At 45.3% G+C, this 70,092-nt stretch overlaps 2 protein-coding genes across 6 annotated transcripts; both read right to left on the minus strand.

Annotated features, from left to right (window-relative positions):
- Positions 1 to 329: 329 nt before the first annotated feature.
- On the minus strand, positions 330 to 29,532 carry Gripap1 (GRIP1 associated protein 1). 3 transcript variants are annotated; one of them, XM_090326613.1, is made up of 26 exons: positions 29,445 to 29,532; positions 26,156 to 26,222; positions 25,957 to 26,018; positions 22,941 to 22,967; positions 22,196 to 22,303; positions 19,984 to 20,128; positions 18,211 to 18,395; positions 17,976 to 18,023; positions 17,317 to 17,348; positions 17,178 to 17,225; positions 16,944 to 17,043; positions 14,673 to 14,750; positions 14,375 to 14,467; positions 13,514 to 13,648; positions 12,191 to 12,286; positions 11,736 to 11,948; positions 11,144 to 11,257; positions 8,370 to 8,447; positions 8,171 to 8,266; positions 7,999 to 8,055; positions 7,785 to 7,884; positions 5,990 to 6,120; positions 3,093 to 3,215; positions 2,861 to 2,954; positions 1,730 to 1,884; positions 330 to 962 (listed from the first exon to the last, which is right to left on the minus strand). In XM_090326613.1, exons 1-26 carry the CDS (start codon positions 29,484 to 29,486, stop codon positions 870 to 872), a joined length of 2,520 nt encoding a protein of 839 aa, XP_090182739.1. In that variant the 5' UTR covers positions 29,487 to 29,532; the 3' UTR covers positions 330 to 869. The 3 variants fall into 3 exon arrangements, with proteins under 3 accessions (XP_090182739.1, XP_090182738.1, XP_090182736.1); XM_090326612.1 differs by having other exon boundaries at positions 18,352 to 18,395; positions 29,445 to 29,508; XM_090326610.1 differs by lacking the exon at positions 14,375 to 14,467 and having other exon boundaries at positions 29,445 to 29,508.
- Positions 29,533 to 42,785: 13,253 nt separating this feature from the next.
- On the minus strand, positions 42,786 to 62,205 carry Tfe3 (transcription factor binding to IGHM enhancer 3). 3 transcript variants are annotated; one of them, XM_090326656.1, is made up of 10 exons: positions 62,131 to 62,205; positions 57,979 to 58,092; positions 56,169 to 56,407; positions 52,836 to 53,081; positions 52,299 to 52,403; positions 48,929 to 49,046; positions 47,546 to 47,602; positions 47,299 to 47,374; positions 45,854 to 46,001; positions 42,786 to 44,410 (listed from the first exon to the last, which is right to left on the minus strand). In XM_090326656.1, exons 3-10 carry the CDS (start codon positions 56,385 to 56,387, stop codon positions 43,967 to 43,969), a joined length of 1,413 nt encoding a protein of 470 aa, XP_090182782.1. In that variant the 5' UTR covers positions 56,388 to 56,407; positions 57,979 to 58,092; positions 62,131 to 62,205; the 3' UTR covers positions 42,786 to 43,966. The 3 variants fall into 3 exon arrangements, with proteins under 3 accessions (XP_090182782.1, XP_090182783.1, XP_090182781.1); XM_090326657.1 differs by having other exon boundaries at positions 56,169 to 56,453; XM_090326655.1 differs by lacking the exon at positions 62,131 to 62,205 and adding an exon at positions 61,568 to 61,854 and having other exon boundaries at positions 56,169 to 56,472.
- Between the last annotated feature and the right edge of the window lie 7,887 nt (positions 62,206 to 70,092).

The following is a 70,092-nucleotide window of genomic DNA, read 5'->3' on the forward strand; positions in this document are numbered from 1 at the left end:
ATATATATATAAACCACCTACCCATCCATTTATTTCTCAATGTATTTATCATCCATCCTTGCATCTTCCCACTTACATTTAGCCATTAGTCCACCCAACCACTTATCCATCCTGCCATATGTCCACTCCTCTACAACTGCCACCACACCCACCCACCCACCCATTTATCCTAAGATCATTTTATTTCAGAGTTTGAGAGGTTGGTCAGGCAGCAGGCTAGGTAAGGTGAGGTAGAGCAAGGTGCAGACTTCCCTTCCCCATTCCACTGGAGTGACCTCCCCATTCCCAGCACATCCCTCTTGATTGAAAAGAATGAGACCAGACAGTCAGTGGGTGGGCCCGTCTGGCCAGATGGTATTTTGGCAGCACAGCCTTTACACACACACACACACACACACACACACACACACACACACACACACACACACACACACACAAAGACAGACAGACAGACAGACACACACACAATTGCTAGAATGCTGAACATGGACTGCATCCCCACCCAACATCCCCAGTCCCCAAAGTAGAGTAGCGAGGCTTTCAAACATAAATTAAAAAATAAAATAATTAAAAAAAGGAGTTGTTCTTGGGGAGGGAGAGCTCATGCAGAGATGGAGGCAGAAGCCCCTGGACTAGGGCTAAGAAGGAGAAATCCCTGCCCTTCCCTTGGGACCCTCCCCTCCCCCTGACTCTCTATGGGCCTTTGCCCTAAGACAGGTATTAACACCAGCCATAGGCCTTTGCCCCTTTAATGTTCAGTCTCCCAAACTACTAGATTTTGATGCCAGCCTTCATTTTCCCACCACAGCCCAAGGGAAAGGCATCCTGGGGGCTGGAAAGGGGAGGGAGTAGTTGCAGTCTGCAGATCTTTAGCTGGCTTCTCCAGGCTGTAGGTCTGGATCAGGAGAGCCCACACACTCCTTGCTCAGCCGTACAATTTCCTGGGACAGAACTTCCATGTCCTAAGAAACAAATGAGCCATCAAGAACCAAAGAAAGTAGGCAGGGATTACTCTACCCACCAAACCTGGGGTGTTATCTATGACTTCCTCCTCTTCTCATTAATCAGTGCCTAGCAGGGTCTTGGCCTGAGGTGGGAATGTGCCTGGAGAAGCTCACAGTGTCCTAGAGGGCTAGACTAAGAGGTTTTGAAGATGGCAGGGGGAATCTGTAGAACTAAGGGGATGAGGTAGATCACCTTCTGTAGCCTGGTATTCCTACAGGATACAACTGTTACCCTCATCACCTCTTTTAACAAATATGAGCTGCTTCTCCAAGTAGGATCCGAGTCTGACCACCCCAGAGATGTGGAAATATTTGGTGAGGACAAATGGGCATATGAATGGCCACATTGGGAATCCACAGCAGGCAGTGTGCTGAGCATAACAGGGTATTAGGTCACTGGGTAGGTATTGAAAGGTAGGACAAAGGGTGATGTATAAGTAGATAAGGAAGAATAGTGGGTCTTGAAACAGGTGGAAGTACAGCAGGGTAGGTAGTCAAAGGGATAAATGGTTGGGTGAATGCGTGTATGAATGAACAAGTGGGTGCATGGATGAATAGAGAGAAGAATAAATGACTAACTGCTACGTTGACTGGAGGATGGAAGAAAGGAGCATGTAAGGGAGGTGGATGAATAGGTAGGATGGTGGCTGGGTTGACCAGGGACAGAGTAGCTGAGGAGGTAGGAGGCTGTATGGATGTATGGTGAGCGGGTAGGCCACACTTACCTTGTGCAAATGCATATTTTTGGTAAGCTGCTCCTCTAGCATGTTCTGGAGCTTCTTGTTCATCTCCCGAAGGTTCTCATCACCTGGCTTTACTAGGTCTCTTAGGACGCTGCCCAGCCCACTTCGGTCTGTGTGGCCTGCTGCCACAGAAACATCTGCAAGGTTCCCAGGCTGAGTACCACGCTCTCGGCAGTGTCCAAGGAAAGCCAAGAGAGTGGGCAGAGCCAGAGGAGAAAAGAGGGAAACAAAGTATAGACAAGGGAGAAGCCATGTTATATAGAGGGCGCGCAAGCTTCAATGTGAGCAATACAGCTATCACTTACTAGCCATGTGACCCTGAGAAATATAGACCGTGGCCAAGTGCTAGTGGCTCATGCCTGCAGTCCTAGCAACCTACTCAGGAGGCTAAGATCTGAGGATCACAGTCCAAAGCCAACCCAGGCAGGAAAGTCCATGAGACATTTTTTGCCAGTCCTGGGGCTTAAACTCAGGGCCTGGGCACTGGCCTTGAGACAGCTCAAGGCTAGCTCTCTACTGCTTGAGCCACAGCACCACTTCTGGCTTTTTCTGAGTGTGTTGTAACAACGAATTGGACCCAGGGCTTCCTACATGCTAGGCAAGCACTCTACCACTAGGCCACATTTCCAGCCACTACCTAGTCCATGAGGCTTATATCCTATAAACTACCAAAAAGCTGGAAGTGGAGCTGGGGCTCAAGTAGTAGAGCACTAGCCTTGATGAAAGGAAACTCAATGTCCTGAGTTTAACTATGGCACACAAAAAAGGGATAAGATACAAAAAAGGAAAATTTATAAAGATAATAGAGCTAGCGAGACAAGATGGAAGGGGATAGAAAAAGTGACGCTGAGGAAAGAAAGAAAAAACAGGAACAAGTAGGGGGAAATCAGAGGGAAGGAGAAAGACAATACAGACATAGGGAGAAGAAAATGGAGAGATGATAGGGACCTGGAGATGAGAGAGGAACCAGGATAAACGCACAAAAACTTCCCTACTCCTCCCCCCCCACATACACCACGTAATGGGTCTTGTCAGTTCCAAGAAAAGAAAAGTCACAGCATAGATCAACGGAGGAAGGTGAGGTAAAGGCTGGACTGAGAAGGGGACACTGACCAATCCGACTGTCCATGACATAGGTCTCAATGATGGCACTCTTCCGGCAAAGGTCCTCTGCCATTGAGGCACTGCTCACTTCTAGATGTTTGACCTGCAAGTACAGCCCAACCCATTTCAAGTCTCTCAACTGAGTTCACTCATAAGATGAGGAGATCCAACCACAACCCCTTCTTCACTGCTCATCCCCAGAGTACTTAAAGTGGAAATGAGCAGGCAGATATGATAGTACCTTCTCCTCCAGCATCCATTTCTCCTGCTGTGTTTCAGCCAACCGCTGAAAGAGTTCAGCCACTTCTTCATCTGACAGCTCTGCTGGCCGAGGGGGTTGGGCCTGAGGGCTGCTGGATAAGGACTGCAGAAAAGAGGAAAAACCAGCTCAGGTCTGGCAAGGCCTATGCTAGACTTGAGTCAGAGGTTAGAGGTGATAGGAGACCATGGGCCTTGTGGATAGGGCTGGACAACAATATTGGAACGCTCCAAAACTCATTCCCCTTGGCCAAAAGGCTGGGGGGGGGGAAGAGACAGTGTAATCACTGTATCAGAGATGCAGAGAGGCACTGGATGAGAGATGAAGATCCAGTTGACAGGAAATGAAGGTAAGAGCAGAATAAGCTACATGATACCATTAGGAAGTTAGAAGAGAGGCCGGGAGTGAAGCTTAGAGGTAGAGTGCTTGCTTAGCATGCACAAAACCTGGGTTTCAACTCCTCAGAACCACACAGAAAAAAGCCAGAAGTGGTGGTATGGCTAAAATGGTAGAGCACTAGCCATGAGCAAAAGTGTCCAAGGATAGTGCCCAGGCCCTAAGTTCAAGCCCCAGGACTGGCAAAAAAAAAGAAGCTTGAAGAAAAAAGTAGGTATCAGTGGCTCATGCCTGTAATCCTAGCTACTTAGGAGGCTGAGCCTGCGGATTATGATTTGAAGCCAGCCCAAGCAGTAAACTCTGCAAGACTTACCTCTACTAAAACTATTAAAAAAGATGGAAGTAGAGCTACAGCTCAAGTGGTCGAGTGCTAGCCTTGAGCACAAAAGCTCAAGAATAGCATCCAGACCCCGAGTTCAAGCCCCAAGATCATAAAAGGGAACCATTTCCTGCAGACCAACAGGGCAGGTCTTTTCCAAACACTAGTATGTAGGGAAAAAGTGACTGCACTAAAGCTACTGAAGACACAGAAAACTACCACAAGCAAGATATGCTCTAAATATTGATTGTACAATAAGGGCTGTTTTGGGGACAACCATAGAAGTCTGATTACAGTCAAAGTAATAGAGGAAATGAAAATTTAAATTAGGAAGATACCAAGGTAGAGAGAGCACTTGAACATATATAGGTTATTCTTTACCCCATTTGGGTTTAAAATAGAGAAAAAGTTAGAAGGATGTAAGTTGGGATTGTGGGTATGTGTGTATGTGTGCACACTCATGCGTGCTTGCCAGTCCTTGGGTGGCTACAGCTTTAACACTTAAACCACAGCTCCATTTCTGGGTTTGTGGTAGCTAATTAGAGAGTCTTACGGACTTTTCTGCCTGGGCTGGCATCAAACCATGATCCTTAGATCTTAGCCTTCTGAGTAGTTATGATTATAGTCTTGAGTCACCAGCACTTGTCTTTTTTGTCAGTTCTAGAGCTTGAACTCAAGATCTGGGCACTGCCTTTGAGCTTTCTCAAGGCTAACGCTCTACCAATTGAGTCACAGCACCACCTCTGGCTTTTTCTGTATATGTGGTACAGAGGAATCAAACCCAGGGTTCCATGCATGGTATGCAAGAACTCTACCACTAGGGCACACTGCTGGTCCTGTATTATTCTTTTTTAGATAAGATCTCACTATGTTGCTTAGGCTTGCCCCAACCTCCTAAGCTTAAGTAGTCCTCCTGTCTCCTGAGTAGCTTAGATTACAGGCTTGTGCCACTGTTCCCAATGAGCCTAAGAATAATAGTGTAGTCAGGAGTTGGTTGCTCATACCTGCAATCCTAGCTATTCAGGAGAGTGGGATCTGAGGACTGCTGTTTGAAACCAGCCAGGAGAAAAAATTCAATGAGACATTATCTCTAAATAATCAGGTAAAAGTCAGGTTGGAAGTGTGGCTCAAGTGGTAGAGCACTACTTATGAGCAAGTAAGCAAGGCTAGTGAGTATAAGACCTCAAGTCCAACGCTGGTATCAGGAAAAAAAAATCTCTAGATGAAGATAGGATTCTTTCATCTAAATTTCTAAAAAAAACAAAAAAAAGCTCTGGCTTTCTTCAATCACTATAATATATAGACACAGAATAAAAAATATTAACAAAAGTGATTGCTGAGGAAATAATGAAATAGTAATAATAATAAATTGGAAAAAGGGATTTGTTTTACAATGAAAATGAAAAATGAGTGCCCTATCCCCATGTAGCAATAAGAACCCAAGGTGATGAGCTTGAGTAAGGTGACAAAATATTTGTGCTAGCCTGGGCATCAGTGGCTCATGTCTATATTCCTAGCTACACAGGAGGCTAAGATCTGAGGATTGTGGTTCAAACCCAGTATGGGCAGGAAAGTCCATGTGACCTTATCTCTAATAACCTTCTCAGTAAAAGCTGGAAGTGGCACTGTAGCTCGAGTGGTAGAGTGTTAGTCTTGGGCAAAAGAAGCTCTACGACAGCAACCTAGCCCCCGAGTTCAAACCCCAGGACAAGCAAAACAAAAATACAAACAGACAAAAGGAAAAAAAAAAACCCTTGTGCTAAGGACTGGTGGTGTAGCTCCTTCAGTGATAAAGCATGTGTCCTGGGTTGGATCCTTAACATCCAAATACAAGAAAGAGAAAAGGAAGGGATCAGAGTGTGGCCTAGTGGTAGAGTGCTTGCCTAGCATGCACAAAGCCCAGGGTTCAATTTCTCAGTAGCACACACACAGAAAAAAGCCAGAAGTGGTACTGTGGCTCACGTGTTAGAGCTCTAGCCTTGAGAAAAGCCCAGGGACAATACTCAAGGCCTGAGTTCAAACACCAGTACTGGCAAAAAAAAAACAGAGGAAAGTAAATACTATGGGAAAGTTCATATAGATATCTTCAGTTAAGGGAAAAGTAGGACTAGCCAGGATTTGGGGTGGGAGAATTTGAGACTACAGACTCTTCCTTGGTCCTTACCCTCGCTGGAGCAGCAGAGCTCTCTTTCTCTCGCAAGATCTCCCTGTAGCTAAAGGAGGAGATGCTACTGCTATCCCCTGTCTGAGTCCGGCTTGGTGAGTTCATCTCAGAGAGAACTAGTTCCTCGAGACCTGAATAATAAAAAGAAAAGAAATCTGAGCCATGGGTTCCAGAGCAGTGACAGACAAAAAGGGGCAGAAATAGATTTTGCCAGTCCCAGAGCTTGTACTCAGGGCCTGAGCACTGTCCTTGGACTTTCTCAAGGCTAGAGCTCTACCACTTGAGCCTCAGAACCACTTCCAGCTTTTTTCTATCTATGTGGAACCAAAGACTCGAACCTGGGTCTTCATGCATGCTAGGCAAGCACTCTACCACTAGGCCAAACTCCCAGCCCCCAGGGTCCTGACTCTTACACTCTAAAAACAACAGGGTTTCCTGGGGCCCCTTTGCTGAACAATTTCGTCCATGCTATTTCATGACCTCTATCTAGCTACAGTCAGCAACGTCCAGGCCCACCTCTGGAAAGGTACCCTGAGATCCATGGGTCCTTTTTGTTTTTGATAGTCCTGGGGCTTGAACTCAGGGCCTGAGCACTGTCCTTGGGCTTTCTCAAGGCTAGAGCTCTACCACTTGAGCCACAGAAGCACTTCTGGCTTTTTTCAATGTATGTGGTACCAAGGAATTGAACCTGGGTCTTTGTGCATGCTAAGCAAGCACTCTACCACTAGGCCCCCAGAAATAGATTTGACAGCAAAGAAAAAAGGCAAAGAGACACCAGCATGGGGAAAGGCAAGTAGGCAGAAATAGAACAAAGTCAGCTGCTGGTGGTTCCCACCTGTAATCCTAACTACTCAGGAGGCTGAGGTATGAGGATCAAAGTTCATAGACAGCCCAGGCAGTAAAGTCCATGAAACTCATCTCCAAACCAACCACCAAAAAGGAAGAAGTAGGGTTCTGACTCAAGTAATGAGCATCAACTTTGAGTGACAAAGCTAAAGGACAGCATCAAGGTCCTGAGTTCAAGTCCTAGTACTGGCACACACATAATAAAAGAAGGCAATGATAGGATAAATAAAAAGCTGCATACTAGTGGCTCATGCCTGTAGTCCTAGGGATGAGATCTGAGGATAACGGTTCAAAGCCAGCCAGAACAGGAAAGTCCATGAGACATTTACCTCCACAGAACCATCAAAAAACCAGAATCGGTGCTTTGGCTAAAAGTAGTAAAGGACTAGCCTTGAGATAAAAATTTCAAGGAAAGCACTTATGTCCTGAGTTCAAGCCCCATGACCTACAAAACAAAAACAAACACCCCCCCCACAAAAAAAACAGAAGCCAAGTGCCAGTGCCTCATGCCTATAATGCTAGCTGCTCAGAAGGCTGAGAGTCTGAAGATCATGGATAAAAGCCAGACTGGGAACTAAAAGTCCATGAGATTCTTATCTCCAATTAACCACCAAAAAGCCAGAAGTAACCTGGTGCCAATGGCTACTCAGGAGGCTGAGATCTGAGGATTGTAGTTCAAAGCCAGCCTGTGCAGGAAAGTTCATGAGACTCTTATCTCCAATTAACCACCAGAAAACTGGAAGTGGCACTGTGGCTCAAAGTGGTAGAGCTCTAGCCTTGAGAAAGTCCAAGGACAGTGCCCAGGTCCTGAGCTCAAGCTCAGGATGGCAAAAAAGAAAAGTCCAAGGACAGTGCTTAGGCCCCACAACAGGCAAAAAAAAAAAAAAAGGACAGAACGCAGGACCAAAGGCCCCACAGCAGGCCTAACCTGCCTGTCGTCCTGCCTCACCTGAGCGGCTCTTGCTGTTGGTGAGGATGTCCTGCAGCCTCTCCTGCAGCTTATCAGCCCGTTTCCGCTCCAGGTGTAACTGACGCTTGAGATCCTTGAGCTTGGGGAAATGCGGAAAAGACAAAAGATGAGGGCTTAGTCCCAAGCCACAAGGATGCAGGGGCACAAGCTAGGAAGGGGCTATATTTGGCACTCCCCAGCCCTCCCATCTTACTGCAGCGCTGCCCTTCTTCTCCAGGATCCGCTGACCGTCCACTGTGTCTTTCACCTCCTATGATTAAAGAAGGTACAGCTGGCAGGTGACCACAAGACTACCTATAATGCACCCTCTTTCTGTCCCAGGTTGTAGACTGAGACCCAGGCCTCTCTCTGGAACCATGTGAGACCTGCTTCAGGTTGTTGATGGTCTTCACGTGATCATCTCTCTCCTCCTGGGCCTGCTGGAGCTGGTCCCGCACGGTTTTTAGCTCCTCCTCCTTGTCCTGTAAAGTAAACAGCAACTCAGGCCATAGTTGGAGAAACTTCTGGCTGCCCACAGTACTGCCTGTCAGTACCCAAACAAGAACATCACCAAATGAGAGGCACCTTCAACTCAGCAGCATGCTGCTCCTGGCACTGCTTCAGAGCTTCCTCTTGTTCCTGCTGCTGCTCCTGCAAGGATTCCTAAACGACAAGTTCCAAGTCTAGCCATGCCCTACCCAGAACATGTCATGGCCAGTTATGGATGGGCAGACTTCTATAAGACTCATGGGGATATAAAAAAAATAAATAAATAAAAACCTTTTAGGCCAGGAGTGTTGCCTAGTGGGTAGAGTGCTTGCCTAGCATGCACAAAGCCCTGGGTTCAATTCCTCGGTACTACATACACAGAAAAAGCCGGAAGTGGTGCTGTGGCTCAAGTAGTAGAGCGATAGTCTTGAGAAACTCAAGGACAGTGCCCATGACCTAAGTTCAGGACTGGCAAAAAAAAACCCCAAAGACTTTTAGCTTGGCGCTAATGGATTTCACTGTAATCAAAGCCAGCCTGGACAAGACAAAGGTGGCACTCTTTTGTTATTATTATTATTTTTTATCAGTTGTGGGGCTTGAACGCTGGGCCTGGGGAACTGCCTCTGGGCCTGGGGAACTGCCCCTGAGCCCTTCAGCTCAAGGCTACGACTCTACCACTTCTCAGATCTCGGCCTTTTGAGTAGCTAGAATTATAAGTGTGAGCCACCAGTGCTCCGCTCCTAAAATCTTAAATTCATGCTCTTAGCAGAATTCCATAGAATTGTAAGACTATACCATTTACATAATAAATCTAGCTATACATTTATATTTTTTCTCCCTCTCTCTTTTCCTCCCTCCCCCCTCCAGTTCTGAAGCTTGAATTCTGGGCTTAGATACTGTCCTTAAGTTTCTTTTTGCTCAAGGCTAGCACTCTGTCACTTGAGTCACAGTACCACTTCCAGATTTTTTAGTAATTTATTAGAGATAAGAGTCTCAAGAACTTTCCTGCCTGGGCTGGCTTTGAACCACAATCCTCAGATATTAGCCTCCTCAGTAGCTAGGGTTACAGGCATGAGGAACCAGCACTTGGTTTATGTTTATATTTTCTTTCTTTCTTTTCTTTCTTTCTTCCTTCCTTTCTTTTTCTTTCTTTCTTTCTTTCTTTCTTTCTTTCTTTCTTTCTTTCTTTTTTCCTTCCTTCCTTCCTTCTTTCCTTCCTTCCTTTCCTTCCTTCCTTCCTTTCTCTCTCTCTCTCTCTCTCTCTCTCTCTCTCTCTCTCTCTTTCTTTCTCTCTCTCCCTCTTTCTTTCTTTCTTTCTTTCTTTCTTTCTTTCTTTCTTTCTTTCTTTCTTTCTTTCTTTCTTTCTTTCTTTCTTTCTTTCCATAGGTCCTAAAGCTTGAGGTCTGGGCCTGGACACTGTCCCTGAGCTCTTCAGCTCAAAGCTACCGCCCTACCCCTTGAGCCACAGCCCCTTTCCCATTTTCTAGTGGTTAACTGGAGATAAGAGTCCCCTGGTCTTTAGTGCCCGGGCTGGCTTTGAACTGAGATCCTCAGATTTCAGCCTTCTGAGTAGCTAGGATTACAAGTGTGATCTGGGTATTTTCTTTTATTTAACAACACATAACACTTACTTACATGCCAGGAATGTTTGAAGGGTTTTACATATATTAACTCATTTTCTATAATTGTCCCGTTATAGATAGTATGATATTTTTTTCCTACTGGGGATTGAACCCAACAGCAAAAATTGCCTCTGGGGTCGGGAGTTTGGCCTAGTGGTTAAAGTGCTTGCCTAGCATGGAAGTGGTGCTGAGGCTCAAGTGGTAGAGCTCTAGCCTTGAGAAAGTCCAAGGACAGTGCTCAGGCCCTGAGCTCAAGTCTAGGACTGGCAAAAAAAAAACTGCCTCATGTGGGCCAAGAATGCAGTCTACTGTCTTTTTTTTTGCCTGTCCCAGGGCTTCAGCACCATCCTTAGGCTTTCTCAAGGCTAGAGCTCCACAGCACAATTTCTGGCTTTTTCCATGTATGTGGTACTGAGGAATCAAACCCAGATCTTCATGCATGCTAGGCAAGCACTCTGCCATTAGGACAAACTCCCGGCCCCTGCATACTACTACCTTTCAACCAAAGATGAAAAAGGGTCACAGGGAGATAAGAGAACTTGTCTAAGATCACACAACAACATGGCCTGGCCAGGAATTAAGCCTAGGGAAAAACAAGCAGTTCTACTCTCTGCTCTTTACTGCTAAATGAATTGCTTCTCTACTTTACCCTCTCTCCCTCTTCCTTTTCTTCCCTTTTGGTACCAGTTCTGGGGCCTGGGCACTGTCCTTGGACACTATTTGCTCAAGGCTAGTGCTCTGTCACTTAAGCACAGAGCCACTTCCAACTTTTTCTGTATGCATGTGGTTCTGAGGAATCGACCCAGGGCTTCGTGCATGCTAGGTGATCATTCTACTACTAGGCCACACTGCTAGTGAGGAATATCTTTTTATTTTTGGTGGTAGTTCTGGGGCTTGAACTCAGGGTCTGGGCACTGTCCCTGAGCTATGGGTTCAAGGATAACACTCTACCACTTGACCCATAGCTCTACTTCTAGCTTTTTGTGATTAATTGGAGATAAGAGTCACATGGACTTTCCTGCCCAGGCTAACTTAGAACTGTGATCCTTAGACCTCAGCCTCCTGAGTGGCTAGGATTATAGGCGTGAGCCACTGGTACCTGGAACACTGCTAAGTCAGGAGGACTGTTGGAAATATCTGTAGGTATAGAATATCTCGGAAAGTTCTAGGGTATGATGTCTCCCACTCCCCTAATTTGGCATGGGACCCCTAAGAAGCCTTTGGGCCTTCCCAGGTACCATCACTCACCTCAGCCTCCTTCAAGCGCCGTTCAAACCAGCCCTTGGCTCCATCCATTGAGTGTACCTGAGCTTGAAGTTCTTCGACCATCTGCTGGAGATTTTCCAGCTCCCGTGTTCGAGCCTAGAAGGGGTACTAGAAGAATGAGTACTTCCCACATGCCCCCTGGCCTATTAAGGGTTGAGGGCAGGATCCAAGTAGTAGAGCACTTGGGTTCAGTCCTCAGTAGTGCCAAAAAAAAATTGCTGGGTGCCAGTGGCTTACATCTATAAACCTAGACACTCAGTAAGGGGAGACTGAGATGTGAGGATTTCCAAGCAGTTAAGAGAGAGAATATTATCTCCAATTAGCCACTAAAACCTAGAAGTGGTATAAGTGGTGAAGCCTTGAGCAAAAAGGCACAGGGACAGTGCCCGAGTCCTGAGTTCAAGCATAAAAGAGACAGAGACAGAGAGAGACATATAGATGGAGAGACACAGAGAAGGGCATCAGCAGCAGCATCAAACCACCCAAGAGCCTTTTCCTCCTTGGATGGACATACAGACAGACATACAGGGACAGAAAGAGACAAAGAAGGGTATCATCACCAACCCACACCAACCTTTTCCTCCCTGATCTGTCCACGGAGTTCTTCCTCCTGCCGCTTCTTGTCCTCATGCAGCTCTCGGAGCTCACGTTCATAGCGGGCACGCACTCCTAATATCTCCTTCTCGTGTCGTAATCGGATGGCACCCAGCTCTTCCTTGTGCTGAGACTTTTCCTGCATTGTCTCCATTGCTAGCTCATCCAGCATGACCTTCCTCTTGTCAGCACTCTGAGAGACAGGAAAGGGGCAGTCAACTTCCTCCTCCAACACCAGAAAAGACTCATCACTGTATTTTCATGCCTAAGGAACTGGCCTCTCCCAACGTCTTGAAACTAGTGAAGTCACTCAGCCATTTTTATAGGAATGATCACATTCACTTCATACTCCCAGGATTAAGACATATGATATGCATGCATGTGCACAAATCTCCATAGGTGGGCCAGTCTCTCACCCCATTGTGTTTCTCTTACCTTCCGAGCCTCCTGGAGGTCCTGGATCAATTGCTCCTTTTCCTGTCCTATATCTTGTAGTTGTTCCAGTAGCCGATTATTGGCTCTTAATGACTCCTAATGCAGGAACAGAAGGAATTAAGTATGATGGAATCTCTAGTAGGTACCCAATCATGAGGATACTTCTGATAGACCCTATCAGAAAAGTGGGTGTTATGGGGCCGGGAGTTTGGCCTAGTGGTAGAGTGCTTGCCTAGCATGCATGAAGAACCGGGTTCAATTCTTTGGTACCACATACATAGAAAAAAGCCAGAAGTGCTGCTATGGCTCAAGTGGTAGGGTTCTAACCTTAAAAAAAAAACCCAAGGATAATGCTCAGGCCCTGAGCTCAAGCCCAGGACTGGGAAAAAAAATTTTTAAGTAGGTGTTATGATCTCCATAATAGGACAGACACTGTTAGTTGCTCCCTAGTATTCATTCTTCCGTACTTCCCTAGCAATAGAATTTGTGGTTGAGGTGGTCTAAATGACATTTCTTCTTCTTTAGGCACAAACACTTGATTCATTTCTTTCTCATTTTATTTCATGTATATATGCACGTGTGTGTGTGTGTGTGTGTGTGTGTGTGTGTGTGTGTGTGTGTGTGTGTGTGTGTGTGTGTGTGTTGAGCACCTGTATCCTGGTATTAGGGCTTGAACTCTGGGCCTAGGCACTATCCCTTGGCATTTACCACTTGAACTACAGCTCCAACTTCTGGCTTCCTGGTGGTTAGAGATAAACAGTCTTACAGAATCTGCTTCGGTGGCTTACACCCATAATCCTAGCTACTCAGGGGGCTGAAATCTGAGGACTGCAGTTTGAAACCAGCCAGGGCAGAAAAGTCCATGAGACTCTTATTTGTAATAAACTACTCAGAAAAAGTCTGCAGCGGTGCTGTGGCTCAAGTGGGAGAGTGCTAGCCTTGAGAACAAAGAGACTCAGGGACAACCCCACGTCCTGATTTCAAGCCCCAAGAACAGCAAAAATAAAATCTCACAAATCTTTCTACCCAAGCTGACTTTGAATCTTGCTCCTCAGATCTCAGCCTGAGGTATAAATATTCCAAAATGTAAAAGAATCTAAAATCAGAAATCCTTCTGGCCAGAACTGTTTGGGGTAAAAGAAATTCTACTGATACTATGGAATTAGACTAGATAGCCTAGCAACCTAACGGTAGCTCATGCCTAAAATCCTAGATACTCAGGAGGCTGAGATCTGATGATTATGGTTTTAAGGCAGTCTGGGTAGGAAAGTCCATGAGACGATACTAAGGAACTTCAAGACAGACCAGAACAGGAAGTGTTACCTGTAGCTGGGAGTTGAGGTCATCTTTCTGTCCCATGAGATCTTTGTATTCAGTCTGTCGCTGTTGTAATTCAGCTGTCAGCCCAGTGGTCTGTTCCCGGAGCATATTTAGTTCCTGTGTCTTTGCTGTTTGGATCTGGAGAAAGTGGTGGCAATAGGCAATGAAGTGTAAAGGACCTGAAGGCCTAGGCAGAGGATATGAGCTTCCCAGTTTCAGGAAGACAGATAAGTATGAAGAGAGGTAGAGAGAGAAAACTTCTAAGAGAAAAAACAGGGAAGGAAATGTAAAAATGAGACATCTATACAATGAAATATGACACAATGATAAAAGAACAGACCATGTTTCATAGAGACAAATCTCACAGATACAAAGGTGTCAAAAAGAGGCAAGCCATAGGCACAGAGCATTGATTACATTCATATGAAGATGAATAACAATGAAGATGAATAACAAGCAAAAGGAATCTATGCCACTAAAGATCAGTATAATGGTTATTCCTAAGGGAATACGCATGGGACAGGGTAAAGGGAACCTCCGATGGTATTGAATATGCCTAATATCTTGATCTGGGAAGTGGCTACAGGGAGATAGAAAGATAGGAAGAGGAATGGATAGATAGGATTCACTGAGTAAATATAATATTTAAGATGATTACATTCCATGCACTTTACGGGACAGAATGTCAGAGAAGTAAGCATGCGATGATCAGGGGGATGAGGGCTGGAAGCCAACAAAAAAGAAGAAAAAGAGATGCCGGAGAACAGCAGAGGATCCAGACCACCTGGCCTGGATGTGGACCAGAAGCAGAGGGAGATAAGGGAACTGAGATGAGATCAGCAAGGGCTTCCAGGTGTCCTGTACCTGCTCCAGAGCAGCCAGGCTAGTCCTCAAGGCATTGTTCTCAGCCAATAGCCCTTCCACTTGCTCCTGGGCATCTGCACTCTGGATGGACACCTGGCCCCACCCCACGACAGATGAGAATAGGTCCAAGAGAGGGGACAGGACCTACCCGCAGCCAAGAAAGGAGACATACACAGACACACAGAGCAGGACTAGAAGAAATCAAGACACCTCCCACCACTAGGACCCTTGCCTGCTAGTCAAGGGCCCATTCAGTCTTCTCTTCACCCTCAACCCCAGCTCCATGAGGACAATGTACCTGATCTTGTAGGGCCCGCAAAGCTGCTGCATGTTCTAGGCGTTCTCCTTGTCGCTGATCTCTTAGTTCTGCCAAGCTCTGTTGGGAAGAGGAGGTCATAGGAGCCCATGTGAGATTTCAGCCTCCTCTGGGGTACATATATAACAATGTAGACATCATTCAACATGTTCCTAGCTTGGATATATCCATCAGAGGTCTCAGGGCCATCCAGACTCTGAGAACCCAAGGATCTCAAATACCTGCATTCTATATATCCTAGCATCAAAGAATCTCAGAAATTCTCAAGCTTCTAGCCCTTGATTGTGGGGAGCTGAAACTCTCTCAACCCCTATTAACAGGAAGTCTCACATTGCAATTCCAATCTGAGAGCCTCAAGGTTCTCAACCCCTAGATACCTCATATAGGGTCAGTACCCAAGAATACAGCTTCACTTAGACTCTAGATCCTAACTATCAATATAAACAATAAACTCCTAATTCCAGACCCTAGAGGTGTAACTCAAACAACCTCTTAGTTCCTTGTTCCTGGAGAAATATCGGACTGATGCTCCTAATCTTTCACACTGGTCCCCAGTCTCTAGGGATCTTCAGGCCCAGCTTTGGGAAGATTTCCATTTTCAAATGTGTGTGTGAGTGTGTGTGTGTGTACTCAAGCTTGAACTCATGGCCTGAGCACTGTCCATTAGCTTTTTCACTCAAGGCTGGCACTCTACCATTTAAGGCATAGCTCAACTTCTGTTTGTCTGATGGTTAATTGAAACTAAAAGTCCCAGGCCAGGAGCATGGCCTAGTGGTGGAGTGCTTGCCTAGCCCTGGGTTTGATTCCTTGGTACTACCAACACAGAAATGGCTGAAGTGGTGCTATGGCTCAAGTGGTAGAGTGCTAACCTTGAGAAAGCACAAGGACAGTGCCCAAGCCCTGAGTTCAAGCCCCAGGACTGGCAAAATAAGGAAGGAAAAAAAGAGAAAAGTCTCACAGACTTTTCTGTCCAGGCTGGTTTTGATTTCAGCTTCCTCAGTAGCTAGGATCATAGGCATGAGATCCCAGCTCCAAGCAAAGTTCTCAGTTTTACTTAAGACTCTTGTCCACAGCCCTGTATTTCTAGTTTCTAGAGCCTCCAGTTTACAAGCCATTTTATCTTCCATACCCAGGGTCCTCAAATCTAGGGAGATCAGATCCTTTGTACAGAAAAGCTCACAGGCTGAGAGCAGTGGCTCACACCTGTAATCCTAGCTACTTAGGAGGCTGAAATCTGAGGATCAAAGTTCAAAGCCAGCCCAGTCTCAAAAGCATCTGAGACTCTTATCTCCAATTAACCTCTAGATAACTGGGAAGTGGGGATTGGCTCAAGGGTAGGGTGGTAGCCTTGGGTTGAAGAGCTCAGGGACAGCGTGCAGGCTGAGTTCAAGCCCCATGACCCACAAAAAAAGCTCATTCTGGAGCCTATATCCACTTAAGATTTTTACTCTAGGGCTGGAAATGTGGCTTAATGGTAGAGTGCTTGCCTAACTTGCATGCATGAAGCCCTGGGCTTGATTCCTTACTACCACATAAACAGAAAAAAAACAGAAGTGGTACAGTGGCTCAAAGTAGTAGAGTACTAGCCCTGATCAAAAAGAAACTCAGGGATAGTATCCAGGCCCTGAGTTCAAGCCCCAGGACTGGCCAAAGAATAGAAGAGTTTTGCTCTAATTCCTAAAGATCTCAGACCGACCAGCTTTTGTTCACTGCTCTCAGGGGTCAACCACCTCACATACTCACTTTCCTATACATTTCAGGCCCAAATCAGACCCCTATACCTTTAGATGCTCCAATGTACTTGGCCTCTAGCCTCAACAACCCTACCACTGAAAGTCCTGAATCTATTTAACTCCCATGTCTTTAGCCCTCATGTGTTTCAAATGTACTAACACCCTAGTGCTTAAAAGTTTCAACATTACCCAGCTTGCAGTGAGACAGTTCCAGAGCTAATTCAACCCAATTACTGATTCCAGTTCCCAGTGGGAATTTTAGATTTATATAAACTCACAGCACACAATCTTCCAAGTCCTCAGCTCCCAGAGATCCCTGACACATGCATACTTCTACTGCAAACACTAGGGTCCCCAGGGCTTCCTTTTTCTTAGCTCTTGAGGGACCTATACCCTCTCTGTCCTTACATTTCCAACAAAGGGAATCTCAGGCTCCTAACCAGCATCTACAGACCTTAGCCCTCCCCAGATTCCCAGCCCTGATCTCCACTCCAGGGATCTTGGGACCCAGTACCCTCACCTGATTGGCAGCCTCGAGTTCCTGCTGCAACTTCTGGGTGCGAGCCAACTGGGCTCTGAGGTCAGCTTCCTTTCGTTGCTGTAACTCCTCTATTTTGTTCCTGGGGGTGAGAAGGTCTGGGCGCATGAGGCATAAGGCGAGGCCCATTCTCACAGCTTTGCCCTGTTGTCTTGGTTTAATTCTGCGGGGCATGGTTCCTATTTATGCACCTCTACCCTCAACCTTGGTAGTTACCTGCTGTCATTAAATAATGTCTCCTTCTCTGTCTGCAGACGGCAAAAACTGGGCATAAAAAGAGACACAGATGGGTCATTTCCACAAATCAATTCCCTTTAGGTCCTCAAAGCCTCTGGGGGGAAACCAAAAAATATACCTTTCTTGTTTCTTTTTCAGTTTCTCAGAAAGCTAGGAGAGAAGGAGAAAGGAGTGCAAACAAATAACAATGAGAATAACATTCATTTAATTCTCATAAATATGTCAATAACATTAATTAAAAAAAAACAAAGAATATTTACAGACACATCTTACTGAGTTCTTTCTGAAAGCCAGCATTTACTTATCTCATCCTGTGGAATCCCCAAATGGCCCTGAGAATTGAGAACTGTTGTACTGGATTTACAAACAGGAAAACTGCATTTCAAAAGGATTAAGTAATTTGGCTGCCCAGCTGGTCAACAGCAACATTGTCTCCGACTAGATTCTTTAGGTTCCAAAGGCCAGCATTTATGTTCCCAATATAGTGGCCAAAGGCCACAAGAGACAATGTCTAAGCTCAGAAGCCCAGAAATACAGGATCCTAATTGGGCCTCCAGATTCTAGGAGCCAAAAGTATGTTAAATCATTGGATGGATGAATGGATGTGTGACATTGGGAAGAAATAGACAAGGACCCACCATGCATAAGAGAGAATGAGACCACATTAGTGTATGCAACTCTGAGACATGAGTGTTAGCCTTTCCACTTTACACATGATGAAACTGAGAAAGCACATTGTCCCTTCTTCTCTGATAGGAAAAAGCCTGGCAGCCCCACCTTAGCAAGTTCCTCCTGTAGCCTGGATGTTTCAGCCTGCTTTGAACTCTACAGGAAGACATAAAGGGTGATGTCATCAGCAAGGAAAGGGAAGGCAAAGGCCTTCCCTGATCTCCCCACCTCCCTCACCTCTCAACCCACCAGATGATCATGTCAGATATCTTCATGGAACACAGGCAGAGGTAGAACATCTGCCTGTCTCCTAGCACTCAAGCCCCAACACCCTTAGATTCACCTCCAAGCCTTGCAGCTGCTCCCAGAGCAATCTCTTCTCCTCTTTCTCCATTTCCCATTTCAACTCCACCTCTGCCAGTGGCAGGGGGGCCGGAGCTGTGGGGATTGGGTCCATTGGGGGATCCCCCTGGCCCTCACTCACGGATGAGGACTTCATAGCCTCTTTCCCATAACGCTCCTGCAGGGCTGGTGGGAAGAACAAGGATGTGTGAAAAATAAGGTGTTCTATGAAGCTCTTTGCCATGCCTCAAAGAGATGGAGAACCACTTTTCTACCTGAGAAGTTATACAGACCCTGTCCAAATGAGCACAGGCTCATCCATGTTTCTAACAAATTACCTTTTATTAGCATGCATTAGTTGCACAAGGGGGGGAGATTACTGTGACATTTTCCCACGTGTAAACAATATCCCTTTATCAACATTCCCCATTTTCCTCTTCTTTAAGCATTTTTCAATAGCTTTCATTGTTCTATTGTTATTTTTGTGCAGATCCTGGAGTATGAACTCAGGGCCTGGATGCTATCCATGAGCTTTTCTACTCGATTAGTGCTTCATCATTTGAGCTAAAGCTCTATTTCTTGCTTTTTTAAATGGTTAACTGGAGATGAGCCTCAAAGACTTTCCTTCCTGGGCTGGATTAGAACTGCAAGCCAAATCTCAGCCTCAGCTCAAACATGAGCTAGCTACCAGCATCTAGCTCATTGTTCTATTTTCTGTCTTTCTCTTTCTTTCCTTCTTCCTTTCCTTCTTTCTTTCTTTCTTGTTCTTTTTTGCCAGTCCTGGGGCTTGAATTCAGGTCCTGAGCACTGTCCTTGGGCTTTTTCCTTAAGGACAGCGCTCTGTCACTTGAGCCACAGCACCACTTCCAGCTTTTGTAGGTATATGGTTCTGAGGAATCGAACCCAGGTCTTCGTGCATGCTAGGCAAACACTCTACCACTAGGCCAAATTCCCGGCCCCAGATCTCAGCCTTCTGAGTAGGTAGAATTACACTCATGATCCACTGTCTCTCAACTTGAATTCTTCCTGTGACCCCCTAATTCCCATCTGTATTTTAGATGGGAATCCTTCCTGATCACAGAACTAGAACCCATTAACACAGAAGTCCTAGCTGCTCATCAAAAACCTTCCCATAGTCCACCAAGCTGTCATCTTTCAGATTTAACCTAGGTTCAGAATCTTTCCAACATGCCAGACACAGGTGTCTCGCTCCTACTACTCAGGAGGCTGAGATCTGAGGAAGGCAGTTCAAAGCCAGCTTGGGCACTAAAGTCCAAGAGACTCTTATCTCCAATTAACCACCAAAAAACTGAAAAGTGGCACTATGGCTCAAAGTGATAGAGAACAAGCCTTGAGCTATGCTCTTGTCAAGAGCACAGGGACACCGCCCAGGCCCAGAGTTCAAGCCCTGCCACCGACCAAGGGAAAAAAAAAATTCCCCAACATTCTTTCATTCATGTTCTCCAAGTGGCCAGTATCTTTTTCTCAAGTTTCACACTGACATTTGCTAACTATCAGTCTTTGAACTAAATGCATAATAGTATCTATCACCTCTTAGCTCCACAACCGGCTTCCAGATAGGACTATGTGCTATGAAGAAAAGTAAACTTCAGCTCAGAGAGGTAAAAATAACTTCTCAAGTCCAGAGCTCAATACTTGTTCCTGGCAAGGCCCCACCTCACAGGGTAGCTCCTCATTTTCCCTTGAGACAACATCTTTCCTTGTTCTACTCAACCCCTGAGATCCCTATAAGTGCAGGAAAGCTTCCATGTACCTGCCACGTTCTTCTGCAAGGCTGTGTTCTCCGCTTGTAGTCTCAGGAGCTCCCCATCCACATGTGACCCATGAGCTACTGCTCCAGCAGCCCCTTCCTTCAGTTGCTGATTCTCCTGCTCCAGGTGTTCCATCTGGCTGCAGAGCTGAGAAGAGGAAGAGAAAAGATGGCAGAGAATCAGCAAATCAGATCAAGATTCACTGAAACAGGCTAGGTACCAGTGGCTCATGCCTGTCATTCTAGCTACTCAGAAGCCTGACATCTGAAGATCTCAGTTCAAAGCCAACTTGGGTAGGAAAGTCTATGATACTCTTATCTCCAATTAAATAGTAAAGAGCAAGAAGTAGAGCTGAGAGCCAGTGGCTCACACCTGTAATCCTAGCTACTCAGAAGGCTGAGATCTGAGGACTAAGGTTTGAAGTTAGTATGGCCAGGAAAAATCACCCAGACTCATGTCTGATTAACAATCCAATAAGCTGAAAGAGAAACTGTGGTGATCAGTAGTAGAGCACTAGCCTTGATCAAGAAAGCTCAGGGAAAGCTACGCTGATGGGACATTCCTGTAATTTTAGCTACTCAGAAGGCTTGAGATCTGAGGATCATGGTTCAAAGCCAGCCTGAGTAGAAGAGTCCATAATACTCTGATCTCCAATTAATTACAGAAAAGCTAGACGTGTCCAGAAGTGGGGCCTAGTGGTAGAGTGCTTGCCTAGCATGTACGAAGCCCTGGGTTTGATTCCTCAGGACCACATACACAGAAAAAGCTAGAAGTAGTGCTGTGGCTTAAGTGGTAGAGTGCTAACCTTGAGAAAAGCCCAGGGACAGTGCCCAGGCCCTGTGTTCAAGCCCATGACTGGCAAAAAAGCTACAAGTGGCACTGTGTCTCAAGTGTTAGTGTGCTAGCCTTGAACAAAAGGAGTTCAGGGAAAGTGCCCAGGCACAGAGTTCAATTTCCAGGACCAACAACAACCCTGTAATATAGATGTTCTCACACTTTATACAGACAAGGACACTGGGCACAGTGATGTTAGGAACTTCAAATCACACAACTCCTAAATAGCAATGTCAAAAATGATGCGGGGGGACGGGAGTTTGGCCTACTGGTAGAGTGCTTGCCTAGTATGCATGAAGACCCAGGTTCAATTCCTTGGTACCACATATAAATAGAAAAAGCCAGAAGTGGTGCTGAGGCTCAAGTGGTAGAGCTCTAGCCTTGAAAAAGTCCAAGGACAGAGCTCAGGCCCTGAGCTCAAGCCCAGGACTGGCAAAAAAAATAATAATGCTGGGCTGGGCGCAGTGGCTCACACCTATAATCCTAGCTATTCAGGAGGCTGAGATCTGAGGATCAAGGTTCAAAGCCAGCCTGGGCACAAAAGGACCTAAGACTCTTATCTCCAACTAACCTCTAGAAAACGGGAAATGGGGCTTGGCTCAAGGGTAAGGCGGTAGCCTTAAGCTGAATAGCTCAGGGACAGCGCCCAGGCCAAGTTCAAGCCCCATGACCCACAAAAAAAATCTCATGGATGGACTTGTGGCTGGGCTGGCTTTGAACCTCAATCTTGAGATCTCAGCCTCCTGAGTAGCTAGGAATACAGGCATGAGCCATGGGTACCTGGCTCCACAAGACTCTTATCTCCAATTAATCATAAAAAAAGTGAAAAGTAGAACTGTGACTGAAGTGTTAGAGCACTACCCTTTGGCAAAATGAAGCTCAGGGATAGCAGCCAGGATGTGAGTTCAAGTCCCAAAACCAATGAGAAAGAGTTAGCCAATCCAGGATGAATTACCCAGAAGAAGTAGAACCCTAAGCTCATGTTAGATAAAGGAAGGAAAAGCAAATGGAAACAGCTAAAACACTTTTCCATCCTTTATTAAGAACTTTACCTAAAACCCCAGGAAAGACTAAGACTCTATAGCATCTGCCTCAAATTATACACATGGAGACTTGAAGCTGGTAGAAAAAAGGAGTACCCTGCCTAGGAACCAAATGACTTCAGTGTGTTCAAAGTCTAATCCCACCATAAAGATAGGCCCTATCTATCAAAGCACTACCCTCAGCACTAAAACAGACCAAGTCCTGTTTCAGCACCACGGACAGCACCTCAAGGCCAAACCCTGTCTGCTGATGTCAGGTTTGGGCCGAAGTGGCTTCTACACATGTACACAAACACACCATTCTCATTCCCCCCTTGTCTCTTCCCAGCATCAGTACCTTGCTGAACTCAGCCATAAGTGTGCTGTTCTGCAAACGGAAGTCTTCTTCCTGGCTGTGCAGTTTTGCCTGTAGCATCTCATTTTCACTCAGGAGTACCTCAAATTCCTGCAGTGGAAGGAACATATAGGACAAGACTCCAACAGGGGCAGAGAGGATGAGGATCCATGGAAAGGAAAGGAAAGGGATTAAAATTGTATAGAGGAGAGCATAGGGCAGATAAATAGGAAGAGATCGACAAACAGGGAAGAAAATAAGAGGGAAAGAAAGACAGAGGGGAGAAAAATAAGAAGGAAAATGGGGAAGGGAGAATAGACAGGCATTGGGAGGGAAGAGAAAGATGAGAGTAAGGGTGGTAGAAAGATGAGAAAATGGGGCGAAGATAAGGAAGAATAGGATTGAGAATAAAAAAACAGGAAAAAATAAAGAGGAATAGAGAAAAATGAATAGGGAAATAATAAAAAAAAGCAGAAATCATAATCACAGAGATAGGACCAAAAAGAGTCATAGGACAGGGAAGGTTGAGGAGTAAAACAAGTCAGAAAGAGGAGAATAGAAGAACAGAGATGTGAACAGAGAAGAAAGATATGCAGAGATGCAGAATATGAGCCAAACACAGAGAAACACATGGCATTGAGGAAGTTACCAGTGCAAGGGCTGATATAGAGAGAAAGGGGCCATTTACATAGAAATGTTCCCATAAGGCAATCTCACAGACCCATCTACCCACCATGGATCCCCTTACCTGAGCTTTCTTGCTCTTGTGCAGTGCCTAAAAGGAGGGTGGGAAGAGAACTAAAATGAACAGCAATGGACTGTAGGGTATGGAGGCTACTGTGGCAAGTGGTAAGGGAAGATGATGATGAAGATATGGGTTATGGGATGCAAGTGTCTTCACCCTTCCAACTTCTGTGACAATTTGGAGCCCACAGAAATGCTGGTTAAGTGAGTGCATGAATGGGAATCCTGCCTTAGTGCTACAGCATGCTTAATTTTCTTTATATTTATTCTTTTATATGGGGGGGAGTGGAATATATCTCCATATTTAACCCTTTAAAGGCTGCATCACCAAGCTGGGAAATTGTGGCTTCATTTCTATATTTGTCACAACATGTCTACATGAATTCTCATCCCCATATAACATGGAAATTGTTGCTTGTTACCACAGCAGTCAAGGGCATTACCAAGTTTTATTTCTTTTTAAATTTCTTCCTTTCTGGTAGGGAGGAAGAGGCAGTATTGGAGTTTGAACTCAGGGCCTCATACTTGCAAGTTTGGCAGTCTACCACTTGAGCCATGCCTCCAGGCCTGATTTTTGCTGGCTACTTTAGAGATGGAATCTAGTGAACTTTTTGGGCTCAGCATAGTGTCAAACAATGATCATCCAGATCTCAGGGTCCTGAGTGTCTAGAATTACAGATGTGAATTACTGGTACCTGACACTGTCCAGTTTTTTTGGTAGATCGTCTGCATTCTGGATTCCTTCACCAAACAGATATTTACTAAGTATGTCCTATTAAAATATTGTGCTACCCATGGGGACAGAGCAATGTAGGGCACAAAGAGGGGACCTTCAATATCTTATGGGGCCAAGAGAGGTTATATCCTACTTTATTTCTAGAAGACTTAAAAGTTCAATCTCATGTCACCAAAAGGAACGGAATAGGGATGAGCGTTAGGAACACAAAGCAGGAATGTTTTATGGGAATGTGACTTAGTGGTAGAGTGCTTGCCTAACATGCAGGAAGCTCTGGGTTTGATTTCTCATGAACCATAGACACAAAAACCGTAAGTGGTACTGTGGCTCAAGTGGTAGAGTGTTAGCCTTGAGAAAGCTCAAGGTCAGTACCCAGGCCCTTAGTTAAAGCTCTAGGACTGGAAAAAAAGCAGAAGTTCAGGGACAGAGCCCAGGCCCTGAGTTCAAGCCACAGGACCAGCAAACAAACAAACAGAAATGTGAGTGGAGAATAGGACACAGATTCAAGGCAGATTTACTGACAGATCTCACTGTTTGATCCTAAAGTTAGTGAGTGAATGAAACTAGGTGTGGTACACACACATCTAGACCTAGTTATTTAGAGGGCTGAAGCCAGAGTATTGATTGATGGTAGCAGTCCAGTGCTAGCCAAAGAAACATAGCAAAACCCTGTCTAAAAAGAAGGGGGGGGGGCGGGAGTTTGGCCTAGTGGTAGAATGCTTGCCTAGCATGCATGAAGACCCAGGTTCGATTCCTCAATACCACATACATAGAAAGAAGCCAGAAATGGTGCTGAGGCTCAAGTGGTAGAGCTCTAGCTTTGAGAAAGTCCAGGCCCTGAGCTCAAGCCAAGGACTGGCAAAAAAAAAAACCCAGCTAGTCAATGAGGATGAGGATGCAATTTAATAGTAGATTACTTGCCTAGAATGCACAAGGCCCTAGATTCAATCCCCAGCACCATCAAAAGAAATAGTATACGATACTGGGCGCAGTGGCTTACACCTGTAATCCTAGCTGCTCAGGAGGCTGAGATCTGAGGATGAAGATTCAAAGCCAGCCCCAGCACAGAAGAACCTGAGACTCTTATCTCCAATTAACTTCTAGAAAATGGGAAGTTGAGGTTGGCTCAAGGATAGGGCGGTAGCCTTGAGCTGAAGAGCTCAGCGACAGTGCCCAGGCTGAGTTCAAGCCCCAAGACCCACAAAAAAGAAAAGAAATTGTATATGAGTAAGTAGTTGTGATAAGAATAAATTGAGACTAAATCAAGAGTTGATAAGTAGCTCAGTTGCAATGTCCTTGCCTAGCAAGTGCAAATTCCTTGGGTTCCAGCCCCAGTACCAAAGAAGAAAAGACATAAAAAATCAGTTTTAAAAAAAGGGGGGCAGGAGCGTGGCCTAGTGGTAGCGTGCTTGCCTAGCATGCACAAAGCCCTGGGTTCAATTCCCCAGAAGCACATACACAGAAAAGCCAGAAGTGGTGCTGTGACTCAAGTGGCAGAGGGCTAGCATTGAGCAAAAAATATCCAATGACAGTGCCCAGGGCCTGAGTTTAAGCCCCAGGGCTGGCAAAAAAAAAAAGGCTCACGCCTGTAATCCAACTACTCGGGAGGATAAGATCTGAGCAGAAAAGTCCCAGTGAGACTCTTTGAAACTGTAGCTCAAATGGTAGAACATTAGCCTTGAGCAAAAGAGGTCAGGGACAGTGCCCAGGCACTGAGTTCAAGCACTACAACCACCACCGCCACCAACATCAAAATGAGTGACTTAGAATTAATAAATTAAAAAGAACAGGGCTTGACAGGGCACACTTATATGTCCAACACTTAGCAGGCCAAGGCAAAAGGATCATGTATTCCAGGTCAGCTTAGGCTACATATAGTGAGTTCCAGGCCAGGATAGGATATATTGTGAAAATCCTAGCTCAAAAAAATTAACTAGGCAAAATGAACTAAAATAAACCAATAATCTGTTAAATGATGGAATGAGGGGCCAGGAGTGTGGCCTAGTGGTATAATGCTTGCCTAGCATGCATGAAGCCCTGGACTCTATTCCTTGGTACCACACAGAAAAAGCTGAAAGTGGTGCTGTGACTCAAGTGGTAGAGTGCTAATCTTGATAAAGTTCAAGGACAGTGCCCAGACCCTGAGTTGAAGTGTCAGGACTACCAAAAATAAAAATGATGGAATGAAGACAGCATATAATATTTGGTAACTATTCACTGGCTAGGTGAATGAGTCAGGTCAGTAAAGCAGGGGGTGGGTGGGTAGTTGGGAACAAAGAGGTACCTTTTGAGCTTTATTCAATTCCTTATCCAGGTAGACGACCTTCTGTCGAAGACTGGTAAGTTCTGGTGTAGGGAAAGCAGAGTTCTCAACTTGAGGCAGTGAAAAGGATCTGAAAAGTCTTCCTACCAGGCCTCTAAAGGAGAAGTTTAGCCTCTGTCCCCCAAAACCACCCTCATCTAATAAGACCCTTTTGGCTCACCAACACCATTCTTCCGTAGTTCATCTGAAAGTTGGTAGTTATTTGTCCGGAGTTCCAGGAGCTGAGCCTTTAGGGGAATCAGAGAGCAGAAAAGATGTCAGAAGAATACTCCCATCTCAACCATGAAGTACCTAAGCCTCTTAAGCCCTATGGACTGAACTGGTTTCTTCCAGATAACTCCTCAGCCACTCCTTATGATCTGTGTATAGCACTATAGTGGTGGCTCATGCCTATAGTCCTAGCTACTCAGGAGGCTGAGGTCTGAGGATTGCAGCTTGAAGCCAGCCCATACAGAAAAACCCATGAGACTTTTATTTCCAATGAACTATTAGAAGACAGGAAGTGGAGCTGTGGCTCAAAAGTGGTAGAATGATAGCCTTGAGCAAAAAGTTCAGGAACAGTGCCTAGGCCCTGAGTTTAAGACCCATGATCAAACAAATAAAACAACACAAAATCTGTGCATGCTGCATCTTAAATGAGGTACCAGGCCCTTGCATTCCTGGTTCCAACTACTCCAGCTCCACTCTTTGTTCCCAACTAGCCTTCAAACCTCCATCTCCTTCACCAATCCATTTCTGTACTTGGGCCATCATGTAGAATACAGACACAAATAAGGCTCCTGTTTATATGTGTTCTAAGACTCGACAAATCTACAGGATAAAAGCCCCTCCCCTCTCCTCCTTCTCCTCCAACCTTTTTCCAGCACTGCACATAGTCCTGGCCAGACTTGGAGGCCCCTGAGGGCAAGGATCAAAGGACTGCTTTCCAACTTATTTTCCAAGAGAAGAAGGTCTGGTATCCCCTCCCCAATTTGCTCAAGGTGAAAAAGCCACTGTTCTACTTCCAAGTTGTTGTTGCTTAAATGAAAACAAGATCTCGTGGCCAGGAGTTTGGCCTAGTGGTAGAGTACTTGCCTAGCATGCACAAAGACCCAGGTTTGATTCCTCAGCACCACATATACAGAAAAAGCTAGAAGTGGTACTGTGGCTCAAGTGATAGAGTGCTAGCCTTAAGAAAGCCCAAGGATAGTGCTCAGGCCCTGAGTTCAAACCCCAGGACTGGCAAAAAAAAAGAAAGAATCTCATGGACTTTCCTACCTAGGCTGCTTTGAACCTCAATCCTCAGATCTCAGCATTTTCTGCAGCTGGTATTACGGTTATGAGCCACCAGTGCCTGGCTTACTTACTAGGGTGCTCAAAACATGTTCCAGCCAGGCACTGGTGGCCCACACCTGTAATCATAACTACTCAGGAAGCTGAGAACTAAGGATCACCGTTCAAAGATAGCTGTTCAAAGAAAAGCCAGCGAGACTCTTTTTTTCCCAGTCCTGGACTTGAGCTCAGGGCCTGAGCACTGTCCTTGGACTTTCTTAAGGCTAGAGCTCTACCACTTGAGCCTCAGCACCACTTCTGGCTTTTTCTTTTTCTTTTTTTGCCAGTGCTGGGCTTAAGCTCAGGGCCTGAGCACTGTCCTTGGGCTTTTTTTTCTCAAGGCTAGAGCTCTACCACTTGAGCCTTAGCACCACTTCCGGCTTTTTCTATGTATGTGGTACCAAGGAATCGAACCCGGGTCTTCATGAATGCTAGGCAAGCACTCTACCAATAGGCCAAATTCCCGGCACCACTTCTGGCTTTTTCTATGTATGTGGTACCAAGAATCGAACCCGGGTCTTTGTGTATGCTAGGCAAGCACTCTACCACTAGGCCAAACTCCTGGCCCATGTGAGACTCTTATCTCCAATTAAAAACCAGAAAACTAGAAGTGGAGCTGTGGCTCCAAGTGGTAGAGTGACAGCCTTCAGCAAAGGAGCTCAGGGACAGCATCTAGGCTTGAGTTCAAGCCTCCCACTGACAAAAAAAAAGATAAACATGTTCCAACTCCCTCTGAGGATTAAAGTACAGGCTATTCCAAACAACATATTTTCCTCCATTCCTCCTACTAGCCCTGACGAGATCTGAAGCCCATTCTGTCCACACCAACTTATTGTCCCTTAACCCCAACAGAACTTTTCCCTCCCAAAGCACCATGGGAGGTTTGGCAAATACAGAATCTTTTTTTCTTTTGTTGGTTTTGGGGTTTTTTTGGTACCAGTCTTAGGGCTTGAACTCAGTGTCTTGGCTCTGTCTCTGAGCTTGTTTTGCTCAAGGCACTCTACCACTTGAGTTACTGCTCTACTTCCAGCTTTTTCTGTTTATGTGGTGGTGAGGAATTGAATCCAGAGCTTCATTTGTGTTAGGCAAGCACTCTAACAGTAAGTTACCTTCTCAGCCCCCTGAGGTCTTTTGCTAGCACTCTACCACTTGAGACACAGAACCACTCTGGCTTTTTTGGTGGTTATTTGGAGAGAAAGTCTCAAGTTTTTTTTTCCTGCACAGATTTTAGTGGCCTTTCATGGTCTAATGACTTCACCTTTACATCCCAGTGTCCTTCTTACAGGGACAATTATTTTCCCTCATTCAAGGACGAATAAAATTACCTTCCCTCACTCAAGAACTCTTAGTAGAATTCTTCCTCACTAAGGAATTCTGAAGGGCCCACTCACAGAGCAATATTCTTACCCTGTCTGAGTACCTCCTAAAAATGAAGTGGCCAGTTCCTAGTCAGGATATCTCCCCAAAGCCCAATGATCTCCCCTTCATGCAGTTCAAGGTATTACTCTTTTACCTCCTCTTGTCCTGCCCTGAATAATGATTAATTTTACTACTCATCCAAGGACTTCTTTACCCCCTCCTCCCTTCCCCTGTAATGGGATCACACCGAATCATCTAATGGTACCGCCCCCCCATCTTCACCTCCCACAGGAGCAACATATCCTGGGTCGTCCCCAATCTCTGGCACAGTGGTATCTCCCACAAACTTTCCACCTCGCACAAGCTAATGGTATTGCCTTCAAAAGGGCTGCCCCCACCATGACGCAAACGGGCCGAACGCTCCCTTCCTTCCTCTCCAAACAAAATGGTTTCTCCCTCTCAAGATTTTCCTTTAACATCATCACCTGATGATGGTATGTTCTGCACAAAGGCCCAACGTTCTCACATCCCGAGCACTAAGGTATTGCCCACTCCAGAACGTTCGCCCTCCCTCCCGCCCACACAACTGACAGCCACCTTCAGAACCCAATTAGAGCCTCAGAACCCCATAGATTCGCCGCCGTTCAGACCTGTTTTCCTTCCCCAAACAAACCCTTAGATTCAAGTCTATCCAAACCAATTACTCCGAACCGATGGCACGATCTCCCTCTATCTTTCCCCAGGTCACATAGCCCGGTGGTCTTTCCCAGGGCAAGCACCTGCATCCGCTGAAACTCCTCCTCAGACAGAGCTTGCGCCATGTTCCTCCCCCCCCACCCCCCGACCGTCTTCCTGCGCAGTCGCAGTCGGTGCACAGTGACAGGCTTCAGTTTGGACCGTACCACGGATGAAAAAAAATGAGGTGTAAGATCTTAATTCAAAAGTTCAACATTGTGCAACTAGAGAGAAGGAAATGAAGCAACTAATTAGGTGAGTTGATAACTCAATGTTTTATGAGACTGTAGGTTATCGGGTCTCACTTTTCAGCCGTTATAGAGGAGACATTGTTACGTGACAGTAAGGAATCCCTGTCTCCTGAGTGAACTCGTCATTAGGGAAGTATTTGCCGACAGAAAATCACCTTGCCGGGCACTCCTTTAAAGAGACTGGTTGACTTAATTTCCGAGGAAATGAAAGCGGAAGCTTTCCATCTGGTCCCGCCCTCCTCCCGGTGACCCCCGAGGGGAATCCTGACTCTTTAAACCCATTGATTTTTCCTTTTATTTTTTTATTCTTTCTTTCTTTAAAGAAAAATTTCACGATGATTTTATTAACATGATGCTGTATCTCATAATAGCACCCAGCAACGAATAAACGGACACTACCTGAGGAGAAAGAATGGGAGCAAATCTCCTTCCCCAAAACACTCAATTAAAAACAAAACAAAAAACCCGGTGCTGGTGGCTTACACCTGTAATCCTGAGAATGTAGTTCGAAGCCAGCCCAGGCACAAAAGTTCATGACACTATTATTTCCAATTAACCAACAGAAATTTGGAGGTGGAATTGTTACTCAAAGTAGTAGAATGTTATCCTTAGGCAAAAGAGTTCAGGGACTGAGTTCAAACCTCAGGACCAACCAACAACAACATACACTAACACCCCTGATGTAGCTCAAGTATAAAAAAATCCTACTTGATGCTACAAAAAGAAAAGGTGGGGCTGACAATGTGGCTTGTTGGTAGAGTGTTTGCCTAGCATGCGTGAAACACTGGGTTCAATTCTTCACCACCACTTACAAAGAAAAAGCTGAAGATTAAAGTGGTAGCTGTGGCTTAAGTGGTAGAGTGCTAATATTGAGCAAAAGAAGCTTGGGGACACTGCCCAGGTCCTGAATTCAAGCCCCAGGACTGGCAAAAAAATAAAATAAAATAAAGAGTTTGGCCTATCGATAGAGTGCTTTGCCTAGCAAGTTCAATTCCTCAGTACCACATACATAGAAAAAAGCTGGAAGTGGTGCGGAGACTCATGTGGTAGAGCTCTAGCCTTGAGGAAGTCCAAGGATAGTGCTCAGGCCCTGAGTTCAAGCTCAGGACTAGCAAATAAATAAATAAATAAATAAATAAATAAATAAATAAATAAATAAATAAATAAATAAAAGAATGGATGGGGGAAGGAAGAAAGGAAGGAAGGAAGGAAGACCAAGTATCTTGGTGTGGTTGGTTGGTGTGGTTGGTTGGTGTTGTCATAGTAATTCAATGATTTGCTCACAATCAAAATATTTTTAATCAGAACTATTTTTTTTCTTTTTTCATATATTTTTATTGTAATTAATAGAAGGGTTACATGATATTTGTCAGATAGAAGGTGCATTAATTCACATACATTGATACCCTTTCACATGTCTTGGTCCCCATTTCCCTCCCCCCCACCCCCAAGAACTATTTTTTTTCTTTTTGTAACTTACTGAAACACATTCTTACCTCTGTATAAATGAGCTCAGGGGCTGGGAATGTGGCTTAGTGGTAGAGTGCTTGTCTAGCATGCATGAAGTCTTGGGTTCCATTCCTCAGAACCACATAAACAGAAAAAGCCAGAAGTGATGCTGTGGCTCAAGTGGTAGAGTGCTAGCCTTGAGCATAGAGAGGCTCAGGGACAGAGCTCTGGCTCTCAGTTCAGGGCCCAGGACAGACTAAGTAAATAAACAAACTCATGCAATTCAGTGTGTTTGAACAAATATATACAACCTTGTAACCACCACCACAATCTAGAGGGAACTCTTCTGGTAGAGCCAAGTAGGAGGCCCTGAGTTCAAACAGTACTGAGACAGGAAATAGGCAGAAGCCATTTGTAGTTACAGGTGGCTCATTCCTCTAATCCTAGCTATTCAGGAGGGTGGCATGGGGGTTAAAAGCCAGCATGGCTAGACAAATAACTCTCCAGATAACCAGGAAAAAGTAGAGGGATAAAGTGCCAGCCTTGAACAACAACAAAAAATGAGCTGAGAGTGTGAGACCCTGAATTCAAGCTCCAGGACCCTCACAAAAGAAGAGAGACAGTTAATTTCTATCACATTTAAAAGTATTTTTGTGCCCCACCACATCATTTTCTAAAGTGACTTGAGCTTGCACCTCTTCCCCCTTCACCCCATTCACTGAGGTTATGTCATACATTTTGTAATAGTTAGATTATGTTGTCACAATCTCCATCCTATATTGGTACCCTTGACCTCCTGGTTGACTTTTTTTTTTCAAATTACAAATATTAGGATGTAATATTTTATGCTGAAAGACGTATGATTTGTGTGTGTGCACACGCCTATATTCAGAGCATGGGCTTCACTCTGTCCCTTAGCTTTTTGTATTTATCTTGCAATTTCTGCATCTTGAACTCAGGGACCGGGCACTGTCCCTGAGTGTCTTTATGCACTCTACCACTTGAGCCACTGTGCCACGTCTGGCTTTTTCTGAGTAGTTAATTGGAGATAAGAATCTCATGAACTTTTTTTGCCAGTCCTGGGGCTTGAACTCAGGGCCTGAACACTGTCCTTGGGCTTTCTCAAGGCTAGTGCCCTACCACTTGAGCCACAGCACCACTTCCGGCTTTTTCTATGTGTGTGGTACAGAGGAATCAAACCCAGGTATTCATGCATGCTAGGCAAGCATTCTATCACTAGGCCACGCTCATAGTCCGTCTCATGGACTTTTCAGCCACAGCTGTCTTTGAACAGCAACGCTCAGAACTGTCTCTTGAGTAGCTAAGATTAGAGGCATGAGCCACCGATGCCCAGACCCCTTAGATTTTTCACTCAAGGTAAGGTTGATGCTCTACTACTTCCAGTTTTTTGGGGTATGCTGGTCCTGGGGCTTGAACTAAGGGCCTGGACACTATCATTGAGCATTTTTGCTCAAGACTAGTTCTCAAGAAATTGAGCCACAGCTCTACTTCCAGCTATTGTAGTAGTTAATTGGAGATAAGAGTCTCACAAATGTTCCTGCCTTGACTGGCTTCCAACTGTGATCCTCAGATCTCAGCCTAGTGAGTAGCTGGTATAGTGTGAGCCACCAGTGCCAGGCTTCATTTCCAGATTTTTTGTTGCTTAATTGGAGATAAAAGTCTGACTTTCTTGTCCGGATTGCATTCAAAACGTGATCCTCAGATCTAAGTCTTCTTATTAGAGAGGAGAGAGGATTACCAGCACCTAGAGGTTTTTTTTTTGCCAATCCTAGGGCTTTCTCAAGCCTAGAGCTCTACCACTTTAGCCACAGCACCACTGCCACCTTTTTCTGTGTGTATGGAACCAAGGAATCAAACCCAGGACTTCATGCATGCTATGCAAGCAATGTATCACTGGGCCATGCTCCCTGCCCTCCAGCATAGCTTTTGACAAATATATTTAATTATAGTTTTTTACACATAGTCTTTCACTTTGGGGTGGGACTTGAACTCAAGGCCTCATGCTCTCACTTGGCTTTTTCCACTTAGTCCTTGAACCATACTTCTACTTCCAGCTTTTTTCTGGTTAACTGATGATGTGTCTCACAGACATTTCTGCTTGGGCTAGCATTGAACCTCATCCTCATATTTCAGTCTCCTGAGTAGCTAAGATTACAAGTGCTGTTGTAAGGTAAGAACACAGAGAAGCCACATTTTGAGGGTTCGAATCTTGAAGTCTTTATTACAAGGCCAGTGACTGCATGGAGGACTCCTGTCTTAAAGACCAGCAGCCAGAAAATGCACTTAATATAGTTAGGGAACAGGTCAGACAGGGCAAAAACAATACCAACAAGCTAATCCAGTTCTGATGGAGAGCTGAATTGATATTCCATGGCGACCAGAGAACATCCAGGAAACAGGACATAGGATGTAAAAATGGAGAGTTACGGCATGGAGAAAAGGCACCCAAACCTAAATACGGTCAGGGTCATAGGAAGCTCCGGTTCCAGGCACTGGACTAACGGGTCGAATGCCAGTGATTCAGGCATGCCTGTGATCACCAGGGTGGGGGAGGGGGGCTTCACCTTCCCCCACCATGAGGACCTTAAATGGGCATACTCAGGTGCCAGCAGAACTTTTTCATCTAGGGAAGATAGGCTTCCCTAGTATATAGGGTATACTTTGAGGCTACTCAGAGGCTGGCAATTCAAGCCATTTCCGCAGATAATCAATGCAGAATCAGAGCATTCTCTATATGCAAAGCTTTCCTGAGGCTATGCCATCTGCATTTCTCTGAAGCTGAGTCCTCCTAGCTTAGTAGGAGCTAGCCATCTGCATTCAGTGAATAATCTCTCTCACCTCTAGTCTTTTCAGGCCTGGAAGAGTTTTCTCCTCCCAGCTAGAAGTGCCAGGATGGCTGCAAGAAGTTACTTAGGTTCAGCACAAGCCACCATGAGCATCCTGCATCTTATTTTTAAAACAGGTGTGCACCACCATATTTGCTTCTTTCACAGTTGTGTTCAGATTCGTTTGTAATTGTATTATTTTCTTTGTTACGGTTTCTTTTTTATTATCATTTATTGGTTGTGTTATCACTGGATGAAGGTGTAGTTTAGCGAAGCTTCGTTTTAACTATAGGAACTCTTCACTTAGGGTCCTTGACTTCGATCACAGAATAAGGATTTCTGGACAAGTCTCAATGATAAGAAAACGTGGCAGAACTTTATTGAATAAATAAACAAACAGGCAATCAGACAAATAGACAAAAAACAAAGGATAGGGGCATACTCTTAAAGCGTGTGGGTGACAGGAAGATAGGGAGATAAACTACTGAGAAGCACACAGCTCCTAGGGCTGCTGGGGTATTTACAGGGTAAAGGCAGGGGGTCTGGCTTCAGTGTTATGCAAAAATAGGTGCTTTGTCTTTGCTCTAATTACACTTGCTGTTACTTCCAAGTAAGAAGGCATAAAACAGAAGCTTGAGACAGGGAGGCGCCCCTTTTGGGCAGGCGGCTTGAGTTTTCTCAGGACGGCATACATATTGTCAATTACCTGTTAAGTTGAATGAGATATGCATCCCTCAGGAAGAAATGCATTCTGTTGTCTCTCTTCAAAGCAAGGATAGCACTTCTAACTACCATATTTTTGAGTTACCTTCACAGGCCTCAGACTCGTTGTTATCCTGCTTCATTTCTTCTCAAATGACTTTTGATCCCTTAATCTTACATGAAGGAATATTTCCTGTATTTGCTGTAAGCTGACTGACTTTACCTCATTTTCCCTAGTCTATCCAGGTTCATCTCCCTCGAGGTGACTCCTTTGTTTCCTTAATTTTTTTTTTTTTGGTCAGTCAACGGGCTTGAACTCTGGGCTTAGGCACTGCCCCTGAGCTCTTCAGCTCAAGGCTATGGCCCTACCCCTTGAGCCAGAGCCCCATTTCTGGTTTTGTAGTGATTAATTGGAGCTAGTGATAGCCTTGAAATGAAGAGCTCATGGACAGTGCCCAGCCCAGAGGTCAAGCCCCATGACGAACAAAAATACATACATACATACATACATACATACATACATACATACATACATACATTTCTTTTTTGGACAATACCACCCCTCCCTCACATTCTCCCAGTCTTTCTAGAAATGGCTATTTAAATTGCTTATTTCTTCCCAGTGTGTATGGACATTTTGTATCAACAAATTTACTGTCAAATTTATTGACATAATTTTTTTTGCCAGTCCTGGGGCTTGAACTCAGGGCCTGAGCACTGTCCTTGGGTTTTCTCAATGGTAGAGCTCTACCACTTGAGCCACAGCACCACTTCCAGCTTTTTCTATGTATGTGGTACCAGGGAATGGAACCTGGGTCTTCATGCATCCTAGGCAAGCACACTACCACTAGACCAAACTCCCAGTTGACATAATTTTTTTTCGTAATAGTCTCCTTTATCCTCTTTAAAATTGTGATATAATGTGTCTAATAAAATTGGCCATTTATTTCACTTTTAGGTGCACAATTCAGGGACAATAAGTACATTTGAAATGTTGTGAAACCACCCAACTATTTTTTTTTTTGAGAACGTTTTCATCATCCCAAACAGAAATTCTGTCCCCATGAAGCAATAAGTCCTTATCCACCCTCAGCTTCTGGTAACCTCTATTCTACTTTCTATCTGTATGAATATGCCTATTCTAGATACTAAATATGAGTGGAATTTGTGGGGGGTATACTGAAGCTTGAACTCAGGGCCTTAAATACTTGCATGGTTTTTTTTCAATAAGGCTGGTGCTCTTAACACTTGAGCCACATCTCCACACATGTCTCTTTACTGGTTTGTTGGAGATAAGAGTCTTCTAGAGCTAGCTTCACACCTTGATCCTTGGATCTCATCCTCCTTAATAGCTAGGATTATAGGCATGGGTCTTTAGCACCATTCTATGAGTGGAATTATAAAAGATTTGTCTGGTATTTAGCATAGTCCACATAAAATTTTATTTTCAAGGTTTATCCTGAATTGGTTTCTGTCTCCCAGACAGGGAAATGGACAATCATAAGGTTCATCTTGGTTTCATAATTCTCAGGGTTCATTCCTTCATTGTCTGAGATCTTGAAATAATTTGTTTCCTTTATTTCTCTGGGTTTTATTTGGTCAGGAAGAGGGTAAATCCAGTCTCCACTATTCAGTTTTGTTTAGAAGTAGAAAACTTATTACAGCTTTGTACTATCCACCACTGATAGAAGGATATTAAACCCCCCAATCTTGACTGGATTTGTCTAGTCCCTTTTTATTTCTATTAGGATTTTTGTTTGGTATTTTGTGAGGAAATGTCATATTTCTAATGTTCTGTATTCCTGATAAAGTCACTCTTGTAGTTAGGAAACATCTCTCTAAAAATCTCCCTCTATCTGGTCATACCCACTGTCTTAAAGAATTTTGTGTCTGTTGATACAACCATTTCAGCCTTTTCCTCCCTAAGTAGGCTACCATTGAGCTATATCATTAGCCCAAATATTTAAGTAAGATCTTGTTTCAGAAAACTTAAAGCAAAACTTATTACCATGCTGGGAATGTGGCTTCATGGTAGAGTGCGTACCTAGCATACATGAAGCCCTGGGTTTGATTCCTCAGTACCACATAAACAGAAAAACAAATCCAGAAGTAGTGCTGTGGCTCAAGTGGTAGAGCACTAGCCTTGAGTATAAGAAGCTCAGGGTCAGTGCCAGGCCCTGAGTTCAATCCCTAGACCTGGCCAAAACAAAACAAACTAATACTACTGGCCAAAATGCCTAGCTGAAATAATTATTTTTGTATATGAGGCCTGGGACTTCAACTCAATACCTGGACACTATTCCTGAGTTTTGTGTTCAGGCACACTAGGCCGAGAATGTGACCTAGTCGTATAGTGCTTGCCTAGCATGCATGAAGCCCTGGGTTCAAATCCTTGGTACCATATACACAGAAAAACAAGAAGTTTGAAATTGGAAAGGGAAGGAGGGTAAACAAGATCATTGGGAGGGGGTGGGGGGAGGGAAAGGGGGACAAAAACATGAGAAGGGGTGTCAGTGTATGAGAAGTAATGCACCTACTACCTGACGAATATAACTGTAACCCCTCTCTATATATTACCCTGACAATAAAAAAAGCCAGAAATGGTACTGTGGTTCAAGTGGTAGAGGGCTATGTTTGAGAAAGCTTAAGGACAGTAAGTAGGCCCTAAGTTCAAGCCCCAGGACTGACAAAAAAAAAAAGACTAGTGCTCTATCACTTGAGCACAGCTCCATTTCTGTCTTTTTTTTTACAATCCTGGGGCTTGAACTCAGGGCCAGAGCTCTGTCCTTGTGCTTTCTCAAGACTAGAGCTCTACCACTTGAGCCACAGCACCATTTCTGGATGTTTCTATGTATATGTGGTACTGAGGAATCGAACCCTGGCGAACCCGGGTCTTCGTGCATGCTAGGCAAGCTTTTTACCATTAGGCCAAACTCCTAGCTCCCACTTCTGACTCTCATGGACTTACTTTCTTTTATTTTTTTCTTTTTATTCTCATGTCTGTACTCTTTACCTCTAAGAAAGCTGAAATCTAAGGATCACACATATATGCTAAGCAAGCACTCTACCACTAGGCCAAACACCCAGCTATACACACACACACACACACACACACACACACACACACACACACATATATATATACATATAATTCATTATATATAATGTATTATGTATAGTACATATAATGTATTATATATATTAAACATAGGGTCTTGCTAAGTAGTTCAGTCTGAACTGAAACTTACTAAAAAGCATAGGTTGTTCTTTAACTCATGAGACATCTGCCCTTGCCTACCCTTGGTCTGCAGTTATAGGTGTGAGCTCACCATAGCTCTGTAATTTATATTACACATTGTGTTTGTTTTTTTTTTTTTTTGTCAGACTTAGGGCTTGAACTCTGGACCTGGGCATTGTTCTGGAGCTCTTTAGCTCAAAGGTAGGGCTCTAGCACTTTGAGCCACACCACCACTTCTGGTTTTCTGGTGTTTATTTGGAGATAAGAATCTCAAGGATTATAGTTCTTGAGCTGGCTTTGAAGCATGATGCTCAGATTTCAGCCTCCTAAGCAGCTAGAATTATAGGTGAGAGCCACTGATTCCTGGCTGGATCTTACTTAAAAAAATATTCAAACTACGGGGGCCGGAAATTTGGCCTAGTGGTAGAGTGCTTGCCTAGCATGCATGAAGACCCTGGTTCAATTCCTCGGTACCACATACATAGAAAAAAGCCGGAAGTGGTGCTGAGGCTCAAGTGGTAGAGCTCTAGCCTTGAGAAAGTCCAAGGACAGTGCTCAGGCCCTGAGCTCAAGCCCAGGACTGGCAAAAAAAATATTCAAACTACTATTTTATTTTTGTACTGGTCCTGGGACTTGAACTCAAGGCCTGAGTGCTGTCCTTGAGCTTTTGTTCAAAGCTAGCATTCTACCACTTGAGACACAATTCCATGTCAGGATTTTTGGTGGTAAATTGGAGAAAAACTCTCACAAACTTTCTAGTCCAGGTTGACATTTTTTTTGCCAGTCCTGGGGTTTGAACTCAGGATCTGTCCTTGGGCTTTCCTCAAGGCTAGACCTCTACCACTTGAGCCACAGTACTACTTGCTGCTTTTTCTATGTATGTGGTACCAAGGAGTCAAATCCAGGTCTTCCTGCATGCTAAGCAAGCACTCTACCACTAGGCCAAACTCTTGACCCTCCAGGTTGACTTTGAACCATGATTCTCAGATCTCAGCCTCCTCAGTATCTAGGATTACAGGTGTAAACCCCAAGAATACTCTCCCCTTCTACACACAAAATTATGTAGGATAAATGAGCTCACATTGCTTTTTATTTTATAATTTGTATTAGTATACATTAGTTGTACAAGGGTACAGTGTCATTGTGACATTTCCAGGCACGCATATGTTGAATCTTGGTCAAACTCACCCTTTCAGCCATTCGAGGTGGCTCACACCTATAATCCTAGTTACTCAGGAGGCTAAATTCTGAGGATTAAGGTTCAAAGCCAGCCCGGGCACTAAAGAGCCTAAAAAATGCGAGACTCTTAGTTCCAATTAATCACTAGAAAACAAGAAGTGTCGCTATGGCTCAAGGGGTAGGGTGAGTACCTGGAGCTCAGGGACAGCGCCCACACCCACAGTTCAAGCCCCATGACCCACGGAAAAAAAACAAAACAAAACAAAAAGTACGAAACTCATCCTCTCTATCCCACTCCCAATCCCCACTTGCTCTCCCTTTTCCTGTCTTAGAATATTCTCTTCCTTTTTTTAATTTTAATTTTTACTTTTTTTTTTGGTCATGGGCTTGAACTCAGAGCCTGTGCACAGTATTCTGAGCTTTTTTGCCCAAGCTCTTACCACTTGGAGCCAAATGCCACCACTGGTTTTCTAGTGGTTAATTGGAGATAAAAAAGTATCACCATAATGACAGGAGTTTGGCTTAGTGGTAGAATGCTTGCCTAGCCTTCATGAAGACCTTCAATTGCTCGGTACCACATACATAGAAAAGCTGGATGTGGTGCTGTGGCTCAAGTGGCAGAGCGCTAGCCTTGAGGAAAAAGCCCAAGGACAGTACTCAGGCCCTGAGTTCAAGCCCCAAGACTAGCAAAAAAAAAGTCTCAGGCCGAGTGGTGGCTCATGTCTGTAATCCTAGCTACTCAGGAGCCTGAGATTTGAGGATTAAAGTTCAAAACCAACCTGGGCACAAAAGGACCTGAGACTCTTATCTCCAATTAACTTCTAGAAAATGGGAAGTGGGGCTTGGCATAAAGGTAGGCTGGTAGCCTTGAGCTGAAGAGCTCAAGGACAGCTCTCAGGCCCAGAGTTCAAGCCCTAGGACCTTCAAAAAATGTTTCCCAAACTTGTCCTTTTCCAGCCTGACTTCAGACTTCAATCCTCAGATCTCAGCTTCTTGAGTAGCTAGGATTACAGGCAAGTGCCTGGCTCAGCTTAACTTCATCACTAAATCTTTGTGGTTTATTCCTCCCTCTGTGTCCGTGGACTCAAAGTGAAAAAAAAAAACTTATTATAAAGATGACGTACAGGGGCCAGGAGTTTTTGGCCTAGCGGTAGAGTGCTTGCACGAAGACCCGGGTTCAATTCCTCGTTACCACATACATAGAAAAAAGCCAGAAGTGGTGCTGAGGCTCAAGTGGTAGAGCTCTAGCCTTGAGAAAGTCCAAGGACAGTGCTCAGGCCCTGAGCTCAAGCCCAGGACTGGCCAAAAAAAAGAGATGATGTACAGAAGGTTATAGTCACATAAATCAGGTAACAAATACATTTCTTTTTGGACAGAATCACCCCTTCCTCACTCTCTCCTAGCTTGGATGATTGTGATACCATCATGAAGGACATGATCTAAATGTTCCATTTTTTTATATCAGTGTCTATACTGTGTCTATAACAGTGTCTACATAGCTTAGCATTTTGCCAAGACTTAGAACAACATATATAGTGATCTTTTTTGTTTTAGGACAGAATCTTGCCATGTAGTCCAGTCTGGTTTTGAACTTGGGATTCTTTTGCATCAGCTTCCCAAATGCTGAGTTTATAGTCTTACGGTGTTGAATCAGGATTGGTCACAATTCTCAGAGGTCACATTCCAGTGGGAGAAACTGCAGTGACTAAGCTCTGTCCTATCCCCTAGAGGTCAGGCTTGGTGACCTGAGGGTTACAGTCTAGTGGGAAAGAAAGATGTGATGATTAGACTTGATGCTTGTCCTGTGGTCAGGGTGAGAAATTCCAAGAAATATTTTTCCTAGCATTCAATAAGTTACTGCTCTTCTCCACCTAAATTCTCCAAAGTATCTATGTTTGTTCCAAGATTGAATTGCTTTCCTGTTCCTCTATTATGTAGTATTTTGGGGAAATCAACTATGTTGTGCCGTTTGCTCAAAACCTTGAGCACACTAGGCAAGTACTCTACCACTGAACTCTGTCTTCCTAGCCGTGGGGATTTCCTCATTGTTTTGGTACAGGGTTTCACTCTATAGCTCAGGCTGGCCTTCAATGAGTGCCTCAACATCCCTAATGATGGGTTTACAGGCATGAACTACCATTCCTGGCAGTTTGTTTTTCATTTTGCTCTTTCCACGAGCTTGAAAACATGTGTTGTCTGCCAGGAAGCCTCATATACTTCTGTTTTTCCAGTTCTGGGGCTTGAACTCGGCCAATGTGCTATCCCTGGGCTCCTTTTGCTCAAGGCTAGCACTTCACCACTTAAACCACAGCACCTTTTTCAGCTTTTTTTGTTGTTGTTAGAGTTAAGTCTCATGGACTTTCCTGCCTGGGCTGGTTTTGAATCCTGATCTTCAGTTCTCAGCTTCCTTAGAAGGTAGGATTATGGGGGTAAGCCACTAGTACCCAGCTTCATTTACTTCAACAGTTTCAAAAGTTAGCCTGGGGCTGGGAGTTTGGCCTAGTGGTAGAGTGCTTACCTAGCATGCATGAAGACCTGGGTTCGATACTTCGGTACCACATACATAGAATAAAAAAGCTGGAAGTGGTGCTGTGGCTCAAGTGGTAGAGCTCTAGCCTTGAGAAAGTCCAAAGACAGTGCTCAGGCCCTGAGTAAAAGTCCCAGGACTGAAAAAAAGTTAGCCTGGCACCAATGCCTTACACCTATAATCCTAGCTAATCAGAAGGATGAGATGTGGAGGATTAGTATTCAAAGCAGTGGAGGTATGGCTAAGATGGTAGAATAGAAGCCTGGATAGAAAAAAGCCAAGTGAGATCAAGAGGCCCGGAGTTTAAGCCCTACTCCCAATACATGCATGCAAAGTAGTCCAGGCACCAGTAGCTCACACTTGCAATACTAGCTACTCAATGAGGCCAAGATCTGAAGAAGGAACTGGGAAGGAACTGGATTTAAAGCCAGTCAAGGTAGTAAAGTCCATGAGATTTTTACCTCCAATGAACTCTGCCCCCAGCCCACCCCTAATGCCATCCCCCGGCAAGCTGGAAATGGAGTGTGGCTCAAGTAGTTGAGCACTGTCCTTCAGTGAAAAAGCTAAAGGACATTGCCCAGGTCCTGAGTTCAACCAATATTGGCATGCATAAATAAAATGAATGACAACTTGGAGGCTTGGATCAAGTGATAGAATATCAGCTGTGTAAACCAGCCAAATAATCCCAAGACATCAAGTTCAAATCCTTGTACCAGAAAAAGAAAGACTTAGTATTCGAGGCTGGGGAATGTGGCCCAGTGGTAGAGCTCTCATCTAGCATGTATGTCTGAGGCCCTGCCTTCTACTACCCGCACAGCCAAGTGAACTTTCTTTCAAGACTAACATTACCATTTAGTGCTCCAGCTATTTACAGCTTGCCTATCTTCAGTACAGGTACTTAATTCTGTTCCTCAGCTTCTCTAAACAGGAAATGGGAACACACAGCAGTGCTCCAAACGAACATTCCTCAGGGACATAAATCAGGTGAGGCAATCAATGGCAGCAGCTTCACTGATGTCTTGTAGGCCCTTAAAAGGTCTGATTGCTTGTGCTTGCTGGTGGTTTTTTTCCAAGCTCTCTATTTAAATCACCTTATCTATCTTTCAGAAATCTGTTTCTTCCAGTAATTTTTAGCCTGCTTGGCTGGCATGAATCCCGTTCACTGCACAGTCAAAAATAAGGACAGGAGACTCTTTGCCAAAGTTAAAAGCGCATCAAACACGCCTAGCATTTATTTTTCTTATTCACAAACCTACAGACCCCTCAATACACCCTACTTGGGTGTAACTGGTGGGAGAGGCCGGGATGGGATGGGGAGTATCTCTTAATAACTCTGAACTGGGGTGATTCCTACAAATGGAGAATTGGATGTGTGAGGGGGGACAAGGTCGAGGGTGGTCAATAAAAAAAATCACATAAACAAATAAAGTACAATATGCTTTTGCAATCCTTCCAAGCTCCTGCCTCGTAGGAGAGAACCTATGTTTTCTTGGGTGGAGGAATTCCCCAGAAAGGCCTGTTTCTATCAATTGTTTTGTGGCACCTAGAATGGATCCCCACTTAAATTCTACCTCCCACGTTGCCACTCAAGGAAGAAGGCAGGACTTTGCCCAAGGGTGAGTCTTAAATCTCACTTGAGATCTAGGTCTGGAAAGTTAATGCCGGAAGATTTCAAAAGCTGCCCACTTCCCCAAGAGCAAGATCAACTCCGAGCCCTCCTAGGTCAGGTCAGTTTGGTCCCAGGTTAAGGCAGGGAGCTTAAATGCCACTCCTCCCTGAAGTGTGGAATGCTTTCATGGCATGTTGCTAAGGGGCAAGGAAGGGCTGAGCTTCATGTGGGTGGCCAGATCCTTGCTGATTCCCTCACACCCGAAAAACCTGTGCTGGGCTCTCCTACAGAGAAGGCATGAGGCCAGAACTGAGTTTTCAGGGGGAAGGGGTGAGGATCACTCCTGCTTCTTTGCCTGGGTATGGGTGGTAGGGGAAAGGAGCAAGGCTTAAACCCCCAGGGGTGGGACCTCCATCAATTTATTTTTAACTCTTCTTCCAGTGCCAGGATAGGCCAGACTAGCAATTTGCACAGAAGGGATAGAGCAGCATCCTGACATCTCCTTTTCTTTTCTTTTTTTTTTTAGTATAACTTGTTAGGAGAGTCCTTAGGGTTAGAGGGGTAGGTTCTCATCTGACTTCTCCTTGTTAATTACAGGTGTTGGGGCCTGATCAATCATATCACCTCTTCCCCCAGAATTCCTGGGCAGGGCAATCTCTTGGGAAAGTGTTGGGGGAAAGGCAAGACCTCACCCTGGCTTGTCCTCAGTGCCTAGGTGGGGGTGGGAGGGTGGAGTGGGGTCCCAGGGGGAGAGGTGAGGCCTAATCAGGACTCCTCCTCCATGCTGAAGCTGCTGCGGCGGCTGCTAGCCTTGGAGACAGCCGGGGATACAGAAGAGAGCAGGGGATCAGAGGTAGCCCGCAGTGGGGACAGAGCAACTCCAGATAGTCCTCCCCCCACCCCCTCCTCCTCCTCCATCAGAATGTCCTCCAGCCCCAGGTGGAAGGGGTCTCCCAGGTCTCCCAAGTGGTCACTGGGAAAGTGCAGGTCCAGAAGAGCATCAGAAGGTGGTGCTGGGGGCTGCTGTTGGAGAGCGCTCTGGGCAGGTCCTCCACCAACATGAAATGTGGCTGCACTTGGTCTTCCCTCTTCCTCAATGTCCAGCTGCTCTGGCTTGAGGTTGTCATTAGTCGAAGTCGTGGCCAGGGAAAGCAGCCCTGGTGTGGGAGGTACTGGCAGACCATGGATCTGGGCCTGCAGTTCTAGCTCCTGCCAAAAGAATAGAGAATGAGTACAGAATTAGATGGGGTTCAAAGTCTCTCTGAGGTCAAAAAGTATACTGTGGGCCAGAAGTGTGGTAGAGTGCTTGCCTAGCATGCACAAAGCCTAGGTTCGATTCCTAGGTACCATACACATAGGAAAAAACCAGAAGTGGTGCTGTGGCTGAAGTGGTAGAATGCTAGTGTTGAGAAAGCTCAAGGACAGTGCCCAGGCCCTGAGTTTGAACCCCAGGGCTGACCAAAATAAAAAAAGGGTGTCTGGGTTCCAATTCAGCCTTAACTACTTGCTAGTTTTGGATCTTACAATCTACAGAAACACACTGTTAACACTCCCTATTTCATATGACTGCTGTGAAGATCCAATAAATTAATGGCTACAAAGTTCGTGACACAGTTTGTGGCACAAGATAAACATGCACATTGAGCTCTCCCTCTACCACTTGAGCCAGAGGACCACTTTCTGGTGGTTAATTGGACATAAACAGTCTCACGGACTTTCATTCCTGTGCTGGCTTTGAACCAATCCTCAGGTCTCAGCCTCCTGAGTAGCTAAAAGGCATAAAAACCACCAGCACCCAGCATCCCTGAGCTCTTTTGCTCAAGGTTAGCCCTCTACCACTTTGAGTCAACTTCACTTCAGGTTTTCTGGTGGTTAACTGGAGATGAGTTTCACACGTTTACTTGCCCAGGCGTTGAACTGTGATCCTTAGATCTCAGCCTCCTGAGTAGCTAGAATTACAGGTGTGAGCAACTAGCTCCTGGCTACATTCACCATCTATCTGTCTGGCTGTGTATATCAGGCTCCTGAATAGTTAATATTACAGGAATGAGCCACCAGCACCATGCTTAATGGATATTATTATTATTTTGTTGATCATGGGGCTTGAACTCTGGGCTAGAGCACTGTCCCTGAGTTCTTCAGCTCAAAGCTAGCACCACATTGAGCACAGAATCACTTCTGGTTTTCTGGTGGTTAATTGGAGATAAGTCTCAGTTTCTTGCGTGGCCTGGTTTTGAGCTGAGATCCTCAATTCTCAGCCTCTAGAGTAGCTAGGATTACTGGTATGAGCCACCGGTGCTCAGCAATATTTTTATTTTTATTTTTTTTGCCAGTCGTTGGGCTTCAACTCAGGGCCTGGACACTGTCCTTGAGCTTTCTCAATGCTAGTGCTCTATCCCTGAGCCACAGCACCACTTTTACCTTTTTCTGTGTATGCGGTACTAAGGAATCAAACCCAAGCTTCGTGCATGCTAGGTGAGCACTCTACCGCACTCCCAGTCTAATATTATTCTGATGATCATAATAATCATGAGAGTTAGGGAAAGTTGGGGATCTTTTAAATATGACAAGAAAGGAATCTCTTTGGCCTAGTCTTCCTCTACCTGCAGAAAACCAGCCCACCAGCCCTGCCATTGTCTCCTCCTTCCAGACCTGAATGCGGAGCTGCAGGCTACGGTTAGCCTGCTCCAGGGATCTCTGCCGAATCTCTAGGTCTTTAGAGCGCTGTTGCTCCTTCTGCAACTTTCGGATGTAATCTACAGAGGCCTTCAGGATGGTTCCTTTGTTCCAGCGCATCTCCCTGTGGGGCTCGAGGAAAGAAAGACTAGAAGTGCTGCACATGGAGTCTCAGATCAGCAGGTAGAGGGGAAGGGAATTGTGCCAGGTAATCCAGAACATTTGATACGAGGGTGATGTGGAGGGTGTAGGATGCTCACATGAATAAACCAAAAATCTCTGCCTGGAACGCTCCAGTAGTAGCTATCACACCATACCCTGAGCCCTGATGCCCTGACCTCTTCTGATTCCTCTCACTACAGCCACAAAGGCCTGTCAGTGCTTCTAAAACATAGAAAAGCATTCTAATCTCAGGGCCTTTGTTCCAGCTGTGCCCTGTACACAGAATCCATGCATCTTAGGCTCTTTTGCTCACTGTTCTGCAGTGCTGGGGATGGTACCCAGTGCCCTGGACATGCTAGGCAAGGGCTCTTCCACTCCAGGGAAGGGATTCCCCAAGGACGTCACAGACTTTCCTTTTTGTTTTTTGGCAGTACCAGAGTTTGAACTTGGCCTACTTCCTCAGCTTGATCTCTCTGGCTTCCACTCTAATCTCTCCAGCTACTCTTCCAGTGCACTTCTTGTTGTTTATTTTGGAGATTTCTTCCAGGGTTGTCCTTGAACTGATAAACTCCAAATCTCAACTTCCTAAGTAGCTAGGATAGCAGGAATGAGCTTCCCAGACCCAGCCCAGATTTTACTTATCACATTAATTGCCTAATTGCCTGTCTGCCTGCACCAAAACATCCATTCCAAAAGACAAAGATCTTTGTCTTTTTGTTCCCTCTGGTATCCTCAAAGTCTCCCAAAGTACCTGGCACAAAGCCAAGATGTTATTTTGTGTGTGTGTGCTGATACTGGGGTTTGAACTTAGAACCCCAAGCTCTTCCTGAGCTTCTACTTATTTATTTTTTGCCTAAGGCTGGTAATCTATCATGTAAACTACCTATGTAGTTCCAGCTTTTGGCTTGTTAATTGGAAATGAGTCTCTCAATGTTGATTACCAAGGCTTGGCTCTGAGCCTCAATCCTCAGATTTCTAGTCTCGTGAGTAGCTAAAATGACAGGCCTAGATTCAAGAAATAAGTCTTGAATAAATAAAGGAAGTACTAAATGAGTGGAAAACTAGGTAGAGATGTCCATAACCTCATGCACTTAAATTTGAAACAGGGACACAGGATCTGGAACCCTGCTCAAGCTAAATAGAGACCAAAGAACTCCTGCCAAGGCAAGAGCATCTGGTGGGCCCACCAAGGGATAACTTTTCTGGTATAGGGCACTTGCCACACCTCCCACCAGCCATGGGTTCCTAGCCAGACTCACGGGTCATTCGACTTGGGGATGAGCGTTCCCAGCTCCTTGATCCTATCGTTAATGTTGAATCGTCTCCGACGCTCAACTTTGGAGGCAGGGGGAGAGAAAGAACCATCAATAGGAGAAATGAGACACAAACTGGTGGTAGTAAGCTATTGTTGGGAGAGGATCCCCGAAGGACAAAGTAGAGACTCAAAACAAGAAGCAAAGCAGTGCTGTGGAGTACAAGAGCAAGGGCACATGCTCCCCAACTTACTTAAGTTGTGATTATCTTTCTTCTGCCGTTCCTTCAAAAGAGCCTTTGCCTCGGTTTCTGGAAAAGAGCAGGGGTGGTTAGAACCTCTGGATGCACAAAGGATGGAGCCTGTGTGAATGCAGATGTAAAGGCTGGTGGTGTACCACAGAGCCTGGACTGAGATGACTCGTGTGTGTGTGTGTGTGTGTGTGTGTGTGTGTGTGTGTGTGTGTGTGTGTGTGTGTGTGTGTGTGTGTGTGTGTGTGTGTGTGCTTATTCTAGTACTAGGGCTTGAACTCAGCCTCACACTCTCAAATTTGGCCTTTTCTGATCAAGGCTAACACTCTTAATACTTGAGCCATACCTCCACTTCTGACTTTTTGCTGGGCAACTGGAGATAAGTCTATGAAATTTATCTGCCTGGACTGGCTTCAAATTGTGACCCTAAGACCTCAGTCTTCAGAGTAGCTTAAAAGATTACCAGCATGAACCCCCAGAGCCAGCACATTGCTTTTAAAGTGACCTTTATATTTTGCTAGTCCTGGGGCTTGAACTCAGGACCTGAGCACGGTCCTTGGGTTTTCTCAAGGCTAGAACTCTGCCACTTGAGCCACAGCACCAATTCTGGCTTTTTGCTATGTATGTGGTACCAAGGAATCGAACACCGATCTTCGTCCTTGCAAGGCAAGCACTCTACCACTAGGCCAAACTCCCGGTCCCTAAAGTGACTTTTGAGATAAGGTAGGTATCAGTACATAGCTAAGGCTGGCCTTGAATTTGCAATCCTCCTGTCCTAGCCAAAGTGCTGGGATTACAGGTGTGCACTACAGCCATGTCCAAACTTTTTTTTAGGTGTAAGACAGGAAGTAAGAAGCAAAACCATGAACCATAATGGAAAAAATAAAGAGGAAACTTGTCCATTTCTTTTTGTGTGTGTGTACATGCAAGCATGCTGATACTGTGACATAGATTCGGAGCCAAGATGCTCTCCTTTGGCTTTTATTGCTCAAGGCTGATGTTCTACCACTTAAGCCAAACTGCTATATGTAGTTTTCTGTGAGTTAATTGGAAATTAGAGTCTCAAGGACTTTTCTTTCCTGGGTTGGATTCATACCCATGATTCTCAGACCTCAGTCTTCTGAGTAGCTTGGATTACAGGTGTGAGCCTCAGGTGGTACCCAGCAAATTTTCTTTTTCTATTTTATGGTGCTGGGAGTGGATCCCAGGTTCTTGTACATGCTAAGCACTTATTCTAGCACTGGGACTTACCCCAGCATCAGCTCTTTTCTGTAATGTCCAAATACCTTCCTAGATTCAGACCTGGTAGGCTTGGAATTCAGCCTAAACACTGAGTGCAGACATGGGGTAAAAAATACCTCTCCTCCACCTTCACTAAGCACTTACCAGAGATCTCCCGTTTGATGTTGGGCAGCTCAGCTGGGCAAGAGTTGCTGACAGTAATGGCTGGTGTAGCTACACTCTGATTGTTGTAGACATCCAGAAGGTTTCCTGACACAGGCAGCTGGAGATAGTAAAGACACAGAAACAATAGTTGAGAATAGGTCCCTGTCTATTCTTACAACCAGGCTTCTGACCCTCTAAACACCCAAAGATGAGGGCCTTCTACCCAAGGATTGGATGATTCCTCAGGACTCTCCTTCTTTGAGGCAATTTCACATGGCAACTCAACTGTAGTCACAGAGCAAAGCAGACCTTGTTTGCTTTGTGAGGATTGATGTGTATGTGACATGCCTTGTACCCCACCTTTAGCCCTCAAACCCTTCAGTGGCCTCTGAAGTCCCTATTCTGAATCCCAGAACAAGCTCTGAGAAGCAATGCTGGGAAAGCATCCTTCTCAGGTCTCTGTCGGCTCTGTGACATTCCAGTCCATTAGCTCCTCCCAGCACAACATTCCGATCCAATTTCTTGGAACACGCCAACCCAATCTTCTCAGACCTTGGTAAATTGTCATGGCAACATTTTATCCAAAATCTGCCCTTCTGAAGAGTTCTAACCTAATCTGTACCCTTCCGCTGTGATCAAGTTGTACTACCTTATGTATCATGGTCTCTCGTTGGCCATGTACCAAGGTCCAGACTCTACTGTCTTCCAGCACATTCTGATCTCCCAAGAGTTCTTATCCAACAGCTAGAATTTTAAATAAATATTTGCCTAGTTTGTTTCTTTTTTCCTCTTCACACTATCTTGGATATTTTCTAGTACACTACAATAGTACATGTGTACCAAGATGCACCTCTTGATAATTATGTCTCAAAATACCCTTTAATCTTCTGGATCTACCTAATATATAAGATCTTAATCTCTGGCTATGTGTAAATGAATGAAAAGCTTTTGATATGTTGGTACCACTTTTTTCTCTTGAGAGCTGATAGCAGAACCCAAAGTCTTCCAAACAGCAAATGCTACACAAGCATTTGCTAACTACATCTCTATCCCTAATCAGACCCTTTCTTTTTGCCAGTCCTGGAGCTTGAACTCAGGGCCTGGATGCTGTCCTGAGCTTCTTTTGCTTAAGACTAGCACTCTACCACTTGAGCCATAGTGCCAATTCCAGCTTTTTCTGTTTATGTGCTATGGAGGAATTGAGCCCTGGGCTTTATACATGCTAGGATGCACTCTACCAGTAAGCAAGATTCCCAGCCTGATACGTTATTGTTGTTGGACGTGGGGTTTGAACTCAGGGCCTAGGTGCTGTCTCTGAGCTTTTTCGCTCAAAGTTAGTGCTCCCATTTGCAGTGCCACTTCTGGTTTCCTGTGGTTAATTGGAGATCAAGGCTAGTACTCTACCACTTGATCCACAGTTTCTCTTCCACCTTATTGGATTATTAATTGGACAGGAGTCTCACTGATTTTTTCTGGCCATGCTAGCTTCAAATCATAGTCCTTAGACCTTAGCCTGGTGAGTAGCTAGGATTACAGGTATGAGCCACCAGCTCCCAGCCGGACACAACTATTTTTTTTTGTCAGCTGTGGGGCTTGAACTGAAGGGCCATGGTCCTATCCCTGAGCTCCTTTTGCTCAAGTCTAGCACTCTACTACTTTGAGCTACTGTGCCACTTCTGGTTTTCTCATGGTTAATTGGAAATAAGAATGTCATAGACATTCCTGCTCATACTGGCATCCAACCATGATGCTCAGCTCTCAGCCTCCTGAGCAGTTAGGATTATAGGTGTGACCCACCAGCACCTGACTTGGATACAACTTAATACATGTTTCTGTCCTCTTCTTGATAAGTGAGGGTAGGAAGGGACAAAGGTGTAGCTGCTCTTATGTTTCAAAATAAGTTATGTATCATAGCACTGAGGAATCCAGTCCAGGATTTCATGCATGCTAGGTAAGCTCTCTACCAGTAAGCCACATTCTCAGCCAACTTTGAAGCTGTGGTCCAGTGGAAGAGCATTAGCCTTGCGCAAAAGAAGCTCAGGGACACTGTTCTGAATTCAAGCACCAGAAGTGGCACACACAAAGACAGAACTTAGTCAGACAATGGTGGCTCATGCCTGTAATTCTAGTGACTTTGGAGGCTGAGATCTGAGGGTCCCAATTCGAAGCCAGCCTGGGCAGGAAAGTCCATGACACTCTTATTTCCAAATAACCAGTAAAACCTTGCGATAGAAAATTTTATATCCTGGGCTGGGAGTTTGGCCTAGTGGTAGAGTGCTTGCCTAGCATGCACGAAGACCCAGGTTCAATTCCTCGGTACCATATACATAGAAAAAAGCTGGAAATGGTGCTGAGGCTCAAGTGGTAGAGCTCTAACCTTGAGAAAGTCCAAGGACAGTGCTCAGGCCCTGAGCTCAAGCCCAGGACTGGCAAAAGAAAAAAGAAAAAAGAAAATTTTATATCCTTTCTGCAAGAAACCAGTCTCAGTCCTAACAGTTCACTCTGAGACTTGGTAGATTTCAGTTAATACAAAGCCCAACTACTTATTTTTGTTGGTAATAGGGCTTGAAATCTCACTTAGCTTTCTCAAGCCTGTTGCTCTACCACTTCAGCCACAGCTCCATTTCTGGCTTTTTGTTGGGTAACTAGAAATAAGATTCTCATAGTCTTTTCTGCCTGGGCTGGCTTTGAACTGGAATCCATAAATCTCAACCTCCTGAGAAGCTAAGAATACAAGTGTGAGCCATCAGTATGCAACTCAGTCAACTTGTTTTAACCTATAAACCTTTGAGCCTTTTGCACATTCCAAGTGTTACATGATCTGGTTATATCTTCCTGACCAGAAAAATCTCCTGGTATATTCAAATCACTACATGTTTCACACCTCTTAGTACTTCTCACAGCACAACTCAAGTGATTTAATTATCCCTATATCCTATGTACTCCCTACCCCACCCACATTAAAGCCTCCAAAAGCTACTTCTCAATGGAGTCCAACACAGATGCATACAGGCAATGGTACACTCCATTCTCAACATAAGGAGCCTCCATTTCTATCAGTACAATTCATAGCAAGGGCATCTACACAGCCAACACAGGTATAGTCTTAGCAACAGAAGGATGCCCATAGGCTGTGAGTGTGGCCTAGTGGTAAAGAAATTGCCTAGCATTCATGAAGCCTTGGATTCGATTCCTTAGTACCACATATACAGAAAAGGCTGGACGTGGTGCTATGGCTCAAGTGGTAGAGTGCTAGCCTCGAGAAAGCTCAAGGACAGTGGTCAGGGCCCGAGTTCAAGCTCAAGGACTAGCAAAAAGAAAAATAAAGATGCCCTCATTTTCAGAGAAATCTATCATCTCAGGGCCTTACCGTGCTGGGGAGCTGCAGTCCTGTAGTGCCTCCAGGGAGATAGCTGAGCATCTCGTCGTTGTAACTGGACTCTAGGCTGATGATCTCATCAATAACATCATCAATCTAATGGAAGAAATAAGTATCACACAGGGTTAGGAAAGGTTGGAGGTACAGCATAGGAGTGCTTGTCTAGCATATGTAAGGTGCTGGGTTTCATTCCCAGTACCACACAGATACACACCCATGCACAAACACACAAATCAAGCCAGGCACTAATGGCTCACATCTGTAATTCTAGCTACCCAGAAGGTTGAAATATGAGAACTGCGATTTCAAGCCAACCCATGCAGGAAAGTCCATGAGACTCCTCTCCAATTAACCACCAAAAAGCCAAAAGTAGATATGTGCCTCAAGTGGTAGAGTGCCAGCTGTGAGTAAAAAACGTTCAGGAAAAGTATCCAGATCTCGAGTTCAACCCCAGAAAAGTCACACACACACACTCAAAAAAAGAAAACCTGGAATGGAGACATGAGAAGGTTGTCTATAGCCTCTTACCTCCTTTTCAGAGCTGGACCCGATGGTGAGCAGAGCCATGGGGCTGTTGGGAGCACTGCCTGTGGGGCCAGTGGCATGGGCAGCCTCAGGAGCAGGCAATGGCTGGGCATTTGCAGGCCCTGGAGGTGGTGTGAGAGCCTGGGAAGCCAGTTTGGGCCCAAGTGTGGTGGACAGGTACTGTTTTACCTGCTGCCGGCGTGCTTGTTGCAGGTGGTAGCGCGTTGGGTTTTCCAGGTGAGTCTGCACCTGTTAGATAATGGGGCCGAGGTGGGAAGGGGAGAAGGCAGAACAGGACTCACAGAGGTAACTCTTGATCATCTGTGATCCTTAACTGATCCTTGATTCATCTGTTCGTAGGTTCACGTAGGAAAGACTGGTTCCAGAATGAGAACCCCTCAAAAATACTGGTGAATTTCTTCAACGTCCCAAACTACTTTTCTCAAAATGCCTTCACCTCTAAGATCCATCTATGGCTGATAGGATTCTAGAGTTGCCTTGTCGCAGTGCCCAAAACTCTAAGTCAGTCTGTCTGTCTGTCTGTCTGTCTGTCTGTCTGTCTGTCTGTCTGTCTCTCTCTCTCTCTCTCTCTCTCTCTCTCTCTCTCTCTCTCTCTCCTCTCTTCTCTCTCTCTCTTCTCTCTCCTCTCTCTCTCTCTCTCTCTCTCTCTCTCTCTCTGCTGGTCCTGAGACTTGAATCAGAGCATGGATGCTGTCCCAGAGCTTTTGTGCTCCATTAGTGCTCCACCTATTGAGCCACCATTCCACTTCTGGCTTTTTTGGTGATAAATTGGAGATAAGAGCCACAAGGACATTGCTGCTTGGGCTGGCTTTGAACTATGAGCCTCAGATCTTAATTTCCTGAGTAGGGAGGATTGCCGGTGTGAGCCAACAGTGCTCGCTATCTCTCTCTTTTTTAATTGTTCAGTTTTTCTTCTTTCTTTTTCTTTCTTTCTTTCTCTTTCTTTCTTTCTTTCTTTCTTTCCTTTTCTTTTCTTTTCTTTCCTTTTTTTTGTCAGGCTTGAACTTAGGGGCAAGGCACTGTCCCTGAGCTTCTTTTGCTCAAGGTTAGTGCTCTATCACTTAAGGTACAGGACCACTTCCGACTTTTTCTGTGTATGTGGTACTGAGGAATCAAATTCAGGGCTTCATGCAAGCTAGGCAAGCACTCTACCACTATGCCACATCCCCAGCCCCAGGCTGGCTTTGAACTGTGATCCTCAGATCTCAGCCTCCTGAGTAGCTAAGACTACAGGCATTTGGCTTTTTTTTTATAAAGGTGATATACAGAGGGGTTATAATTTACATAAATCCAATAACGAGAACATTTCTTTTTAGAGAATGTCACACCTTCATCTTGTCACTTTTGTTGTTGTTAGTGGTGGTGGCAGTGGTACTGGAGGTGGTGATGGGGCTTGAATTCTGGGCCTGGGCACTGTCCCTGAGCTATTCAGCTCAAGGTTAGCACTCTACTACTTTGAGCCACAGTGCCATTTCTGCTTTTCAGGTGGTTAATTGGAGATAAAAGTCTCATGGACTTCTATGCCTGTGCTGGTTTTGAACTCTGATCCTCAGATCTCAGCCTCCTGAGTTGCTAGGATTCTAGATGTGAGCCACGGGTGCCCAGCTTTAATTGTCTTTATAAAGGTGATGTACAGAGGGGTTACAGTTTATATAAGTCTGGAAACAAGTATATTTCTTTCTTTTTGGAAAATATCACCCCTTTGATCCTCTCTTTTGTTGTTGTTGTTCGTGGTGGTCATGGGGCTTGAACTCTGGGCCTGGACACTGTCCCTGAGTTCTTCAGCTCAAGACCAGCACTTTACTACTTTGAGCCACAGTGCTACTTTCTATTTTCTGGTGGTAAACTGGAGATGAGAGTCTCACATACTTTTGTGTCCTGGCTGGCTGGCTTTGAACTGTGATGTTCAGATCTCAGCCTCCTGAGTAGCTAGGATTTCAGGTGTGAGCCACTGGCACCTAGCTTTGTTTTTAGAAAAGATGATGTACAGAGGGGTTACAGTTTATGTAAGTCAGATAACATTTCTTTTTGGACAATGTCACTCCTTTGCTCGTCTGTTGGTGGTGATAGTGGTAGTGATGGGGCTTGAACTCTGGGCGTGGGTGCTGTCCCTGAGCACCTCAGATCAAGGCTAGTGCTCTACCACTTTGAGAAACAGTGCCATTTCCAGTTTTCTGGTGGTTAATTAGAGATAAGAGTCTCACAGACTTTCGTGTCCAGGATAACTTTGAACTGTGATCCTCAGATCTCAGCCTCTAGAGTTGCAAGGATAATAGGCACGAGCCACTGGCGCCCAGCTTTAATTGACTTTAGAAACTTGATGCGCAGTAAGTCAAGTAATGTATACATTTCTTTTTGGACAATGTCACTTCACTTGTCTCTGCTGGTGGTGGTGGTGGTCATGGAGCTTGAACACTGGGCCTGGGTGCCATCGCTGAGCTACTCAGCTCAAGGCTAATTCTCTACCACTTCTCATTTTCTGGTAGTTAATTGGAGATAAGATCTCATAGACTTTGTGCCCATGCTGGCTTTGAACCGCTATCCTCAGGCCTCAGCCTCCTGAGTAACTAGGATTACAGGCATGAGCCACTGGCACCCGGCAGCTGTTTCTCTTTTTTTTTTTTGCCAGTTCTGGGCTTGGGCTCAGGGCCTGAGCACTGTCCCTGGATTTTCTCAAGGCTAAGGCTCTACCACTTGAACCTCAGCACCACTTCTGGCTTTTTTCTATGTATGTGGTACTGAGGAATCAAACACGGGTCTTCGTGCATGCTAGGCAAGCACTCTACCACTAGGCCAGACTCCCGGCCCCTGTGTCTCCTTTTTTATTGTGGTACTACCACTTGAATTCAAGGCCTCACACTTGCCCTTGGCTTTTTTTTCAAGGCTGTCACTCTACCACTTGAGCCATAGCTCCACTTCTGGCTTTTTGGTGGTTAACTGGAGAAAAGAGTCTTATGAACTTTCCTGCCTAGGTTGGCTTTGAACCTAGCTCTTCAGATCTTAAGACTCCTGAGTAGCTAGGATTAAAGGCTCAAACCACCAATGTACAATTTGTCAGATTTCCATAGTTGGTGAAACTGCCTAACAGATCTATAAAGTGATATACATAGTATCCCAAGACACCTTAGCATGACCCTCCAAAGTCCAGCATGACATCCTTTGGGGCCTCCTAGAACCCCTAGCAAGTCCTAAGGAAACAAACACATGGTAGAGTTGCACAGAGTACTTAAAACACTCTCATAGGGATACCTGGAGTTACAAGGGCCTCATTCAAAAGCTACCAAGGTGCCTGCAGGCCATCAGACTTCACCTTACCTTGAGCACCTCCCTGGGCACCTGAGCAGGAGGTGGCCGGCCCAAAGTATGGCCTCCAGCAGTAATGCCAACCACGGAGATGGCAGGTGATGCAGGTGCAGGACTGGGGAAGGAAGCTGCTGCGGCTTGTTCCCGGCGTTCACGCCTCTCTTGCTCCTGTGCCTGCGCCCGCATGAGCTGCTGGCGCAGCAAGACCCTCGATGAAGAGGAGGACGACATGGTAGGGGTCCTGGAGCCCCCTGCAGAAGACGATGCAGAGAGTGTAGCTGGGGTGGCTGGGGTGGCCTGCAGTGATATTGGGAGGCTGTGGAATGGGAAATATGGGGCCACAGGTAAGCTACAGCTGTCTTCCTAAGCTTAACAGGGACACAGTATGAGGAAGGAGATTCAAATGATTTGTTCCCTGTCTTCACAACGTGGCAGGAGAGGCATTGCCACATTCAGAGGTCATAGTCTGTTTTGATATTTGGTGTTGGGCCCACATTGGGGCTTAAACTCAGAGCATACACACTATCCCTTTGCTCTCACCACTCAATGGTGTTGTAACACTTGAGGCACATCTTCACTTCTGGCTTTTTGCCAGATAATTGGTGGTGAGAATCTCCTGGATTTTCCTGCTTGGGCTGGCTTTGGACAGGAATCTTAAGTTGTTAGCCTCCTAAATAGCCAGGATTACAGGCTTGAGCTATTGGCTCCCTGTTGGTCACAGAGTCTGTTACAGAATTCTCTGGGACCAGATCTAGTCCCAGCTCTAAATGGCCATAATCTGGCAAGGAGATTTTCAGCCCTAAGTCCTAATGGAGAATCCTCAGAGTGAGGATCCTAAGTGGAGTTAGCAAAAGGCATATGAGTGTGTCTGTGTGTGCATGTGCTAGTCCTGGGGCTTGAACTCACCACTGAGGAGCTATCCCCAAGTTTCTTTTGCTCAAAGCTCACACTACCACTTGAGCCACTATTCTGCTTCTGACTCTTTTGGTAATTAATTGGAGATAAAGAGTCATGAATTTTCCTGTCCAGCCTGGGTTTGAACTGTAATCATCAGATCTCAGCCTCCTGAGTAACTAGGATTACAGGTGTGAACCAAACACCTGCTCCTGGCAAGCACAAGACATCTTTAAAGGCCAGCAGAAGTGGGAGTGGATTGTGGTTTCAGTGAACTCCTAAACCCAATTTGGGACTAGTGATGCTGTCTGAGCTAAGAGCGAAGCATCAGGTTCCAGAGGAGCCCAGGATACGGTTCTTTCAGGCCTAACTAGGCCTGTGGTGCCAGTAGCTAGTAGCTAGTCAGTCTAGAAAATCTCGGATTTCACAATCCTCTCTTCCTGCCCCTCTTCCACGTCCCCTCCCCTGTCTTAGAGCCCAGGCCGATGACTCAGCACCTTTAGACTTCCAAGCTATGGGAGTGGAAACAAGACACCAGGCAGGGGTTTCACTAAAGCAGAGGGTGGGCAAGGATTGCAGACAGTGGAGAGGGTGGGGGCTAAGGACAGAGGGCATGCCCCACCCACAGGGAGGGGCTCACATAAGCCACACCTAGTCCCTACATATTCCAGGCTTGCTGGAGAAATTGTCTATGAATAGGTGTGCAAATGCAATGGGGGAAATCAAGGCAGGTGTTTAAGGCAGGTTTGATGGAAGACTTTGGGCTTGCTCACCTCACCAGCTTTCCTGTGTGACACTTCCTTTCTGGCCCCTCATTTTACCATCTAGCAAATACAGGTCACTGAGTGTTATGGATCGGGCAGGCACGGAGGGCCTCTGCCCATCAACATGAAAATGGGGAGCAGGAGAGGAATCTGATAAATGTTACCTGGATCGGAGGGATAAGGGTTGGCTTTTGAGTTCGTAGAAGCTGTCTGGATCAAGGATGTTTTCTAATTCAATGTCAGCAACAATCCCAGATTCCGGAAGCAAAGAGTTCAGGCTGAAGGGGGCGGGGAAGAGAGGAAGGAGTAGTGGTCAATCACTGTAGAGTCCTAATGCTTCCCCTCACCAGAGAAGGGGCAGGGAATCTCTCATCCATACTTGGACATCCTGCTGGGTACTGCCTCCAGGAGTTCCCACATCTGTCCTTTCCCCCCTCCCCGTTTTCTTACTATTCAACTACCCACAATCCAAACATTAAGAGTGCCACGAGTGCCAAGATCCCAACCCCCTCACTCCAATCACAAGCAACAACCTGGGTTGAGAAGAATAGAAGATTTCGGGAGGATTCCCCCATTTTGCATACAAAGTTCCCCCAGATCCCCCCCAGGCCTCCTACTGTTTTCTTGACAGATGAAAGTGAACCCGTGTGTAAACACCAGAGCTAGTAGGGGCAGCCCTCAGGCAAATAGCCCATTGTAACCCAAACTGAGCGCATCAGAAAGAGAACTAAGGTTGGTTCACTTTTCAAAAAGAGCTACCACTTGGAAACGAGTTTTTCCCAGCTCCTGCCAGAGTTCAAGGGACATTCCCCCCCCCCACCAAAAAAAGAAAGAATAACAGAAATACAAACGCACTTCTGTCTGCAGTCTCCTGTTTCCAACAGTCTGTTCTTGCAAGAGAGAGAATTTGAGTGGATGAGTGCTTTCTACAAGTATTCTTTCTTTAGTAGGCGAACGAAACCTGCTCAGCCCTCTCCTAGTTTTTTGTTTAGATCAAAACATACAAGTCCCCAGTACCAACAGATATTGGCACAAGAACTAAGAAGCCATATATCCCCCCAGTATCAGGGGGCGGGTAGGGGATGACAATCAACTTTGAAGTGGCCAGAGTTTTACAGAGTTTAAAGTCAGAAACCTCAGGGGGAAAAAAAAAGAAAAAAGATTCGGTAATACACTATGGAAAATGACTTGTGTAACTTGTGGGCAGGGTGGGAGAAAGTAATAGTCTCCGATTTACGAATGGTAGCCCTTCTGTAAAACTTTAGTAGTAATAAAATTATTTTTAAAAAAAGATGGGTAGAGGTGTGCCCCCGTTGGTAAAATGCTAGCCAATGAGCAAAAGAATCAGGTACTGGGTTCCAGTCCTGGTCTCAGACCAAGAAAAGAAAATGAAAAAAAAAACAAAAACCAAGCAACAAACAGAAGTACAGAAGAGGGGGGCTGGGAATGTGGCTTACTGGTAGAGTGCTTGCCTAGCATGCACAAAGCTCTGAGTTCCTTTCCTCAGTACCACATACACAGAAAAAGCTGGAAGTACACTGTGGCTCAAGGGGTACCGTGGTAGCCTTGAGCAAAAGAAGCTCAGGGACAGTGCCCAGGCCTGAGTTTAAACTTCCTGATTGGCAAAACAACCGAAAAAACAAAACAAAATAAACAAAAAACAACAGGGGCCAGGAGTTTGGCCTAGTGGTAGAGTGCTTGCCTAGCATGTACAAAGATCCAGGTTTGATTCCTTGGTACCATATGTGTAGAAAAAAGCCAGAAGTGGTGCTGAGGCTCACGTGATAGAGCTCTAGCCTTGAGAAAGTCCAAGGACAGTGCTCAGGCCCTGAGCTCAAGTCCAGGACTGGAAAAAAAGAAAGAAAGAAAAGAAAACCAGCACCGAAAAAGAAAAAAAAACACAAAAAGTGGAGATGCAGTTGCATGGTAGAACACTTGGGTAGCATCCAAGACCCAGTACTGCAAAAGAGAAAAAAATCACACTGCATTAAATTGAGTTGTGCCCACTACCATGACTTGACTTGTTACAAGGAATTAGATGGCAAATCTATATACAGAAAGGCTCGTACTCAGCCCTCTCTGCTGGGCACAAAGGACCCTAGTGTTTAACCAACACTTACAAGCAAGTGCTTCAGTGTGAATCCTTGCTAAAAGGGATGATGTAGCTCAGTGGTAGAGCATTTTCCTAGCATGCTAAAGGCTCTGGGTTTCATTCCCAGTGCAGCACAGTTGAAAAAAAGATAAGAATATGCATCCTTGGCCAGGAGTTTGGCTTAGTGGTTAAAGTGCTTGCCTAGCATGCATGAAGACCCGGGTTCGATTCCTTGGTACCACATACATAGAAAAAAGCTGGAAGTGGTGCTGAGGCTCAAGTGGTAGAGCTCTAGCCTTGAGAAAGTCCAAGGACAGTGCTCAGGCCCTGAGCTCAAGCTCAGGACTGGCAAAAAAAAGAAAAGAATATGCATCCTTACTTTTTTAATTTAAAAATTGTGGGTGGCTTCATTGGCAAAAATTTCCTCTCCCCCCCCTTTCCTGGAGAATGTATCTTCCTTCCTCTCCTCACCCTCAGATGGGGCACTAAAACCACCCAGGAAGTTGGGAAGAGGAAGCTCCGGGAACGCTGTGGCTGAGCTCAGCAAAATCCTGAGAAGAGAGGTTATAAACCCCCCTCCCAGGCTCAGCCACCCATTGCACAGAAGTTGGAAGAGCTGAGTAGTAGGGTGGGTAGAGGTGTGCCCAGGGAGTACCAGAGGTCCATAGGAGGGGATGAGAGTGAAGGGTAGAGAAGCCAGACAAGAGGGACCCACCCAGGCCGGGATGGTGCAATCCGTACTCACTCCAGCTCTTAGACAGATTCAAGATTACACCCGGGAACTGAGAGAGAAAACGGGAGGGTGAAATAAAAGGAAGAGGGGTTGTGTGGGTAGGGAGTGGGCAGGGCTGACCAGGAGGCTAGGGTGAGTGGCAGCAAGAACAAGACCCTCCCCTAAGGTTCCCAAATAAGGTCTAAGGCCTCCCCCCCCCCCGGGTAAAAAGATAACAGTACTCCCATCTCCCCGAGGATCTCCCTCTCGGTCGCTCTTTCTAGTGTGGACTCCTAGAGGAAAGGCGAGCTTTTCCTCTATTCTAGGGCTCGCCCCCGGCGCGATGGGTGGGCAGCAGTGAAAGGAGTCTTCTACTGAAGTCTTGTTGCGTGTTGTTTCTCTGGCTCATTCACACACGCTCAAGGCTTGAGTGACACCTCCAAATCGCTCCGGATTCAGGTTATCCCCGACTAGCCACCAGTCCGTGCGATTCAAGTCACTAAGCTCCCAGAAACAGTACCTCGCTTGTCTCTCAGCACCATTTCTCGCACACTGAGGTAAAAATCATTGCACGGGTTCCTTAGAAGCCGTCTCACCTGAGCGTCCCCTCAAATTCATCCCCCCCTCCCCCGCCGTGTGCCCCACTCAAGGACCCCGCCAAGTTTGGCTGTCTCGCACCAGTTTTGGGATACTCCAGAATCTACCTTTTTAACCTCCCCTCAGACCTGACCCGGGCCCCCTCCGAGCGCTCCCACCCACGACTCCTTCAAGCCTCAGCCCAAGCAGGCCATAACATGATCCTTAGGTACCCCCACACACAAGACGGGCGCCCGTACATCCTTCAAGTCTAGGCCAAACAACTCCAGTCCCACTCCGGAGCACCCGGTCCCTCAGATGAGGCCCCCGGAAACCTTAGTTTTTGCTAGTCCTGGTCCCAGGCGCCCCGCACCTGAGCAGCTGGGCAGAGTCTGCCGGCCTGCGCTCCTCCAACAACACGAATACCGCTCGAGGGCCCTCCGCGCTGGCCTCTACGCCGTCCCGAGCTGGTTCGGCTGCATGAGACATGACGCCCGGCCCCGGGCGAGCCCTGCCAGGCCGGTCGGGCCTCGGCCCGGTCCCCCTAACAAAATAAGAGTCCCCCTCCCCCCATTAAGCCGCCTCCTCCACCGCTAAGCCATGGAGCTAGGTCGGCGCGGGCGGGCGGCGTCGGGGTGAAGGGATGGGCTGTGAGTCATCCCCCGCCCAGAACGGACCTACACCCCCAACCTAACCCCGGACGACCGCCCTCCTCCCCCACCTCGTCCTCTTCCCCCCCGCCCTCCTCACAGGGTTGGGGAAACTCCACAGGAAGTGACCACACCGGGGACGGACAGCTCATCGGGCCACGCCTCTAGAGAAACGACCTATCGCTGAGGAGAAATTTGCGGGCCCTCCCTCAACCACGCCCTCAAACTATAGTGAACCCTACATTCGGCCCTCCTCTATTCAAAGAAGTGCCCACCTAAGCCTTACCCTCAGCGGTAGAGACAAATAGGCAAAGGGTAGTTTGGTTGAGTCACGCCTTCAATGTTTGAGTCTCCTCCTGAGCCACACCCCCTCTCTTCACGTTTTCCCTCAGCAAGCTAATATCAAGCCGCTCCCGGAGAATGTTGCGCATGTGCACTAAGGATCAGTCGGCGAGCAGCCGGCAAGCGTTTGGTTGAGGAACAGCGCCCCCTCTCGGGTCATAGAAGAAACATCGACGTCCAAGACCGTGCTCCAGCCGAAGTTGTACCTGAGGAACCTGTAACTGCACTCCCTAGAGGTGCAAACCTGCGCTTTCCGTTCGCGCGCTCTAGCCGCCAAGCTTGGTTTCCGGAACGAACCCAGGCTGTTGTATCTCACTTAAAGTAGTTGGTACTGTGGTCGTTGACCAGTGCAATAAATAGATGAGTAATAAATCTTTGACCAATGCAGAGTGAGTGAACAGACGGAAATTCCATCGGATTAATTCTTCGGTGAATGACTTCTGGAATCACAATGAACTGGGATCGAATTAGAGTAAGGTACCTCCTCTGTCTAAACCTCCACTTTCCTAGCCTTTCAAATGGCCTCATAATAACCTGTCTCACATAGTTGTAATGAGGATTGTGAAAAGTACTAGTAAGTTGTTTCTCATAGTGTAAACTCTCTAAAAGTCACTTGACCCATTTACTCACTGATTCAACATTTATTGGGCCACCTCTATGTTATATGTATATATATATATATAATGAATGATATCATATATATATACATATATATATATATATATATATATATATATCAATACTTTTCAGTGCTTGCAAAGCACCCAGCACCCTTCTTCCAAAATCCCTGGGACCAATCATCAATTGGACAACCAGAAACTTTGTTGGGAATGCATTTTATTTCTTTTATTTTTTTCTTGTACTGGTCCTGGGGCTTAAATCATGTGCTATGGTTCAGCTTTTTATTTATATTTTTTTTACTTAAGGTTAGTGCTCTACCACTTGAGCCACAATTCTACTTCTAGTATTTTTTTGCTAATTGAAGATAGGCTTATGTATTTCTTATCCCTGGGATGGTTTCAAAGTGCAACCCTCAGATCTCAGCCTCCTTGGTACCTAGGATACTAAGTGGTAGTGTGAGCCACCTGTATCTGACCCACTTTTTTGGCTCTATCCTTAACCCTCTTTATGCTTAAGGCTAGTGCTCTACCACTTGAACCACACTGTTACTCTGGCCACTTCTAAATAGTTTATCAGAGACAAGATTCTCACAAACTTCCTTGCCTGAACTGGCTTTGAACTGCTATCGTCAGATCTCAGCCTCCTGAGTAGCTAGGATTACAGGTGTGAGCCACCAGTGCCTGGATGGACCCACTTTCTGACACTGGCATTCTATTTCTCATGTCTGTCATTTAATTTAGCAAACATGCACATACTGTTATAGACTGAGGGATCCTTATAAATAATAAAGATACAGTGCTTCCCCAAATTCATCTTTCAAAAATCAGTGCATTGGGCTGGGGATTGTGGCCTAGTGGTAGAGTGCTTGCCTAATATGCATGAAGCACTGGATTCCATTCCTTTTTGGGGGGGAGGGTCATGGGGATTGAACTCTGGGCCTCGGTGCTGTTCCTGAACTATTCAGCTAAAGGCTACCACCCTACCCTTAAGCCACAGTCCAACTTCCCATTTTTTTTTTACCATTTATCAACTCATTTTTATTTTTGAAGCAGTTGCTGTTTTATTCAAAAAATAATTACTTGTGCATATAACTTTTACAGTTTTCCTTATATTTTACTGTAGTAGGCTTAAAGTTTCAGCTGTTAAACAAATTTGGGGTTATTTATCTATTAGCTTACATTAATTATACGGGGGGATTTCACTACCACTTCCCATTTTTTAGAGATTAATTGGAGATAAGAGTTTCTCAGCTTTGTAGTGCCTGGGCTGGCTTTTGAATCTTGATCTTTAGATCTCAGCCTCCTCAGTAGCTAGGATTACAGGCAGGCGTGAGCCACTGCACCTGGCTGGATTAAATTCTTTGGTACCACATACACTAGCCTTGAGAAATCTCAAGGACAGTGCCCAGGCCCTGAGTTGAAGCCCTAGAACTGGCAGAAACAAACAAACAAAAGCTTTGATTTGGGTTTTTCTAGGAATTGTCAATGATATTTTCAGTCACTTGGAAAGAGACAAACTATTCACAAATATGGTTTAGAGATACATGACTATATTTTAGTGGAGTAGGAATAGTTTTTTCCCCCTTTGAGATAGTGTCTGAACTGAAGTTTTCTATGTAGCTCAAGCTGGAAATCCTTATGCCTTAGTTTCCTCTGTGTGTGTGTGTGTGTGTGTGTGTGTGTGTGTCTGTGTGTCTGTGTGTGTGTGTGTGCTTGTGCTGGGGATTCTAACCTTGACCATTTGTGCTCCAGGCCCAGGCTTATACTCTTCCACTTGAGTCACAGAGCCACTTCTGGCTTTTTGGCTTGGTTAATTGGATCTGATAATCTCTCACAGACTTTCCTATCTAGGCTGACTTCTGGCTGTTTTGGTGGTTAATTGGAGAAAGGAAACTTATAGACTTTTTTTTAACCTATTCTGGTTTCAAATCATCTTCCCCACTCAGATCTCAGCCTCCAGAGTAGCTAGAATTACAGGTGTCAGTGAGTGGCGCCTGGCAGAATTTTGTTTTTAAGATTTTAATTTTTTTTATTTTGATTTTTTTTTCTGTCAGTCATGGAGCTTGAAATCAGGGCCTGACCCTAGCTTTTGCACTCAAGGCTAGTGCTCTTCTGCTTTAAGCCCCAGATCTACTGATGGTTTTCTCATGGTTAAATGGAGATAAGAGGCTCAGACTTTCCTACTTGGGTGGCATTGAACTGTGATCCTCAGATATCAGTTTCCTGAGTAGCTAAAATTATAGACATGAGCCACCAGTGCCTGGATGGATTTTAATTTTTAAGGTTTTTTTTTTGTTGTTTGTTTTGGAGACATGGTCTAATTATATAGCCTAGACTAGACTTGAATTAGTCTGTGAAGCTTCTCTTTCAGCCTCCCAAATTCTGAGATCCTAGGAGATTCTGAGATCACCCTAAAGATCTTAATTTGATTTAATTTATTTATTTTTTTGTTGGTCATGGAGCTTGAACCCTGGGTTTGGGCGCTGTCCCTGAGTTCTTCAGCTCAAGGCTACTTCCCTACCCCTTGAGCCACAGCACCACTTCCAGTTTTCTAGTGGTTAATTGAATATAAAATCTCACAGTCTTTAAAAGTGCCCAGGCTGGTTTGAACCGTGGTCCTCAGATCTGTCTCCTGAGTAGCTAGGATTACAGGCGTGAGTCACCGTGCACGGCTAGTTCATTCCTTTTTATTGCCAAATAGTTGGATCTGAGCTAGTAGCCTACACTAATAATCCTGGCTACTCAAGTAGTAGAGCACTAGCCTTGAAAAAAAAGCTCAAAGGCAGCATCCAAACCCTGAGTTCAAGCCCCAGGATCAGAAAAAAAAAAGTGAATTCCATATGGGTTAAAGACCTAATATAGTAAATAAAACTACCAAACTCTAAGGAGACTAGAGCTGGGCACCAGTCACTCATATGCCTGTAATCCTAGCTACTCAGGAGGCTGAAATTTGACGATTGCAGTTCAAAGACAGGCTAGTGCTCTGCAACTTGAACCACAGCACCACTTCCAACTTTTTCTGAGTATATGGTACTGAGGAATCAAACCCAGGGTTTTGTGAAAGATAGGCAAGCACTCTATCACTAGGCTATGCTCCCAGGCCTCCATGAAACTCGTTTTTTCTTTCTCCATGAAACTCTTATCTCCAATTAACCACCAGAAAACTAGAAGTGGCGCTGTGGTAGAACACTAAGCCCACAGACTTCCAACCTCACAACCAACAAAATGAATGAATGAATGAATGAATGAATGATTAGAACATAATTCTTTGGGGGAATATGTTTAAGGCTTTGGGTAGAAAGAGAAAAGATTAAATTCAGGGCACTGATGTCCATCCATACCTGCAATCTTAGCTTAGTTACTCAGGAGGCCACGATCCTAGTATTCTGGCTCAAAGACACCTCAGTAAGAAAAGTCCAAGAAAGAGCCGGGCACTGGTGGCCCATGCCTCTAATCCTAGCTTCTCAGGAGGCTGGGATCTGAGGATTGAGATTCAAAGCCTGTCCCAGCAGGAAAGTCCCTGGCACCCTTATCTCCAATTAGCCACCAGAAAACTGGAAGGGAAGTTGTGGCTCAAAGTGGTAGTGCACTAGCCTTGAGCAAAAGACCTCAGGGACAATGTCCGGGCCTTGAATTCAACTCCCTCAAGTGAAAGTGGTGGGGGAGAGGTGGAGGAGAGGGAGGAGAGGGAGAGGGAGAGACGAAGGAAGGAAGGAAGGAAGGAAGGAAGGAAGGAAGGAAGGAAGGAAGGAAGGAAGGAAGGAAGGAAGGAAGGGCTGGGAATGTGGCTTGAATGAGTGCTTGCCTAGCATACCTGAAGCCCTGGGTTTGATTCCCCGGTACTACATCAACAGAACAAACAGGATGTGGTGCTGTGGCTCAAGTGGTGCTAGCCTTGAACAAAAGAAGTTCAGGGACAATGCTCAGGCCTGAGTTCAAGCCCTAGGAGTAGTGGGAGAAAAAAAAAGCAAGAAAGAAGGAAAGGAAAACAAGCAAGGAGGGAAGGTCCTTAATTCTCTTATAGAAAAGTCAATAAGACTCTTATCTCCAATTAACTAACAAAAAGCCAGAAGTGGAGGTTTGAATCAAGTGTCAGAGAGCCAGCCTGGAGTAAAGCAGCCAAGCAAGAGCTTGAGCCCTGGGTTCAAGCACGGTAACAGGTGCGCAGGTGCACACACGCAAGATCACTCAGTCCTTCTGGGCACTCTAATACATGAATCATTTTCATCCTCCCAATAGACCTAAGGATGGCTCCTTTATTATCTCAATCTGTAGATCAGAAACCAATGTACAGCAATGTGAAACAGCTTCCCTGAGCTCACTCCAACTTATCAAACCTGGAATTGAATACCAGTAGTCTTCTACCCCACCCCGCCATCTTCCACAGCCTTTCCACAGATATTTCCATTATTCAGTTCCAAAATAGAAAACTAGTCTGAGTTAGGCACTGGTGGCTCACGCCTTTAATCCTAACTACTCAGGAAGCTGAGTTTTGAGGATGGCCATTGAAAGACTGGGCAAGAAAGTCCATGAGCCTCATACCTCTAATTAACAACCCCTCCAAAAAAGCAGGAAGTGGAGCTATGGCTCAAGTGATAGGGTGCTAGCCTTGAGTGCCCCAGGACCTAAGTTCATACCCTGCGACTGGCACCAAAAAATAAGAAAGAAAGTAAAAAATAACCCTACAGTCTGACACAGGCATGGTGGCATACCTGTATTTCTGGCTATTTGAGAGTTATAGGCAGAATTACTTGAGTCTAAGAGTTTGGGGTTAGCCTGCCAATATAGCAAGAACTCTATCACAAAAATTTAAAGCAAGGACCAGGAGTGTGGCCGATTAGTAGAGTACTTGCCTAGCATACATGAAGCCCTGGGTTTGATAACTTGGTACCACATACACAGAAAAGATGTGAGTGGTTCTGTGGCTCAAGCAAAGAGTGATAGCCTTGAGAAAACTCAAGACAGTTCCCAGGACCTGAGTTCAAGCCCCGGACTTGGCAAAAAAAAAATTAAAACAAGCAGGGAACTAGTATTTCACATCTGAAATACTACATACTCAGTAGGGTGAAATCTGAGGACTGAGATTCAAAGCCACCCTGGGCAGACAAATCTGTGACTCTTATGTCCAGTTAACAACAACAACAACAGCAACAGCAACAACAAAAAGCCAGGGCCAGAGTGTGGCCTAGTGGTAGAGTACTTGCTTAGCATGCACGGAACCCTGGGTTCAATTCTTCCAGACCACCTACACTGAAAAATCCAGAAGTGCTGCTATGGCCCAGTTGGTAGAGTGTTAACCTTGAGAAAACTCAAGGACAGTGCAAAGGACAGTGCCCAGGCCCTGAGTTCATGTCCCAGGACTGGCGAGAAAAAAAAGCCAAAAATAGAGGTGTGGTTCAAGTGGTAATACACAAGCCTCAAGCAAAATAGTTAAGGGAGAACACTCTAGCTCTGGGTTCAAACTCTAGTACTGGAACACATTTTTTTAACAATAATAAAAAACCTATAGTTTGATGAAAAGAACAACCAGTGTGAAAAGAGTTGGGACAAATATTTGCAGCATTAGACCCATGTATTAATTATTCTTCCACACACCCTAGTCTTACAAACACCAACTTCATTCCCACTTCTTAAATATGTCCATGACAAGTGCTTTCCCAAGCATTATCTTGCACAATACACCTACTCCCTTTTTCAGTCTCTCGTAATCTCTCACTCAGAACTTGGTCAATATCCTTTTCATCCCTCACCCTCTCTGATACATCTGGGCTGTCTGTGGGCGATCACTTGAAGGCGCAGATAAGGGGAATGCAGAGGATCCCTGATAATTTTCTGATGGTAAAATTCAGGGTGTTAGCTGGGCACCAATGGCTTACACCTGTAATCTTAGCTACTCAGGAGGTTGAGATCTGAGGACCACGGTTCAAAGACATCCAGGGCACTAAAGACCATGGAGACTCTTATGTACAATTAACCATCAGAAAACCGGAAGTGGTGCTGTGGCTAAAGTGGTAGAGCAGTAGCCTTGAGCTGAAGAGCTCAGGGACATCACCCAAGCCCAGAGTTCAAGCCCCACAGCCAACAACAACAACAAAAAATTCATGTTGTTTAGGAATAGATATAAGTAATAATCAAGGGTGGCTAGAAATAAGGTTGGGGGTCTATAACAGGATACTTCCCTGCAAACTGAAGAATTATATGAAGAGAGGAAAGAGGTGGCTAGTGGACATTTTCTTTTTTGGTCATGGGGCTTGAACTCAGGGCCTTGGTGCTGTCCCTGAGCTTTTGTGCTTAAGGCTGCATTCAACCACATTGAGCCACAATTTCACTTCTGGTTTTCTGATGGTTAACTGGAGATAAGAGTTTCATGGCAAAGGGCTGGTAATGTAACTTAGTGGTAGAGTGCTTGTTGAGCATGCATGAAGCCCTGGGTTTGATTCCTCAGTACCACATAAACAGAAAAAGGCATAAGTGGTGCTGTGGCTCAAGAGGTTGAGTATTACTTTGAGAAAAAAGAAGCTCAGGGACAGTGCCCAAGTCCTGAGTTCAAGCCCCAAGACTGTCAAAAACAACAACAACATAAAAAAGTGAGACAGTTTCATGGCTTGATGCTGGTGGCTCATGCCTGTGATCCTAGCTACTGAGGAAGCTAGGATGTGAATCTGAGGGTTGTTGTTCAAAGCCAGCCCAGGCAGGAAAGTCTCTAATTCTCTAATTAACCACTAGAAATCCAGAAGTGGTGCTGTAGCTCAAGCAGTAGAGTGCTAGCCTTGAGTAAAAGAGCTCAGAGATAGCTCCTAGGCCCTGAGTTCAAGCCCAAGGAACTGAAGAAACAAACAAAAACAAAAAAGTGTTCTAGGTAAGTCACTGGCCAATGTTGTCCTTAAGTCACATGCTGTCCTTCAGAGGGAAAAGAGTTTCATAGATTTCCTGCTGAGGCTGGTTTCGAACCATGATTCTTGGATCTTGGCCTCCTGAGTAGCTAGGATTACAGGAGTGAGTCACCAGTGTTCAGCTTAGAGGACTTTTTTTTTTCTGTTGCTGGTGTTGGGGCTCAAATACAGGACCTGGATGCTATACCTGAGCTTGCTTGCTTACTTGCTTTTTTCTTTTCTTTCTCTTTCTTTCTTTCTTTCTTTCTTTCTTTCTTTCTTTCTTTTTCTTTCCCTCCTCCTCCTCCTCCTCCTCCTCCTCCTCCTCCTTCTTCTTCTTCTTCTTCTTCTTTTGACAATTCTGGGGCTTGAACTCAGGGCCTGGATACTGTCCTTTAGTTTTCTTTCTTTTTT

Source organism: Megascapheus bottae, chromosome X (assembly GCF_031878675.1).
Source record: "Megascapheus bottae isolate mThoBot1 chromosome X, mThoBot2.hap1, whole genome shotgun sequence".
In the NCBI taxonomy this organism is placed as follows: domain Eukaryota; kingdom Metazoa; phylum Chordata; class Mammalia; order Rodentia; family Geomyidae; genus Megascapheus; species Megascapheus bottae.

Coding starts and splice junctions, on each gene's coding strand:
- Gripap1 (XM_090326613.1), bottom strand. CDS start 29,486: ATGGCGCAAGCTCTGTCTGAGGAGGAGTTTCAGCGGATGCAG. Junction 22,304..22,940: donor ACAAGAGCAAGAAAGCTCAG/GTAAGGGGATCC, acceptor CTTCCACTGCAG/GAATTTGAGGTACTCCTGAG. Junction 18,024..18,210: donor AGCAGCTGCAAGGCTTGGAG/GTGAATCTAAGG, acceptor GTCTTCCTGTAG/AGTTCAAAGCAGGCTGAAAC.
- Tfe3 (XM_090326655.1), bottom strand. CDS start 61,683: ATGTCTCATGCAGCCGAACCAGCTCGGGACGGCGTAGAGGCCAGCGCG. Junction 52,404..52,835: donor GGTCCAGCTCTGAAAAGGAG/GTAAGAGGCTAT, acceptor TTCTTCCATTAG/ATTGATGATGTTATTGATGA. Junction 47,603..48,928: donor CATCAAACGGGAGATCTCTG/GTAAGTGCTTAG, acceptor GCTCTTTTCCAG/AAACCGAGGCAAAGGCTCTT.